Here is a 70863-nt window from a genome sequence, read left to right on the forward strand (position 1 = left end):
GCTAGCCCTACTGATTGCCAAATACCTTTTTTATAAAAAGAAATCGACCTCAAAAGTTTGTGGGACTACATCTATTAACCAAGTTTTGAAATTGTTTAACGGCAAGAGGGTAAAATCCAATAAACCGGATTGATAGCCCAGTTTGCCACCCTCAGAGATAGAACATTTTCTTCAATCTAAATGGGACCACTACTGAGTACCCCCTCTCCAACAAAAAAAAATCGTAATCGGTTTACAAATGTCGGTGTAATTGCATAACATGTACATACACAAAAATACAGTCGAATTGAGAACCTCCTTTTTTAAGTCGGTTATAAATAACAATATTACTTACACGCAAATGCAGTATTTCAAAACTCAGTTAATAATTTTATGAAAATGTACAGTGTACCTGGTGCGGTTCGTAACATATTACAATAAATGACATATCGCACGTGACAACTAACATAGTATTAGGGGTTAAAGTATGAAATTGCCGTTTTATTGCAATAGGTGCTTTGAATTTTCATAGAATCTTCATGGTTTGAGGTTTTCGAATGAAACTTTTTTTCAAATGGTTTCTGTGATTTTTTTTTTTTTAATTTGAAACATTTGAATATCGACTTTCAATTGTTTTTGTTATTCAATTTAGACAAGAAAGATGGATACTGCGAAAATTCGAGTGATTTTTGAATACGAGTTCCGACGCGGAACTAACGCGGCAGAAACAGCCCGCAATATCAATGCTGCGTTTGGAGAGGGGTCTACTAATGTATGTGTGGTGATGGAAATTTCGACTTAAAGAACGAGTCACGAGGAAGACCGCCCACACAGGTGAATAACGATGAATTAAGAGAGATAGTGGAAGCCGATCCTAGTCAAACTACCCAGGAATTAGCGGCATGGTTTAACGTTACCTTACCCACAATATTGACTCACTTGCGTCAAATCAATAAAATAAAAAAATACGAAAAATGGGTGCCTCATGATTTGACTGATCTGCAGAAAGAAACGCGTGTTGAAACTTGTGTTGCCTTGTTGAACCGGTACAGAAATGAAGGAATATTGGATCGAATTGTAACATGTGATGAAAAGTGGATTCTTTATGATAACCGGAAAAGAAAAATGCAATGGCTGACCCCAGGTCAAATGCCACAACAGTGTCCTAAAGCAAAACTTACCAATAAAAACCCGACTCATGAATCGATCTTCACCATTATTGCTCCACGACAACGCGAGACCTCACACAGCACGAGAAACCATTTTGACCCTTCAGGAACTGCAGTTTGCAGAACCATTCGTCATCCTCCGTATTCACCAGACCTTGCTCCAACGGACTACCATTTTTTTCGTGATTTGGACAATTATCTACGTGACAAGAAGTTTTCTTCCCAGGAGGCAGTACAAAATGCTTTCACACAGTTTGTGCAGTCTAGATCGTCGGAGTTCTATCGCAAAGGCATTAATAACCTTCCCATTAGATGGCAGCAATGTATAGATAATAATGGCAACTATTTTGATTAAATAAATTTGTTAAAAATTTAAAAAATAAACAATTTAGATTTTCAGTACAAATCGGCAATTTCATACTTTAACCCCTATTATTATCTAAAAAATGGCATCATGTTATATTTTATCTCAAAATTGCGTTATATTAATAATTTTTCTCCAAAATTTCGTTATATTGATGTGTCATTCATATACGATTTAATTTCAAAGTGACAGGACAATACGGTCGCTTTGAAACTAAATAGGTAATATTAATATAAATTAAAGCCATTTTGAGATAATACTATGTCAGTTGTCATGTGCGATATATTTTTGGTCGATATTACGCTCAACGGATATAATTAATTTACGGTATACAGACATTTCGTCGGAGATAGTGCAATTACGCGTAAGTAGCATTTGATTATGAGTTTCCATTTCGGTAATTTAGTGTCCAAATCAAATTCGCGTATATGTCGTGGCAACCAAATTAGATTCCCATCTATTGTTATCAGTGTGTAGACAACATAATGCTTACTGTGCAAAAATGAAAGTAGTAGCCATTGCAATAATAAAGTAATAACGTTAAATCCCTAAAACATTTGGTTTGCGCAAATACGCGCCTTTTACCAGTGTTACATACGCGGATTTGCACTATCCCCGACGGTTTGACATATTCTTGCATGATCTCATGGTCATTGGGTATAATAAACAATTGATATAACAACTTTTAATCTAATATACCGATGGCATAATGTACATTTTATATAAACATTTCAGATTTAACATTCACAGAGTATAATGTATTATAAATATTATCCAGGTGTTTTTAGATGCATTGACGAGCGCAGCGCATTAGAGTATTAGGCTCTAATCATAAAAATAATTTATAGAACTGATACTTCCCCTTGGTTAGGTTATAACTGCGAGCATAACGGTGCGCGAAGCGAGCGTGCCGCTGCAGCGGCCGGCGAGTCGCCAATCCTAAATTTCGATGCGAAATCAGTAGGTATTTCAACGAGAAATCATATTTTTGGTATGAAAACGTAATTTATGATGGACATGAGTTGATGTGTATTGTTTTTGATATACAATTAAACAATCTTCACTCTTTCATGTGCTAATTTATTCACTTAGGCGCTTCAACTATTTCTAAAACGAAATAATGTGTTATATTATTTAATACATAATACTGGTAATACTTATACCATTGGTTCATTATGTTACCTAACCAATATGTCTAACGTTTGTTATACTGAAGGTTTATTTATACACATTGAAATTATGCCTTTTGTTGTTATACCTCTTATTGATTATATTCAATGAGTGATCTTATAAATTATAACAAATGTTATTTGTCGTTATATTTCATTATCATTACACATCCGTACCTGGTCTGTAATCAAACAAGACAAGAGATCACCAAAAATTGGTAGGTCAATGCCGAAAAGGAAACAAATTACGAATACTATTTTAAATAAACCATCGAAATAGTATTTGAAGATAAACTGATTTATGTACAAGCTCACTTTGTAGCAATAGCAACACACAGTTAAAAAATTTAAGAACATCCACTGTATCAAACCAGCAGTCGATGAGCTCACTATTAACAAGTTTATATATTTTCAAGAAAAGGACTAGTTATGATTAAGCCCGCACACCACAATATTTATATTTCTGTAAAATAAATGCTATAACAATCCCTTAAACGTCAAAGTCAAATACTCTTATACAAACAGCACTATAATCTCACTTCAGTCTACAAAAACAGTTGGTCATATACATTGTTCAGTAAATCGACAAGTTGAAATGACGACGATGGGCATGGGAATTGAATTCGTTATTTTGTTTGGAATTCTTAATGCGGGTCTCACAAAATATTTAAGAAAAAATGTTTATACTAGGTGCAAAATTACGAATCGGAGTAGTGAAACTGAAAAATATTTTTCATCACACTTGCACGTAAATAGTATGATTGCATACAGGCAGGCTAACTTGACTATAATGCCCCAAATAAAACCCTCTGGCCTTTTGCTTCTCAATACACAACCATGGCTGCAATAAGAAGAAAAGGGTCCGAGTGTTTTATTTGGTGCATAGGCTTAATTTATATTGCGGCGGAACGGAATGGAAGCGAATTTTTGTAACGATATTGTGCTTAGAATAATGAACTTTATGGTCAATTGTAACGTACAAACTGGATATGAGCCAAAATCTTCTGCGAAATTCTCGCACAAAATTCATTATACTATGCACAATATCGTTACAAAAATTCGCTTCCATTCCGTTCCGGCGCAATATAAATTGAGCCTTATAGTCAAGATGCATGCAATCATACTTTTTACTCGCAAATGTGATGAAAAACATTTTATGTTTCACGGGCGATACGGGGATTCAGTACGAACCTCGACTCCGAAAGCACTGTCTTCGACTTCGAGCTTCCAATAGTCTTGTTCGTAATTCCTTATATACCGCCCTTAATATACAATGTAATATTTTTACTATTAGTAAAGCCGGCCCACGAATAATTATTTACTTAAATATAAATACCTGACATCTTTAATTACTTAAGAATATTCTGCTTAAAGACGGAGAGTAAGGCTCAACTCACACTGGCGCAGAGCCAAAGCGTCATCGTCGCGTCGCGTCCTGTTTTTCAACTACACCACATGGCGATGTGTTAGCGCGCCCGGATCACTTTGTGGTCGGCGTCTGACGCCTCACTGCGCGCAAGGAACGCGCGAAACCGCTATCTTTAACTGCCACCGAAACAATTAATTTATTGCAAACCAAATTTCCCAATCGCATAATTTCACGAAATTTAGCCGTTAAGTGGCCAGCTCGATCATGTGATTTAACTCCGCTGGATTGTTTTTTATGGGGTTATGTTAAAGACAGAGTCAGCCGAAGAGAGGAGGCAATCGAATCGATTGTGCAGCCTTAAAACTCAAAATTCATGAAGTGATTAACGAAATAGACCCACCATTTTGTCAAAAAGTAATTAAAAACTTTGATGAAAGAATAGACATCTGCAACTGTGGTCGTGGTGGACATTTATCATATCATTTTTCATTCATAACCGCCAAACCTTACTTTTTTTAATACAATAAAAATTTTAATCATTGTCATCTAAATTTATTGTTTTATTTTGATTTACAAAACAAAGTTCTTGTTCAAAAACCCTGAACAACTCCATTTTACATATACAAGCCTCGACACTTTAAACTGCACGACTATGTCTTCACGACATAGGAACGCGCCCTTACCTACGTGTACAGTCAAGACCACATCAAACTTAACAATTTGGACCGTTCTTATCACGAGCGAGCGGCATATGATTGAATTTAAATCTTAAGAAACTAAAATCCATTTTATTCAATAAAAACAGATGTCAGCGCTAGGCTTCGTCAATAGGTACTAAAATACAAAAATTGGAATTTACAACAGATTTCGTCAAAAATATCTAACCTAAAAACCTTACCTGTATCGTGCTTGGCTCAAAAGTTCCCATTATACAGGCAGCATTGTCTCGCTGGATGACAATGGACACCTGTAGAACCAAACAGGACACAGAACGGTGATCGCAATCTTAAATGTCTGGCTTGGTGTTGTACAAATATTTAATTAAATTTTCCTTGGAATAATCAACTTGTCGATTTCGTTTTTAACATGCATCAATAACCCATAAGGACTGCTAATCGCGATACAAGACAGCGTAGTCGGGTATTTAGTATCTATTGGTATACCAGATGTCGCGAGCGAGTGGCTGAACGGTTACCATACCGGACTGCCACGCAGTGGTCCCAGACTCGATTCCCGGGCCGGGAGAAATATTTGTATGGCCTACACTTATTTCTCTCGTGAGTTTGGGTGTAATTTGTGGTTGTCTATGTGTACGGCACCTACGACACAGATGTGCGGGGCTATGTTGAGTGGGTGCGTTTACAAAAAAAACAAGATGGCGGTTATTTCACAGATTTTTAACGACACTTTTATTTTGTTTAGTATTAGTACCATCTGCCCATATTAGCAAGCGGTAACTTATAAATTAGCTTGCAACACACAATGCCGTCTATTGATACGCAATTTGTCAAAGTTCAGAAAACAATTCTAGCTCTTGGTCAATATTTGAATATTGAAGAGGGATTAATAGATATCCAAGGTCATTTACATATTACACTTCCGGACACATAATTCGAGCCATCACGCATTTTTCAGTATTCAGTGCCCAAAGCTTAAACAATGTTTGATTGATCAAAAACCTTTATGCAATTTTGAAACTAGTATTACTAGTAACTAACTAACTAGTAAACGTCTTTTCCATACGTCCTTGTTGGGAATTTGGATTTGCAAAACAGGGGAAAACTTTTTCTTCGATGATAACACTATTTTTGTATACTAGCCCTTTACGACAAAAATGCGAGGTGGGTCGAATTATGTGTCCGGGAGTATATAAACTATTTGCAGGCTATTGATCAGCGCCATTTAGATAATAGGACGGGAACTTGACCTTTTTCAGACTTACGATCTATATTATGAAAATTAGCAGTCCTCTCGAGTTATTAGTCCATGGTCCTTAAGTATACAATCTTGTTGTAGTCTTTTAACACGGCAGAGCTAAGTTCGAATTCCAATGTTACTAAATTAAAACACGCATACGTACACTTAAATCTTATAATAGTTTTAAATATAATACCTTTGATCTTTAATACGATACTGCCGTTCAAACTTAGCTCGATCATGTTTACAACAATGTAGTAAATCTAAAAGAAATTCTAGAGTACAGGTTTACAACCTTAAATAAAATTTGAGTAACTGGGACGCGTCTTTAACGAGAGCGAAGTAATATTTTCGCGTTTTCGGTTTTATATAGAAAGGCAGTGGATATTTGTTTGCGTTATTTTTCAAGGCGCAATCATCACTGAGCATTCGTTCTTGAAGCATATGCCTCACTTGTTAGTGTCGTGAATATTAACGAAAAACACTATCAAAATGGTATGCGACAGCCCAGTTTTCATACAAATATTACATGAATGTGTCCAAATGAGTTTTTCTACATCAGTACTCATGTCGTGTGATGAAAAATTTCAAAACCAAAAATAAGTAATGTAGCAGTAGAGCTCCTTAATAAAGAGTTCGTCAGGGGAAGTACTGCCACCTTACCTATTTCTGCCGCCAAGTACTGTGAGCATTACTGCGTTCTGATTTTGAAGGTGCTAGTGAAATTACAAGCACATGGGACTTGTCAACTTGTTTCAGGGTGAGGGCAGTAGGCAACGCTCTTCAGATCTTTGCTTTAAAGCTCAAAGTGCCACTGCAAGTGTTATGGACAAGCGTGTCGCTTACCACCAGGCGCACGACTTGTTCGTCCCGTTACTTGTATCATTAACAAAAGGTCTTAAACTTATTAGCTTATTACGTACCGGTTGGACAAATTCATGCACAACCTTTTGTATGAAAACAATTGCTACATTACATACCTCATAAGAAACTTCAACGATTTTAATACCTTTTCGATTTGCCTAAAGAGTTTATACTAGGTGGACCTCTTACGTCAACTAGTTCTCTGCGGTGTCGGTAGATGGCGCACGGTCAACGTAGCGCCAATGAGCGTGCCTAGAAGGGCGGCTGCGCAGGCGCCGCTTTCAAATAAAAGCTTTGGAGTGAATACACCCCAGATCATCAGATGTCTGCAGTGAACTGTCGCTGATATAGCTATAGCGAATACCTATGGAAAGTTAAAAATAAACAGTGGTTAAAAAACTGTTCTTATCGCTTAAATGACAGAAGACATACATAACCAGTAGTTTAAGCTGTTTGTTAGGTATACAACTAGTAGATATAGGTCACCACTGCACCACACCACCTTTATTTAATGGTCCCCTGATGGACAGCGACCTGGAGAGGTTAGACTGGTTCTAAAGAAAAATTCCGAACAGCAGTGTAAGCTGGGTTTAGATTACAGTCTAAATGCTATCACATACCTAATGCTAAGCAAACTAATTATGACAAAATTTATTTGTTTTTAGGAAATGAAACTATTTTTCAGGATTTTTTCGCGTATATTTGTTTTTTCAAACAAACCAACGTTTCGTGCCCTTTGCAGATCATGGTTGACTGACGATTGACAGTCAATTTAAAAAAAAGCGATTTAAATCCGGAAAAATAGTTTCATTTCCTATGTGTAACAATCGCGAAAATAGTAGGATGTGTACAATAAATAGATGCTTACCCTGATAGCGAAACAGAGCACAAATTTAAGACAAAGACTGAACACAGCAGCCAGTTGCGTGCGCGGACCGGCTGCCGCCGCGCCATTACGGCCCCACAGCGCTAAAAGAGGCACTGCCGCACCGAACATTAGCTGCATGCCTGCGAAAAAAGACTAGTTAATACAGACGCTTCATTCGTACGATATAGTCATACATACATATCGTTTTAGAGTCGTAATAAGAAAAACAGTTAATAGGTAAACTAAGCGAATCAAATTGTTATATTTAATTCGCTTTATTTATTTAATATCTTGTATATATTATAATATAAAGTCAGTTATCATTCTCTCATACATTTCAAATTATTTTACTCACCAAACAGATCAATAAAGACCAAACTTCCAATAACAATATGCCCAATCGCCACTGGGTACTCCGGGAGATAGTTAGGGTCCCCCGCGTGGAAGGCTGGACCCCAACGCACATGGCCCAATGTAGCATGGTGCCCCATTCCATAGAACTGGTACGATGCTAGTAGAGCCCACATGCATGCTACGCTTGAACTGCAACGGGTTGTAATTGCTGTAAACGGTTTTCAATTTCATGATTTTGTAACACAATTTTTATTCATTAATAGGTTTATCAAATTAAGAATGAGGTGAATAATTGTCAATGTCAATATACGCCCATATTTAATACCAGTTGCTTTTTATTAAATCATTTTGTTTTATAAAGAAATAAAAATCACTTATTAGTAAATTATTTATGATTACTCTAAACCCTGAGATGGAATCCTAATACAAAAATGTAAACAAGGTTAATGCCATTACGAAAAAATAATTTAAGAATAGTGGAAACGTAAAAAGGGCTAAAACTTAATGCCAGATGTTTTATATTGTTCTTAAATTGTGTGAATGACAAAATATTGTTTTTTTTTACTCAATGCACTATATTTAATAAGATAAGCTCAAAAAACTGTGGAAAGATTTTTTATCCTATTGGTAATGTTTCGGGGATACACAACCTTTGATAAAGATCCTAAATAACACAAGATGTCCCCACTGCACTGAAGACGAAGCAGATTTACAGCATATTATTTACAACTAACTTCAACAGCCAACGGTCTCTTCTTTTGAAAGACATAAGTGACAGCGATAGTTGTGTGCGTTCAGGACTTACTATCCAATAATGAGTTCTTTATCCCACTCTATAAGATTATTATAAGTACGGTAGAAAAAAAATTAAATCTTATCATCCAATTTATGTAAATAATTATTTAATTTGAATTTGTTCTAAGTTCTAAGCCTTTGTTTTGTTTTTGTTAGTGTTAAAACATTTGTCGACTGAAGGACTTTGTATCCATGTCATGCAATAAATTTATAAAAAAACACAACCTTTGGGCCCTTTGGCTATTCTTTTCGTTTATTCGATTTTTCATTTTAATTAGTTATTTAAACGTAAAGACTTTTAAGTAGAAGAGTTATTATTAAAAATATTGTAATTATTAATATATAATTAAAAATAATGTAATTGCTATAACACTACACAACACAATTTAAATTATTAATTATTTTTTAGTAAGAAAAAAAAATATTCATCATTAAATAGTGTAATCACACAGACATCTATCTAGATAGACGCCACAAGTGTACGTACTTCGCGTACCCAAAGTAAGTGAAATTCACTTAGTTGCCGCTGCTACACTTCAGAACGCACTCGACCGTTATCGTAGAGAAACACTAGTCGAAAACGCGAAAAATTCGTAATTGTACCCTTAGAATAATAACGCATAGAAACCTAACCCGCACACGCGAGGCAAATTGAAGCGCTCCCAAAGGGCCTACACGAGCGGGCGGGCCTTCAGTGCTCAAGGTCAACATGCACCGCGAACAGCTCTAGAATTTTAGCTAAAAATGACGAAATGTGCGGTAAATGAGTGTAAAAATACGTCAGACAAACATAAAATAGATACTAACATCACATTCCACAAGGAAGTAACGCGTTTCAACTTGTATTTTTATATAAATATTCATTAAAACCGAAAATTAACCTACTACTAAAACTGCCCTACATGAATTTGATTTTTGTCTCACTTGTGACAGTCCGTTTGACACGAAACTATCATTCTATGCGTTATTATTCTAAGATTGTACCATTATAAACCTCAAAAGTACCAAACTGTGGGCAACCAAGAGTATGCCTCATGATTTGTAATACATTGCGGCTTTTACTTGGTGCGATATATTTGTGATCTTTTGTTAATACGCCATGAGTATCGAACGAATGCTCTTTTGTATAATGCATTCAGTTCCGTGGTACGGCCGTTTGTACATTACTTTGGCCAAATTTAACATTTATTGATGTATACGATAGGCAACACTTTTCTTGATTCTGATCGATTTTGAAAACAAAGGGACGAAAAATTATGACCTTAGCAATATTATAAAAATATTCTATAAGTGTTTTGTTATAACGTTTCGTTTTTTTTTTGTTTGGTAGTATCTATTATCAGTAGTATCTGTAATTTCGATAATTTTTGCAGCACGTTGCCTCGAATGTCCGAATATAGTGAGAAAATAATTACATACATCGCCGGATATGTAGGTAGTACGAGTAATACAAAAAAATATATAATGCAAAGAAAACAGTGCGCTGTCTTTACAAAAACCTGGAGTAGGTTATACGTATGAGTTCGTTGCTTTCGAGGACGAAGGTGGTCTAGTTTATCCCACCCACAGATATATATCTAGATAGAAAATTATTGTCCTTCCAATAACATGAGCTTATTATATAACATCTTTTTGTAACAGAAGATCTTGAAGATCGATTAACTTAAATAAAGAAAACGCACGTCAGTATATGAACTTGCTTCTGCCTTAATTAATTTTACTAGATGGTTTTCTGTTGGTAATTGATCAAATTGATGAATGGCAAGACAAATGAAAATGTTACTGCTAATAAAATATAGTAAAATCTTATTAATCAGAACCTCTTCTGATTACTTAATGACGGCCTCGTGTGAAATTTTTGTGATTTGTTCATTATTTATCGAATTTCTATTCTGCTATTCTGTATATTTGGATAGCATCTTAGGTGGGATAGACTAGACCACCTTCGTCCTCGAAGTCCGTATACAGGATGATTTTTTAATCATCGTCCAAATTTTTTCCAGCCGCTAGGTATCATTCAAAGACTCCATTTTCGAAAAAAAATTGATATGTCTATTTTCAAAATGAAAATATTTATTCCGAAGTAATACTCGACAAAAATTGGTTACCAATTTACGCTATTATTATTTACTACGACGCCCGTAGTTCAATGAACGAATGCCATACGCTAACCGTGCGGATTCTCCAATCATACGCCGCCAAAGCAAAATGCCGCCACCGCCGCCGCCCGCGCCGAACGCTATTGGTGGCTGTCACTTCAGTCGCCACATGTCCGTGTAGCGCTTCGTACGTGTGTGCAACGCTATCTCGCTATTGAAAACGCATTCACGTGTCACTATGTATACACTATGTACTTTGAAATGGTGAAGTGCTATTTTATAAGTGATGAAAGCCTAAACGGAGCCCAGAGACTATACGAGTCAGAGAGCATTCCTCGCCTTCGCAATTATGAAATAGCAGTCCTACAGTCCCCAACCGCCAAACGTTTCTGCATATCATACAGAGGTTTTTAGACCATGGCCAGTTTACGACGCCTTCACACGCCCAAGGACGTGGTAGGCCGCGACTGTCCGTGGAAATCGAAGACGAAATCTTCGATTTTTTCGAGAGAGATCCAAGACGAAGTACACGTGATGCAGCTAGACGGTTCAACGTTAGCCAATACGCTGTGTGGAAGCTGCTCAACACCTCTGGATTGCACCCTTATCACTTTCAAAAAGTGCAAACGCTAAATGAAGCAGACGCGCTGCCTCGTCGTGTTTTCTGCGAGTGGCTGATCGCACACCCCGACGCGGTCATTTTATGGACTGATGAAGCCCTATTCACACGTGTGGAGCTGTACAACCAACATAATGAACATTGGTGGTCGTACGCGACAGTGCTGAACAAAATACAAGACAATATTCAAAAACGTGCAAGAATCTGCTTGGAGAGGAATGGTTTACATTTTGAATAATTATTAAAATACTGTTAAAGTTGTTACGCTCAGGTAATTTTTATTTGATTTTAATTAAATGAACATAAGTTGATTCAAATTTTTTAAATACGCCTTATTGCAAAAGGCATGGCCTGCTTTTATTTTTATACTTCTGTGTACGATACGAGTGCGGACTACATTTGTCGTAAATCGATGTTTTGTTTAAATTTATTGATATTATTATAAAATGTTTCTAGTTCACTAATAAAAAAACACCACGTGCGTAGATAGCAAAAGGGCGATGGGAAGATTCTTTTTTTCATTACTTGCTAAGTACTAATTCGTTACAATTCATCGTAGGAAGCGAACCTTTTATTTGTTTGTCTCACAAACAAAAGTAAAGATTATTTTCTTTTGTTCTCTACACAGGGTAAAATTTTCAGTGACTTTGAAATTCAATAAGTAAATTCTTCGATGGCCTTCGGTAACACAACGCTTTAAATGCGTAAAAGTTAAGTTCGGGAAACGATCTTTCCTAATTAGGTGTGTTTATCTGGTGCATTATTTTTATCATTATTTTGTAATAATATCATTAAATTTGGTCAAACCTCTAAAACAATTTACTTATAATTAACTTCCGCTCTCGTTTTCGTGCGTTAATGTAACAAAATCTTGACTTGAATTCGAATTAATTGTCTACATTCTAAAATAACATCACAAAAGCCTTTTGTAACTTGACGGTCATAAGCCCATGAAAGTATGAAGGGAAAATTTGCAACTTAAATTTGCAACTTATGTTTTTTATCAATGACGCTTAGGGTGGCGCCTAGCGCGCATATCGAGTAGGCTGTCCACACGCGCGCAATTTTTTAAAACAATTTTGCGATGGCATATCTTAATTTTAGTATTGATTTACACTAAAAGGAAAATTTGCGCATGTTATATTTTCACTAAAGATCATAATATGAAAGTTTGGACGATGACTAAAAATTCACCTGTATAAGAAGATCCGTATTCCCAACTCCAGTATTTTGTAAAACACAGTGCGCACTGTAAATTCTTTGCATTATATATTTTTTGTATTACTCGTACTACATATCCGGCGATGTATGTAATTATTTGCTCACTATATTCGGACATTCGAAGCTACGTGCTGCTATATATACTACCGATAATAGATACTACAATACCGAAAAAAAACGTTACAACAAAAGAGTTATAGAATATTTCTATAATATTGGTAAGGTCATAATAATTTTCGTCCCTTTGTTTTCAAAATCAATCAGAATCGAGAACAGTGTAGCCTAACGTATACATCACTAAATATTAAATTTGGCCAAAGAAATGTACAAGCGGCCGTACCACGAAACTGAATAATGCATTCACAAAAGTGCGTCCGTTCGATATTCGTGGCGTATTAAAAAAGGATTACAAATATATCGCACCAAGTAAAAGCCGCAATGTATTACAAATCATGAGGCATACTCTCGGTTGCATATTTGTTTTCTCGAAATTCACACAAAACCTCTCATCTCACATCTTCTGATTACAAAATCACTTGCCCGTGGAAGGATACATCCATGTTTCCCGGTTATCCACAGCTATATTGTGTTTGCAGTTTATAATGGCACAATGACGAATTTTTCGTGTTTTTCCTCCTTGACGGGAGCTTATCTTCGATAACGGTCATGCGCGTTCTGAAGTATAGCAGCGGCAAGTAAGTGAATTTCACTTTGGGCACGCGAAGTACGTACACGTGAGGCGTCTATCTAGAAGCTGTTGTCCAATAATTTTAAATCTCGTTTTTTATCTCGTTAATTATTCTGTAGAAATAAACTAAACACTTACATAACTTAGTAGAACCTTCAGTCTTCAAAAGCGATACGATGTTCAACGCCAAGAATCCAGCTAACAAAGCAAGCGATGCGGAAGGGGCGTACGCAGCCCCCAGCACCAACGTATTCGCCACGTAGAGCAATAATGCGCACACGGTCAAGGGCAACGTTGCACCTTGCCCTTCCTTCTTCCATAACAAACCCAACATAGTCGCAATGACCAACCACGCGCCTCGAGCTAGAAGTCTCGATCGACTCGGAGATCCTAGAGATCCCCACCCTACAGCCCAATGAGCACACGCGAAACATCCAGCTACCACTACCCCATGTCCTCGCCACCCTGTATGCCTTCTTACTAACACTACTACACCCGCCATAGAACCTAACGCCATTACTAAGGCTATTCTAGACGCCTGTCCACTTGGTACCGCTCCCCCCGTTGTCCAACAATCCCCCTGTTCCTCCCTACAGCCTCTATAAATTCTAGACACAGTCATCACTACGCCACAGCACACCCATAACGCTAAAGCTTTTATCGTGCCTGTATTCCAGGCCATTAAAGCTAAAACAGAGAGTGTTAAGTATGACAAAGTAGCTCCTTCTTCGATAATGTAACTATTTGATACCAACACTGCAGCTGAACCTACTAAGGCAGATCTTGAAAATCGTTCGTAGAACTGTGACCTTCCTTCATACCATCTTTGGGTAATGCCATCCCAATGCATGATTATTAGAGCGCAAACAATGAAACCAGATACCATTCCTGTGCTCAAAATAATCGCATGTTCTAAATCCTCGAACATTTTGAAGTAATAACCAGTATAACATAGACCTATACATACAATCATAGATATAAACCCTGAAGGTACAAATGAACTGGCAAAGACTGCTGGAAGACGTTCCATTGGGAGACCTTCGGTGAGTAGCCAGTTAAAAAATATGGCCAGAAGCATTAACAAGAGAGCTCTAAGCATTGACAGTGAGTCAAACTCTACCCATACTTCCCGGAAAACGCCACGGACGTTATCCACCAACACCCTGAAACAAAAAACTATTAAGAGTAATAATACACAAACACACTTAAATGTCAAATTTAATGTACCTATACAAGTACTAGATGATGAGTGACAGTGAACAGTAAAACCAAAACTGATTTTTGTGTCTCTACAATTAGAACAGATGTAAACTTCAGTTATGTTTATAAACATAAATATTAACGTACATAATATATTACACATCGAACTTTCGATATCTTATTATAAGTGGCACATAGTTGAATTTAAATTAAAAAATATAGAGCTGAGTGTACTCTCGAGTAAACGATTATCGACTACGGCAAATATATGAGAAATAGTAACAATATATACCAAGATACTACTGGTAGCCACTTAGATATAGTAGAAAACTGTTAAATAGAAGTTTGTGATTGGATTTAACGAAGTCTTATTTCATGTTAAAACCTACAGTTATTTCTTAATCTCTGTAAAGTATAATGCATTTTCATGCACTGATAACCTTCTACTTACTAGGGAAACATTTTCATTTCAATCGTAATTTTCAAAAAGTATAATTATAATATAATAGATAAATAGTTATTCTTGCACTAAAATACAACAAAACCAGCTAATATAATAATAATAATAACGCACACACTCAGCATAGCCCCGCACTAGGGAAGTCCTGTGTCACGGGTGCCATGGACACACGCATAGACAACCACAAATTACACCCAAACTCACGAGAGAAGTAAATGTAGGTCATACAAATATTTCTCCCGGCCCGGGAATCGAACCTGGGACCTCTACGTGGCAATCCGGCATGGTGACCGTTCGACCATGGAGGCAGTTAAATAATATAACTCACATACTATTAAAAGCTCGTACCTAACATCAATAATATAATTATTAAGCTCGTCATTGGTGCTAATGCTAGCCGCTCTCTCCACATGGTCTCTAGTGATATTAATTAAATTAGCCAGCTTGTCGAGGGAAATCTGTTGAGATTCCTCGCCGTATCTTATTAAATAATGTGTTATCTGAAAGAAAAATGCGCAACATTATACTAATTTAAACCTAAGAACAATTTTATTTATAATAGAATATTGTTATACAAGCATACCTGTTTCATATTATTGCTGAAATGTAACAAAGTCTCTGTCATAGTCATCTCAGGGAGAACTGCCAATAATATACTGCCTAGTGACGGCGAAGGTGGTGGACGACCCAATGCGGCGCTTAATGTGGGAGCTAAATCAGTTTGTTGCACTTCCCTGCCCGTCTCAATTTCGGACTTTTCTCCACCAAGGCCTGAACTTCGGTACGCGAAAAATGCAGCTGTACGTTCCGCCTTACTTTCACCACCATGGTCTCCTATTAATAGAGAAGGAATATTAAAGCATTATGATCAAAAGCTCAGCTCTCTTAAATGCTGCGAGGCAAGAAAGGGGAATGTGGACAAATCAGACGTACATACACCTTTCGAGTCCTGCAGGAAAAGCTGCGCTAACGCCGTTCAAGCTGTTATGAAAAGAGATTTTTCAAGTTTGAAATTATATGAAAAACTATATTTACATTTAAATTTAACTTAGCCACACAGCTTTAGTCTTATGGGTGTGGCTCTACCGCAAGCATTAGTTAAACTTTCACTGCTCCAGAATCCTAGTTTCAATGTCAATGTGCAAATGCTCGCGATGGAGCTCACTGTATTTACACCATGCAAAAAAAATATGCAACAAAAACCATACAATAAATTATTACAGAATTCCGGTTAGGTGCCAGAGAAAACACTACTCTCAAATTTTGTTAAAAATGTTATTTTTACAAAACACATATATTCTTTTAACACCATGTTAGTTAACATTAACATATATGAACACAGATAGCAATAATCTAGCAAGAAAAGACACGAAAATATAAAATAAAACTCTACACTGTATACCTACCACCTGATTCAGTCCACTCTTGTGGGTCTAAAACAATATGAAAATTTACTTTTACAAAAAAAAATATATATAGCCTTTTAAATTCACACAATTTATTAGAATGCACACATAAAATTAAATATTAGTTTTATGGATTAAAAAAATATAACAGACCATCAAAATATTACAGAGCATCTACTCTTTTTGTCATTCTATATTTTTTTAAATATGGTTCAAATAAGTTTTAGTGAAACATAACAGATTAAGCACCATAAAAGGATGCAATATATATTTTATGTTTTTTCGTAAGTATAAAGAATTAACTTACCAGACTCAGTCATTCCATGATCCCCAACAACATACAACAGGACATCAGGTGGAAGGAATTCAATGATTTTTCTCAGTCTACTATTAGTCTCATTGAGTTTTCGAGCCATTTCAGGATGATTCGGGCCATATCTGTGGCCTGCATGATCTACTCCCAAGTAGTGAGCCACTAGAAGGTCCCAATCATGACTTTTTAGCTCATTGTAGATTTTTGAGTCCACTTCTATGAATGAAAATAAATGAGATCATAAATTAGATTTTGGTATAAATTACATTTTGACTGTTGCAGATTCATGATAATAGTTCCTTCCATAAACGACACAAACATTGGTGCAAAAAGACACTGCTACTGCGATTTTAGAGTATAATATATGCCTTACATAATTTTTGCGCAGTCAAAAACTATCACAGAATTGAAGACAAATGTGCAATTTCGTATATAAGTAAGTTTTAATTTTATATTCCTCAAGATATTAGTCATTGCCATAGGAGGCTGCTGAGATTCCTGGAGGAGCTTGGGTGGCATGAGTAGGACCCTGCACCCACCACACGCAAAATAGGCGCATTGTCGTCGAGTTGCGGAAACCAGCCCGTTGCACCAAGTACCAAGTACCAAGTAGTCATTGCCATTATGTAGGTGTAATTATTCAATTAGTTACTTTAAAATTTGTAATCTAACTATGTCAAGAAATAAGTAAATCAGTAGGTAACATCTAACACTTAAATCTAACAGCAAACATTTTTATATATCACATCTTATCAATGTACATAATGATAGTATTATTCAAACAATTAAAGGTCTAGCATTAAAGATACAGCAGTTTTATTACAAGGTAAAAAACTGTAAAGGCATACTCAATAACGAAAGAAAGAATTGGGAAAAAGTGAATATATCATCTTCTTTAATAAAATGATGAAATTGAAATAGTAACATTTTAGAAACAATGATTTTTTTTTAATAACTCTCATGATAGTTGGATACACCAATAAAATTAATTATTTATATATCAAATGACTCATTTGCTATAACTTACTACAGCAATTTCTAAATTGCAAATGAGGATTGACAGAAAACACAAAAGATTTTAAATGTTTAGATATCTTCAACATATTAAAATATTGTTTAATAAATTACAAACCAGTATCAACAGTATCCAAGTCCCAGGTGTGGAAAGAGTACTGAGCATGAGATCGTAGCCATTTGCCTGGTATCAGTCTTGACCAAGTATCATCTCCCAGAAGTACTGCCTTGCCTCCTCCTTTTGCTACCTTTTTAAAGAAACAAAAACAGTACTTTATAAGTTAAGAAAAGAATAATTATTTTATTTTACTTGCTCACAACTTAGTCTCACGTTTCAGCTTAGTAAATATTTTGATTAGGTAGCACTTCCTAAGGCTCAGCAGTCATGTTTTAATGTATTTTATATATATATATATATATATATATATATATATATATATATATATGTATTAATTTCTACATAGAATATAAGTTTTGTGTTCATGAAAAATCATATTTAGTTTTTTTCTTCAGTGTATTCAATTACATCAGATATTGTAATTTAAAAAATTGACAAATGAACTAGAGTACATATACCTGATCAATAATATTATCTTCCTGTAATTCCATAGCAGCAAAATTAGAGCTAGCATCAATGAATGTAGGCAAAGAGCCGGTTACCAACGCTTTGACGCGTTGTAGGGTGGTCGTGGGCGGGTCTGCCATGAATCGGAATAAACGGGTGCGTTCCGGCCATTTTTCCAACGTTTCCCGCAATACTGGCAGCTTGTTCTGATAGTGCAGCGGCTTGACCAGACTATCATCGTATTCCGTAAAGTCATAACGCAGCGCATCCACTAATATAAACACCACACGGTGCCTCGTGGTTGCGCATGTAACCGGAGCACCACGGTTAGCCAAAATACGAAGAATTTTTTCCTCGTCCTTACACGATCCTTTAGCTGTCGATGTAGCCAACTCCCGTCCATCACACCCGAACTCCTTTAGCGGCAAACATTCCGAAATATCACTCAACGCCTTCCTAGATAACAGGAATCCATGACCGAACATAATAATGGCAGACAAAATTAAATATGAGAACCATACGAGGTACAGTATGAAATTCCATTTTTCTTTCATGATCGGTACCCTTCCTTCACTTTTTCATTAAGTAACCATTGATCTATCTGCTTATCTAAAAGAATGAAAATCTAAAAAATAGTAACCGACAAGAACCACACGAATCCATTTCCAGCTGTCATACCCAATACCCAAATGTCAAACTGACAGATTTTTTTTTTTCATATGGCAAGTTTAACTACCCAGTTGGGGGGGGCATTTTTCCAGTATTTAGTTTAATGCAATGGAACAAAGCCAGTGAAATATATGTACAGGGTCAAGAGCACGTCCAGCTTGACAATTAAGATTTAAATCCAACTCTATGCCGCTTGCGGTAAGAACGGTCCAAAGTACAAAGTGTCAAGCTTGACGTGCTCTTGACTGTACAAATATCAAATAATTTAATCCTCTTGCCAAATAACGTAACGTCTCTAAAATCGGACAAAAAAACCGAAATTTTTTGATAAAATATTTTGCTAATCTCTAAAATACCACTGCCACAATAACCTTTAGGATATTTCAATAAAACATTTTGAAAAACACGTAGAAAACTTTTATCTACAAGAATGATTTATCTTGTTGGGCACAAGAAATGAAGAAAAAATTTAAAAATTTGGTGTTCATATATTTGAAAAATCAGGAACTTCGAATGAACGAAAAATTTTTTCGTGTGTGTTTGTGAATAATTAGTAAATGTATCCAAATTTAAATCGAATTAAGTTTTGATTTAGGTGTGTCCACTTAGAAAATACATCGATGTCTTCATTCGATATAAGGAATCGATGTTTTTTGATGCATAGCTTAAAAGCATCGACGTTTTTGTCAACATCGAATACTTTTTTGTTTTTCTTAGCTTAACAGTGAATGCAGAGTAACATTATACTAATAGAGTGGTGCTGCCGCTGTAGTGACGTTTAATTTTGTGATACAGTGTGTTAGTTCAGTAGTACTGGTCAAGAGAAGCAAGGAAATTAAAAAAAAATAGTATTGCATCGGTAAGACATACATTTATAGGTAAAAAAAACTGCAAATTAATAGAAATGTTTTTAAGTTAGAATAATTCCTTGTAGGAATGTTTTTTGCGATTATGTAAACTGCCTAAAATAGACAAATAAGTTCGAAACATATTCAATTACTCTTAAACAGAAAAATGAAATAAAGGATTGTAAATACAAATAAAACAAATACTAAATAACTTACAATATCAAATTTAAACACAAAGGCACGGCCTGAGTTAGTGTTTTCTGTGATTCGATATTTTTATTCAAAAATATCGATGCGATGTATCGTACAATGAAAATCGAATGGATTCGATACATCGATGTTCAACAAATATCCCTATTTTGATTTGATAGATAACAATGTCAACTTTCGACTCGTGATATTTTTCTATTTATCAAAAACCATTGTTTTTGTGTGTTTGTTATTAGTTTTTTTTGTCTTCATGAGCATGCGTTACTAGAGTGCCTTTAGGTGTAGAATTTTTTGAAATTTATAAATGTCGTAACATAACCCTACCGCTTCAGATTTAGTTGGGATTCTTCCTCTACATCTGAAAGGACGTTATACGAAGTGTTAATAACATGTGTATGAATAGAGAACGAAAATGTCTTTACCATCAAAGGTTAACAAAGAAAACTTTCGCCTCCTCGACTTATCTAGCGACGAAGAGTCAGAAGACTTGCAGTTAGAAATAATTCCAAGTAGAAAAAAGAAAGTAACTAGGTAAGAAATAATTTATACATCAGCATAGGTATTAGACATATGGACAGTGTCCAAAATTCAATAAGGTACGAATAGTGGCCATATGGCATTCTCTGGAAAAAAAAACAAGACAGTGCTATGCTCAAATAAAAATAAAAAATTTTGAGGAAAAAATGTATGGTTAATTTATACAGTGTAAAATATAAGTAATACATGAAATATGTATATAATATAGTGTAATAAACATATGTTTGTTGTTATAACAATGTATGGCCACTAAATTGATAAAGTGTTAGGCATATGTTGTTTGAAGTTAAATGATTGTTTAAGTTTATTAAAAAAAATATTTAATTGGTTTTGTATAAGAGTACTCTACACTACTCAGTTTCTGATATTAATATATTTGTTCATATATTTTTGAAGGAGAGACCGCTCACGTGGTATTTCACCTAAAACTCAAGAGGTGAACATCGGCGCCGAGGTACAATGTGCCGTTCGCTGGGCCCTGCGGGGCACGTTGCTCCTGTGGCTGCTAATGCTCACATGGATCTGTGCTACTCTCTACGACCAGGTCTCCAGCATGAAGATGCAAATGGACTCTGGTGAGCACATACAATTTATTGTTTTCTACATAAGTACATAATCTTTTTCATTGTTTAGATATTCTATGATGTTTACCATGTCATCGAAATTAGCTTGGCTGAATTTTATTTGGTTTATTTATTTGGTTGCTAATAGTTATGTATAGACAACTGGGTACACACCAGGGCTCCTCTGCTGAAAATGTGAATATGATATTGTTTTATACTTTCATATATCTCTGCTGCTAACTCATTATACCAGTAGCGATAATGGAATACAGCATACCAGATTATACAGTGTAATGTACTTTACACAACAAGTTATTAAGCAGTATTCAGTGTCACAATGCTTTAGAATTCATTCAGAGTGCAGGTGCAGGAGTGGTGGCGGGTGCGTGCGCGCGGGTCTTGGCTTTCACAGTGCCGAAGCTACTAAAACCGTTAGATCCACATGTCGAACTTGCAAACGGACTCTAGACCAAGCACTATGTACGTACATTAGATTTACACGCACCCGCCGCCACTCTGAATAAGGCCTTACTACCATGATACTCAATTATTTTTGTAAAATTACTCCACTAGCTTGTTATAATCATTAATACAAAGATCAAACACAAAGAAAAATTCCTTCGATCCGGCTGGACTCTAACCAGCATTCTCGCTATGCCGTGGCTGAAGTTATAAAGCTTTCTTTTGGTCAGGTGTCATCCTACTTATGGATGATTTTGAAATATAGTATCTACCTATTTTCACATTTTAAAATTATGTACTGGACTAGAAAGGCAGAAACTCGTTCATAGAAGAGATCCGTGCTTAGCAGTGGGAGTATACATTTGTTTAATTGTACTTAACATTTTGTTTACATCGGCGTTACGCTCATTACGTTTAGCAATTTTATTGTCATGGCTGACAGTAAATAGCTATCTACCTAAGTAAAATATTTCAACAAACACTTTACAGCGAAATTATAAAAAATAAGGACGTCGCAATTTCGTTTTTTCTAATTATACGTTGTAATCAGAAAGTCACTTATCAAAAAATATGCTAGGCAGTATGTGCTATACATCTCATCAGCAGCAGGTGCGTAATAAGATGTAACACTTTTGTAACAATTTAGTGCACAAAATTTGGCTTCGTCCCCACTACTGGTACTTGAAGCGTAGGACGGTAGGACGTCAATGATATCGCGCGTAGTAACCAGGAAGTTAAATTACTAGAAATGTGAGTGATAAAAGATATTCCACAAATTTAACATTTTAATTGATTACATAAAGATTTAGGGTCGTATTCCAGAACTCTACTCAATGCTCAAGTCAGGATTTGAGCAGACTTGAGTATGATTTCAAGCACTGAAAATATGACCCTAATGGCAAGGACTTGAGTATGATTTTCAGTGCTCACTGCAATACTCAAGTCCTGACTTGAGTATTGAGTAGAGTTCAGGAATACGACCTTTAGGTTTGTTTAAGGCAATGCTTGATTAAAAGTGTAAAATCGATTATGACACAAAAAATATTTGATAAATAAGACTCGAATACATATGTACTATATGTACATTATGGATGAAATACGCAGTAATATTAATCATTAATTGGGTTGCACGTAGGATTATTAAAATTAACGATAACATAAATTTTGATAATAGCCACATGTTTCATCATAATATAATACCTGTTATAGTTTAACGATACAAGTTGAGGTTCGCTATATTTCCATAAAGACTGTCATTTCACATTGTGACGAAGAATGCATGCGGTTAGTTTATATTATCTTTTGTTTTTTGCACAAAGTTCGTGTCGGTGCCATATCTAGTTTCTATATGCCCGAAGAGGCGGTAGGACGCATGCTCAATATAAATACGTGACGTCACTAGCCAGTTTGCACCCTGCCGTCCTCGCTAACTATTCTAATCATAAACATTATATTTTCCCCTTCAAAAAGTGTGCATTCCACATTCGAAATAATTCGAATAATTTGTCCAAAGGGATTGTATTGCGTTTCTTAATCGGTAGTCTGTTTTTCTATGCGTGTTGTTCGGTGGTCGTAGTGTTTTAAGTCTTTTAATGTGTTATCCAAAGTGTTTCTAAAGTCCTTCATTTACCGTTTTAAAAAATGCAGTAGTGTTATTGTACGTGTATCCATGACTGATCAAAGCGAATTGATTTTCGCGATATGTCGCAGTATAAGAGCGCGCTTTTCAAACTCGCATAACAAAGATAAGCTACTCTTTTACATTTCATTATCAAATGTATTTGTATGCACCAAAAGGGCATGCAAGTGATGAAGACTATACAGAAATGTCTTTAATTTATTATTATCACAAAAGCTGTGTAAGTGGTGATTGGTTGCCGCATAACAGCGCATGCGCCTTGTTCATTCACCGCTTATAGGTCGATAATGGTCACGTATCTCTTGGCCTATCAAATACACGATGTTTATCTTTAAGTTATCTTTTTATTCAAATGCATTGTGGAGGTCGACCCGTTCGATTTCTTTTTTAAAAAGCATATTGTGTTACGTTTAAAGCTGATGAAGATATGGAGCTCAACCACATAACCCTGAAATCGATTTAGAGCGATAATTCCTAAGACGATCGCCATAGAATAATTATAGTACAGTCGAAGCCCTAAGGTACCAGACCCCTTAACCTTCTATTTGGTTCTGAGTAGACCAGTGAGATTATAAATGATATTAAACCAACTTAATCTTGAATCTGAGAGACGTAAAATGCAGTTTGGTATGACTTCCTTGGAATAACGTTTTAAGTAACTTTTTAAGCCAATTTGATCTTTAATTACATTGTATAAATTCAAATTTCAACCAAAAGACTGGAATTTCTTTACACTTTTCTGGTAAAGACGAAGGTTTTCAGAACCAAAACGTCGGCTAGAGGGTCAGGTATCTGCGTAGGGCATCGGCTGTACATATCCGAACGCGGTTAAATCTGATTATCGATAATGATTCGAAAATACAACGATGTATATCATATTTTGACTTTAAATTTAAGACTAACAGTGAAGTAACTAACCTACATTTGTAGAGACACGTGCAGGAAACGAGGGAATAAAGGTAACGCATAAACAACTGTGATGCCTCCCGGTCAATTAGCAATTTAAACCGAGTCAACGTATAAATTAATAACTACGTAAACCGTTTTTGACTGATGTCTTTATTAGACATAGTTTGTACATTCTAATTTAGTACTTACCTTATAAACTCGTTTGCAAAAAAACGGACACATTGTTTTTTTCTCTCTGAAATAATTGCAATACGAAAAAGGTTTTATTCATTTAAATATGCTACTGGCTTGATAGTTAAGTATCTACATTTGTAACAACATTTGTTCCATTTCAAATTTATACAATTTATTTTTTTCATAAAACCCCTCTACAAGAAATTTACTCTTCACTGCATAAAACGGCGGAAATTGTTGAAAATTGTAATTTATAGAAAAAAAATGCTGAAACCACTTTTCGTATTCATAACATTCTGAGGATACTTATACTTATACTTACTTAAATTATCAAATTAACGGCAGATGACGGTAAATAGCTTTTCTTAGGTGCCCGTTTTTTTGCAAAAGAGTGTAGAATAATAAAATTTTATCAAATGTCGATGGAATAAATAAGCAAATGTTTTAAATTTTTGATATAAAAAAATAAGTTAAGAATAATAATAATAACGCACACACTCAACATAGCCCCGCACTAGGGATGCCCTGTGTCGCGGATGCCATGGACACACACATAGACAACTACAAATTACATCCAAACTCACGAGAAAAATAAATGTAGGCCATACAAATACTTCTCCCAGCCCGGGAATCGAACCTGGGACCTCTGCGTGGTAGTCTCAGTCCGGCATGGTAACCGTTCGGCCACGGAGGCAGTTTAGAATAGAATTTGTTTAAAAATGCAACATAGTATGCAACATTTTAGGTGATTATCGTATTGTAGATCTTATTATCAACCCATAAGCGTCTCGCTGCTGGGCATGCGTCTCATCAAAGGAGATATTTACTATATAAAATGGATTAAATAAGGTTCATTAACACCTCAAGACTAATATCTTACAGAAGCTTATTCAATGCATGTAAAGCAAAAGCTTTGTAAAACAACAATTTTTAAAATGCTGAAAACATGCCTCTACATTACACGGTCTTTCTTCAAACCTATCTTAATAAGTTATTGTAATATATGTAATATATTTTTCAATTTAACTGAGGTCGTAAACCATTTAGCTAGTTAACACTATCCGTAAGTTTAAAAACAACTAACTCTAAAACTCAAGATCAAGGTTCAGAGTCTAGTTTTCAACGTCAACATGTAGACGACCTTTTTTTCATTTGTGTATTCACTATATTATTATGCATATTATTTATATATATATTAAATGTATTACAAGTTAATATATGATGAATATTAAGCATTGGTTTCGTCACGTAGACATGTACAGCACATCTAGGTTATATATACGCTTTTGTTCGAATGTCGCCTCCAGGACAACGGAACAAGATCCCTCAATGTTTAGCTTGATATGCTGCCGTCCTTACATTCCGGTTCACATTAATGACTTCAATAAGTCTAATCGTTCCTACGTAGGTATTAGTTTAATGGCATCAACTAGATTCATCGGATACATTAATAATTCAATGGCTCTATTTGTTATTAGTAGTTTTTCGACTTTGGCTGAAGGGAATGCTCAGTTCCTTGTCAAAAAGTTTATCAGTCTACATTTCCTGTATTGAGTCGATTGTATCTGTTTATTTACTTCCGTAGATCAAACTAAGCAGTTCCTTTTTGATACTTGCTATCAGTACCTATAGTGTGTTTAAATTTGCGATTTTATTTATCCAGGACAATGTACGGTTACAAAACAACCATATATCGCCCTTAATACTACCATATATCGCTCTTCAGTGATATATTTATAATATACATAATATTAAACGCAAACCCCAATAAATAAAATGTCGCATTACATCATTGATAGCGCGGACATAGCGTTTATGTTGTTATTAAACAATACACCTATATAGACGCATAGAAAACAGACTACACACGTGACCTTCCTGATCGTAAAGTATTAACAGGTAGCTCCACAGGACCGGTTAACCTGCAAGTTTGTACTGTGTTTAGTATTTACATTATAACACGTTCACTCGCTTATCTAACGTTGTGAGAAACACACGTGTGAGACCGGACAGTGATAGTGTGACAAGTGCTGCGAAGTGTGATGCGGTAGCGATTCTCTCGACATGGAAAGCGCGGTGCATGCGGCAGTGCCGCTGCGGGTTGGGAAAAAAATGCGTAAGCGACGGGAGTTGGACGCTTTAGTGGGAGGTGGTGGTGCGCGAGGGGGAAGACTTCTCTCAGCGTCTAGTGACGAAGGAGAACCATGGGCAAGGCGTGCTACCCGACGCCGTCGTTCTCGCCCTTTCGTTCGCCTGGCAGCTGCATTGGCGCTGTGCGTATGCGTCGTGTCAGCTGCGACCGTATTATGGCTCTTCGTGGATGTGCGGAGACAGATCGTTTCGCTCAGGATTGAAATGGACAGAGGTTTGTGTAATACATTGCACATTTTTTACCAGTTACCAAAAGACTATTTTGGAACCGGCCTCGAATAAGCACAATCACAATAATAAATAGAAAGTTTATTGTCATTAACGTTTTTATTTTCCTTTTTGGAAGTAGAAACACTTATAGTTCGTTATGTCTCTATACACACGTCACAGCATTTTTACATTTCCTTAACATTAGAGCAATAGATGCAAAAACATTAAGTATGGATCTCAAATTGCGTTTTTATTCATGTCATAATATTTTGATTACTTAAATTAGCTGTTATAAAAGAAAGTTCAAAGAGAATGTTAACAAGCTGAATTGCGTAACGGCTACGGAAGCCTACCTTGGGCATATGCGACATGCTTTTGACATGTTTTTGACCTGTTTTTAATTATTATTGTTGAGAAAAAATATTAAGGTCTAATTTACATGGCCACAGAACAGCTTGGAAGCGAATTTTTTTCGGGGATCCTCGCGCATTCGCAAATTCTCACAGCTGCCCCCGGTGACGCCTGGCGAATACACGGGAAGTGGCGCGAAGGCAAGCGCAGTGCGTCGTCGACCGTTTACGAAAAATGTTATAGCATAATAGTCATAAAAAATAGGTGGAAGGTATATAAATCTTTGCAAAATGTTTCATATTGCCGAAAAAGTTTTCGTTTCTTCCATAAATCATGTACCCAATTTTTTTCACTTTTTCTGTTCTTTTTTTTTCTCACACACAAGCGAAATAACACACAAATAAGCGAAATGAAAACAATATCCAAGTCCACAATCCTTTTGGTCTAGACTAAACAATCCTTAACCATAACTAACGTAATCGACATTTTTAGCTAAATTGAGTTAGTAACATGTCTGGAATCAGCGAAACGAGATCTACAAGCGGGTTTTTTTATATCTTACTTAGTGACGGTTTTATTAACAATTTTTTTTCAAAGAAAAAAGTATAAGTGCCAAAATATAAATGCGTTAGTTATAACAAGGAGGGCAGAATAGAACACCTACTATAGTCTGAAGATGCAGTCGCGAACATTCCTGCGACTGCGCGTATCTTCTCACGCAACGAAGCGAAATACGCTTTCGTTCCATTCCGTAAATCTCAAAAGTAGTTATACCCTAATAAATATATACTTCTTTAGCTTACACAGGGCAGTATCGTATTGCAAAGGTAAACAGCTTAATTGAAGAATTTCCCTATATACTTTTTACAATTTTTGTACTCGACACTCGTTAACAAAGGGTCCATAAGACAATTAAACCAGGAGCAAACAATCTCGACCTAAATACGAACAATATCAGCGTGGGTCTCAACGGCATCTTATCAGCTATGAGTTGCGACACTCTATTGTAGTCTGGGGTGTGACAAGTGATTTCTATTACCCACGTACTGCATGTGATTCATCGTGACTGGCCCGATCATACCTTATAATCTTATATGGCTTGAATAACCAATTACAACGTTGCATTGTCTTCAGACGTTAAACAAGTGAATTGTACAAAACACTTCGTATTGTATAAAGTCATTTCACAAAAAATGTAACCATACAGCGCAGCGCCAGAGAGCAATAAGCCTAATAATACACTTCCAGTTATATTATTCGAGCCACCACGCAATGGAAATACTTTCCTCGGTTTTACAAATTCAAATTTCCTTCAAGGATTTAGCAAAACTAAGCTTTTTTTTTAAATCCTATACTGTCCCACTGCAGGCCAAAGGCGTCCCCTCTCTTCACACCTCTCTGTTTTGCCCCACTGAGGTCCAATCTTTTAGGTGCGCGTCTAGCTCGTCTCTCCATCGACGCTTTGGCCTGCTGCATTGTCGTTTTCTGTCTTTAGAGATCCATTCTGTGGTGACCTTCGCCCACGACTCGTCTGACATGCGGCAGACATGATCTCGCCCTGAGTGGGACTGAACTTAGGGCATTTAATAGTAAAAATGCAAGGTGGCCCGGAATGATGTGTCCATGAGTGTAAGATTTGTAACAAAATTTAATGTACTCATATACTAGTAGGTGCTCATGTTTATAGAAAGTCAGTTACTATAGAAAGTCATAATAAGCTTAATTGACGATTTCAATGGAGTGGTGGGTAGCGTACTCATAGTACAGGGATTTCCCGACCTTGAGGCCGGGTAATTAGTGTGATTGCTTGCATTATTATGCCTATATAGATATGATCGTTGTACACAAGATTACGCCACAAAACATATTATGTACAGAATGAATTTTAACCGATAGTATTACTACCGTCATTATCATAAATAACGTAATCGACTTTATTAGCGAAATTGAGTATTAATAAATCTGGAATCAGCGGAACTAGATAGAGAACTAGAACTAGATAGATAGAGAACTTATTTAGTTTCAGTTTTATTGTTAATAGAAATCAGTGTTGTGGACGTCGGCGCCTAGACGTCGACTTGCGGACCCCCGTTACCCCATACCATACCACATCGTGGGTGTGTTGTAGAAAGGGCGAAAACGCCAAAAGTTTCAGAGGAGCATGTTTTAGTTTTTTACTGTTTTAATATATTTACGTTCTGTTTTAAATTCAATTTTAAAACTCAAACTTAATTAAAACCAAATTTGAATTTTAAAATGGGACTATAAAGGGGAATATAATAATATACAATAATAAAACAGTCGTTAAAACCTAAAACATTGCTCCCTTGATTCGAAATCGCTGTTTCTCCCTTTCTACAAAACACCGACGATATAGTCGAAAGTTACCAAAACGCAAATACGTTGTTTATGACAAGGAGGGCCAGATGAGCTGTCAGAGCATTTCCTATAATAACCGAAGTTAATATTCCCCTCATACACGCAACAATAGATCAACCTCCGCTTTTTTTACGTTACGTAATGCAGAATTTTCAACAAATAATTTTGACACGCATAAATGTTCGAGATGTGTATATACGGATTATCTTTATGCCTTACCGTCTAGGTATTAATAGAATACATAGTAGCCATGAGAAGTTAAAAATAATGTTTCCGAAAAGGATGTATAGATAACGTCGATGAATAACTATAGATGTACCTAATAATCACTTATAAAAGCTATATTAATATGATTGCACTTTACTATGATGGAAAAATACCAAGACATGAAACTTTTTTAAAACGTTTTGACTGATTGTTATGTATGTGGTTTGCGTCAACGATTTGTTGACGTCTTCCATTGCGTAGCTCGGTACCATATATGCATAGGTATGTTGGAAAATATGGATTTTTTTCATTTACTCGCTCTTGGAAGTTACTACGTAGTTTCAGTATATAATAGGGAATGGAAATATTTCAGTTCTCCTTTGTTAGTAAACTAACGGTCTATGCATGACAATTCAGCGCGGATGATTTGATGATTTCTTTTTGTTTAGCGTCCAGCATATTTGTAAATTTATTGTATGTATTCATAGTAATGAAGTGCATGTATACAATCTCGTTTGTACCTCACTGGGAATAGCAGAGGTTATAAACCTTTGCTTGCTACTAATGGATGCACATAATACATACCCATGTACCTACTACTTATAGTAAGTAGTCAAAATTATTATGTATTTCCATGAAACGTTGCGACTATAACTTGAACGTCTTATATTGTGGTTAGCAAGTCTTATAAAAACCTTAATTTGTATTTAAAAAAGTTCCAGTGAGTTTTTTCTTTTTTTTACAAGCAAAAACTTTGACATTTCCTTATTCTGCCATGTGGAATATCTGAACAAAAAAAGCTATTAAAATAAATTCTGTATTTTAAAATGCGTCAGCAGCTAGAACAGGTACCCAATATCAGTTGTGTGTTGGTATACGAAGGTATTATGCGTCTAGTCTTCATAAGAATGCGTAAAATTTCTTGAACTCTTTACCTGTCTGACCAATATTTCAATATTCATTTACCACGTCATCCGATAGAGTTCAAAATTGTTCTAATATTGACTTCGAAGAGTGGATAGGGTTCTGTATAAAATCATTTTATTGAGCTATAGTTTGTTATTAAAAAAATCATTAGTAAGTAAACCATTACAAATCTGATGGTAAAAACTAGGTTGCTGCTTAATTACGAGCAAACGAGCTTCCTGTTTTATTTGGTTCGAATAACTCGATGTTATTGACCTAAATATGTATGTAGCGAGTGACCTACATCGTGGTTCGTGCTGAACCTTCTATATTACCTTACCTACATAAAAATATTACTACATTCTTGTAGGAAAAACGGGAGTCTCAGAAGAAATTTATCGTCACTGGTTATAGCAAGAATTTAGTTTTACATATTTTTTTTATTTTATATTTGGAACCACATATATACACACATCAAAAAAAGTTTGCGATCAATAGCATAAGCTCCTATAATTCTTTAAATTTAACTTTATCAAGAAAAAATCTATGTTGTATGCTTTCTTTAAATAGGAATACCCTGTTTGAAATTAAAATATAAAACTATTTTTTATTATTTATTTTAAAAAATTGAGCCATTAATCATAATGTAATAGTGATAGAAATTTCATAGAAAGAAAAAGACCGTTTAATTAAACTTAAACAACAATTTATTATTAAAAGGTGTGAATTCAATATAAAATAACTCCTCCCCTGGCTCGAATACATGCGAAGATCCTCCTGGGCATGCTGAGGATCAAGTTATCCAGCATTTCCTGGGGTAACCTATCCCATTCTTCAATAGCGGCTTCCCTGAGCTCTGGAACTGTCTGGGGACGTGGCTCACGATTCCATACTGCTCGTTTAAGAGCATCCCACGCGTGCTCTATTGGGTTTAAGTCGGGCGAGCCGGCAGGCCAGTCTAATCGTGTGATATCGTATTCTTGAAGAGCAGCATTGACTCGTTGAGCTCGATGTGCGGGCGCATTATCATCGACCAGTACAAATTGGTGCCCATGGTTTACTCGGAATTTTCTGACGATATCATCAATAGCAACTGCTTTGTACATGTCTGCTGTCATGAAGCCCCGATACGGGATCAAAGGCGTTCTAGCTCCAATCATAATGCCACCCCAAAAGGACACCGATTTTCCGCCTTGCTGAACTGTTCCAGTGGCAGTTCTTTGTCTTTCACGGGTGCCTGGTCTTCTCCAGACACGGACACGTCGGTTATCTGGATGAGTGCTGATTCGGGATTCGTCAACGAAGAGACAGTTTTGCCAAATGTTTTCGTCCTCACCTTCTTCATTTTGCCGAAGTCTAGCCCACTGCAATCTTCGTTGTTGACGTTGCCGGGAATTGAGCGGAGCTCGCCAAGACCTCCGTGCTCGTAATCCAGCCTGGTGCAAGCAATTGCGAACGGTCTGCGTGCTAACTTCAAGCCCAGAGGCGGCCCTGACTTCTGCTTTTATTTTAGTGGCGTTGATTGTTGGATCACGGGCTGCCAGCAATCTAATATAGCGCTTTTAGGCAGCTGTCAAAACAGTTGGGCGACCGCTGCGAGGTCGGTCAGCTAAATTCCCCATTCCGTGATACCTCTGCAACGTAGCCACGACACAGGATTGGGATATAGCAAGTCTGCGTGCTATTACTCTCGTGGTGTATCCTTCTTCCCTCAAAGTTACTATTCTAGCTCGTAAAACCTCTGATAATCCTCTTGGCATTTTTTCAATCACAACTTTCCGCGAAAAATATCTTGAATCGCTTATAATTGACTAAATCAGATTTCTGAATGAGCGTAAGCTAGGACTGAAAGCCTTTTTATATGAAAAAACAATTGAACGGGGTCATTGTTTTATGTTCTAATTTATTTTTAAATAAAGAATCTAAAAAGAAGAAAAAATCATAATATAATCTACAGTAACAAAAAAGATTTCAGTTTTTCGAAGTGATCGCAAACTTTTTTTGATGTGTGTACAGTGGTACATGCTATAAGGAAAAATTGCTTAGCAAACTGTTCACGATTCTGATTTATAAAAGCTGTGTAATAATTATTTTTAATTGGAAGCTTATGGATAGTGATGATAGTGACTGACTGACGCAGATAAATTTATTAAAATACTGACATTTCTTAAGAATGGAGTCAGGAATTGACACTTACCAATCCACCACCAACCAGCTCTGAATTTAGGTGTGCATGCTACATCATCGACCCCATTATCACTTTCCATCAGGTGAGATTGAGGTCAATTGCGTACTTAAATAAAACGAATTATCATCACTAGGTCTTTACTATTTTGCAACAATTTCGTTAGTAACCATGTTGGCAATGTTGGTCAACTAATATAATAAAACATCAGTTATAATAATTGTTAATACAAAGATCGAACACTCAGAAAAAATTCCGTCGATCGGTCCGGATTCGAACCGACGACGTCTTCTAGCATACCGTGTCAGACGCTATACCAACTGAGCCACGGAACGAACCAGCGGACCTCACGAATTTTTCTATGTGCTTGTTGTCGTGTCTTTGTATTTGGTTTTTCAATGACTTTTTAGTCGTAGCACCATCTATAAGAAATCTATGAAAGTTTTAGTTAGTTGTTATAGCGTCTGACACGGTATGCTAGAAGACGTCGTCGTTCGAATCCGGACAGATCGAAGGAATTTTTTCTGAGTGTTCGATCTTTGTATTAACAATTATAACAAACTAGTGGAGTAATTTCACAAAAAATAATTGAATATCAATTAATAAAAATTTAAAATCAGTAATAATATTATCAATAATAATATTTCTTTGCCAACAGTGACAACAACAAACCAAGGTGTAGGTGACGCTCTACAAATATACCACACCGCAGCCAAAGAGCTACGCGCAAACGCCACAGAACTGAACGAGCGTTTGTCAAAATTGGAACATGAACATCAGGAACTAGCGAAGAAAGTAGAACAAGCAATAAAGAAACTAATGTCTGTGTCCGATCAACTTGACGCAGCGCCTGAAATCAGTAAGACGCCGAAACTTGTCGGCGAATTGCAGATAACTATCGCTGATCTGGGATCGCAAGTAAGTATGAGATACCTTTATTACAACCTTATTATCAGCTAACACGATTTAGCGAGACTACAAAATTAAGCAGCGTTGAATTGTCAAAATAACGCAATACATTTGGTGAAATAAATACAGCCCTTCTGCACTCTACTTTCATAGCGAACGAAAGTTATTTTCGATGTAGATCGATTTTAGTCTAATTCAAAATCGGGACTTAATCATCATCATTCATTCATTCATCTATCAAAAACATTATTTCATTTACCTCGATGTTTCGGATGAGATGTAACGTTTATACACGATTAAGTCTCGATTTTATAACCAAATAACGTGTGAAATTTGTGAACGTTTAAATCAATAAAAATGGAAGTAAATTAATTTGCTACTGTGCGATCCTAGTGAAGGTTAAATCGTGCAAAATAGCTGCGCTTGTGTTGACTATTTTTTCATGTAGCTAATTTTCCCACACTCCCCATAAAATTAATAGAATAAATAACACAAGCACAACTATAGTCACAAATACCACCTCCAAAATATACCCGTCATGTGTTTCGCCTCTCCACGAGGCATCCTCAGGGGATGTTGATTGCTCGACGCTCGGCCGAAGAACTGGGTTCGCGGAGTAACAAATTAATTTACTTCCATTTTTAATAACTTGAACTTCCACATAGTAACGCCTGAATCTATTAATTAGTTGAAATCATTGTAGGCTTTATTTTTTACGACACTATGAAACTTTTCGTTGACAAGAATAATCGAATCATCAAAAACGTTTAATAAAATTGCATTAGAGCTGTGCCCTGTTCAGTTATAACGCGTACATACATTCAATGGCGTTCTTTTATAAATGACACATAAATAATTTAAAAAAATCGGATTATCTTTATTACATAGGTAAACAAAGTATACTTGAAATCGTAAAATTTATTGAATACTATAACTTATTCGTGAGAGAGATCCCTGAAAAAAACTGATAAGAAAGTTTAATGTTTGCATTTTGTAAATAGGTAATTCGTTCACATTAACCATAATTATTTTAAAATATATACATAGTTATCTATAAATATATACTATCAGTATAAGAATGCAATATTTTATGTTTATCTCTCAGGGTCGTATTCCAGAACTGTACTCAATGTTCAAGTCGGGATTTGAGCAGATTTGAGTATGATTTCAAGCACTGGAAATACGACCCTAATGGCAAGGACTTGAGTATGATTTTCAGTGCTCACTGCAATACTCAAGTCCTGACTTGAGCATTGAGTACAGTTGTGGAACACGACCCTCAGACCCTCTTAGGGCCCAATTTGTAAAGCGTGCATGTGTAAAACAAAATTTTCTATTGATGCTCGCGGTATCTGCCAAAATCAAATTGCATATCATGAAACTGAGGAAATAGCTAAAATATACAGAGGTTTCGCTGTCTCCATGTTTTCGTAAAATGCAGACAAAGCTGAGTCGTTTCGGCAACTGAGTTATTTGTGGACCCCAATGCGATTTGGCATCTAGAGTTGTATCCAAAAAAACACAATAAACTGTATATATGGGGTACAATTGTTAATTTCTGGCTATATGTTTGTGGGCGTTTGTCTATTGTTTGGTAATGGTAATTTTACAAGTTTTTTTATCGTGGAAAACAGGTTATTTTGGCATAGTACACGTCATCATACACGTTGCTGCTTTGGCCATCATTAATATATGGAAGTATCATTACCAAATTATAGTATATCGTATTGTACACCTTCCATGGGGTTCAAACTAACAAAAATGAAACTTTTCGGATCTAATTTTTTTTTCAAACAAACCATCGTTTCGGACCCATTACAGAATTGACTGAGACAACCGGTACCAAAAAACAAACATACGCGGCTTAGATCCGAAAAAAATAGTTTAATTTCCTATGAAATATATTAATACTATAAATAACCTAAAAATTGCCACACTAAACTACGACAATTTTATTGATTCAGAATGTGAATTTCGTTGTTGTATTCATTTGTAATTACTTGCTTCCTCGTTAACTATTAATTAAGTTTCTTTAGTTAATTTCACTAGGATCTATTACGAAGTAGGGCAACTTGGCTGACAGGTTAAAATTCAAGAAATTGGCTTAACTTAACTATTCAATTTATTATTAATAACATCCCTAGTATTCAAAATAGTTGCTTCTCCAGCTTTCAGTATTTGTGTACTACACACTCCGTAACATAAACAACTGCGAATAAATAAATAAATAATAATTAGATCGGTTACCATGCCGGACTACCACGCAAAGGTCCCAGGTTCGGTTCCCGAGCCGGGAGAAATATTTGTATGGCCTACATTTGTTACTCTTGTGAGTTTGAGTGTGATTTGTGCGGTTGAGTTGTGAATACATGTTTTTTTTTAGATTTTATTACTATCAAAAACGGCAGAAAATTTAAAAATTATAACAATGTAGCGTAGATTAAATCAAAGTTAATAATAAATAAAAACACTTTCAACTAAAATTATATTATAATTACGAAATTTGCGAGAATACAAAAGTAAGGAAGTAGTAGTATTTCTGTTTTTTTTATATATATTTTTTTACTTTTTGTCTGGTTGTTAATTTATTTGTAAACGTGCAGCTAAGAGCGTCACCTCCCGATACAGACTATTCTTAAAAGGAGGCGCCAACCACTATAGTTTAAGAAACCATGTTTGAAGATAAATAAAGATTATTGAAGATTATTATCAAAAGTAACTTCGAACCACTTGACAAACCTATATTTGTAGGAAATTAAAACAAACGAATGAAAAAGGTACAATCGTCTAATTTTTTATTTTCATATTAGACCTAAAATAAAAAAGTAAAACAAACGGCATTTTAAATAACACTCCATTATTTTGGAAAGTTTTACTAGCGTTCCGCAAAATTTTCCAGTGTGTGTATTTTAAACCCTTATCTATATTATAATTATTCTTTGCAGATGAGAGGTTTCGACAGTGCAATAGCGACAGCTCGAAAACAAGCAGCAACAGCCACATCCGGCTTAGAAGAAGTAAAGACTTTACTTCAACAACTAGAGGCTCGTACCAACGAGACTATTGCCAGTGTATTAGCTAATACGAAGAGAGAGAACGAGATCGAACTGCAAGTTCAAGCTGTGAATAACACTCTCGATACTAAGCTAGAAACGTTGAGGACCAGAGTTGAAGTAATGGTAAGTGATTGTAATACAATAACTAAATAAGTACTAAGTGTAATATCAAACACGTATGATACATAATGTATTTGTTACATGATATATGATATCCTTAAATTAGTTCCTACATTAGTAAGTAACAAAAGTATATATCAACAAATTAAATTATATTGGTCGTACGGATAACTATATATAAAAGAATTTGGCTAATTTTAAATCCCTTTTTTTTATCTGCTATATGCATTTAATGTGGTTGTCCACTTTTGCGCTAATAGCCTCAGTTACTATTTAAGTTCATTATATTTTATCAACACTTATTTATTTTATTAAGGTAGTTTGTTATTTATAACAATTTAATGTTTATGTTGTGTAATTTCTAATACACTTTGAAAAAAGGAGGAGCTCAATTCGATTGTAGTCTTTTTGTATGTATGTTACGCGATAGTTTATTTGTTTTTGTTTTGTTAACTATTTTTAAGTTTTTAGCTACCACTAACACTTCTCATTTTAAACGCTAGTAAAATCGCAGGTTATTATTTAATGCTGGAGATATTATGTGACATAATATTGTGTATTATTACAGAAGCCGGAAACCACACCGGCCCCATCTACCACGACGGTCACCACTCCCAGTAACACCTCGTCGTCAACCACGTCATCGACCACCACCACTCCTCCCCCACCTCCTCCGGGTAAGTATTATTACATCGTAAGATGCAATCTACTGCGGGGCTTTATTTTCCTAGCTAGTTCAATACAAGAAGACTTCACATTATTTCATAGTATTCTCATTTTTTTCGTCGTACGGGTTCTCTCACGATTTTTACCTTTATCGTTAAAGTAAATGAAGTGGAAACTGTACATATAAATTAAATATACTCAATGGCGTTGGCTCGTGCGGCAATTCGATATTAGTCCTCCTACAGGGCAAGGACGCTTGCCGCGTTCTCTTAACCAAGCCATTACTGCTTATGTAATATAACACACGTGTTCTGCTGTAATGTGCCTGGCTATTAGAACAGTTCTAAGTAGCAGGAGAGCTCTCTGTGAAAAAATTCGTCCAGGGAAGTACTGCCGCCGGTATATTTGATTGAAAGTTGTTATATCAATCGTCCATTATACCCAATGACCTTTATTTCATGCAAGAGTCTGTCAAATGTCTGTGTATCATAAATTAATTATATCCGTTGAGCGTTATATCGGCCAAAAATATGTCATATACTGTTATATCTCACGAACCGCACCCACAAGGTACACTGTAGATTTAGCAGCAGTAGCTCCTTGTGTAAGAGTTTGTCCAGGGAAGTACTGCCACCTTACCTATTTCTACCGCTAAGCAGTAATGTGACCATTACTGTGTTCCGATTTTTAATAAGGGTCCTGGTGAAATTACAGGCACAAGGGACTTGTCACCTTACGTTTAAGGGGACGGGCGCAGTGGCAGTGTCCCTTAAACCTTTGCGATTTAAGGCTCAGAGTAGCATTGCAATTATTATGGACAGGCGTGTCGCTTGCAACCAGACAACGACTATAATAGTTCATCCCGTCATTTAGTATCAACAAAAAAAAAATTGTTGCTTAGTCTCACTCAGTGGTAGTACGGTAATGTTTTTTGCAGAACTACTTTTGTAGTACCCCTCTTGTCTTTGAATATGACCTATTTATATAGCGTTCGTGCTGTGTTGCGGATTAAAAGATAGGACGAGACAGCGCAATCACAATCGATTAAAAATGTTATGTCTCACTGCCACGAACGCATTTGCTATTTTAAGATAATGTTCTTCCTTATATCGCAAACGCTAGATAGGCGGAAATAACCAGTTTCAATCAGGCCTGAGTCTGACTGTTTGTCGTTTGAATATCATAAAAGACGTTTATAATGAGGGAATTGGGTGTACTATACCAGGGCTCCGTCACTCGCTCAAGGTTATGCGATAAGTGCGTCGACGTCGGCGCAAGCTCTGGTACAAATCTTTCATTTATGAGCATTCGGCTTCGCACGACTGCACACGGCGGGCAACGTTATTTTCACCTATGTGAGCGCGTGCTTAAGGTTCCTTTTTCCTCGTAGTGAGGCGCCTGATGTCATTGCTCAGATTTAGTAGGCTGCTATAGCGTAGGTAATTTTCGACTTTGTATGAGAGTGATGTATTTGTTACTTAGTAACTATTAACTAACTTGTGACTATACGAGTAAAGAAGTTAACTCATTACACCCGCTGATACTAGGCTTGTTGTTGAATTGGGATGTTTTATTAACAATGAATTTTTGTTAAGAATGCTGTAGGAAATTGAAACTTAATCCTATAGCTTTAAATTATAAACTTAAATTTATTTTTAAGCACCAACAATTATTATTATCAAACGTGATGGCCGTATTAAAGTGGCACTTAACATGGCTGTTTGATTTCGCTATTAGGTATTTATAGTACTTGAAACAACATTTGACGTACAGGTAAACGTGCAGATACTGGCATATATGATCGTCTACACATGTAGCCAAATAACTAACACTAATACTTTGCGTTAAGGTCCACAGCGCGCGCACGTTTGAAATAATGAATATGGTCGTTGGGTGGACTGTTTATTTACGTATTTGCCTGTTTGACCTTTTTCTGACCCCTTTGGTGTCCGTTGGAAAACCGACAAGCGCGCGCTAATGCGTGCTGGTTTTTGCTAATTACTGAAAACTGAATTATTTAATGAATTCGTGTTCAAAATTCAGATGTGGAAAGGTAATATAAATACAAAATCGGAAAATCCTTGTTAGAGCGAATCGCCGCAGACGAATAAACCCTCAGTGGTTGTTAATCTACAGCTGCATGTATTTAACCTTTGTCAAATGTATTAAATAAAAATAAAGAAGTAGCCATTTTCCAAAGAGTTTCCCTAGTGCGGGGCTATGTGTGTGTCCGTTATTAATGTGAAAAATACGCCCGTAACATTGAAATTAGTGACCGTGTGTCCAACTAATACATTAATATGAGCTACGCCTTTTTCCACGGTACTAATAGTGGTTATACTTTAATAACACAGCAATTAATAACGATGTCGAACGTTCAAGGTTCCGGAAGTATAGAGGTAGTAATGTTTATAAGCGTTTGTTACGAGAATTACAAAGTATCGTTTGTAAAGTTATACAATTATTTATGATTAGTGATGTTTGTTCGCAATGCAATCTATACCTTGCGACCATGTCCGACCCGATATAATCGTAACTAAACCATAGCGTTGTTGTCACTTTCCGATGATTATTACGATTTACTCAATTGGAACATTTGCACAATTTTACTAAGTGCACTAACATTTGCACTTGTATATAACCTCAAATGGCTTTGGTTGGTTCCGCATACCAGTGCAAGTGTTGAACCAATCACTTTGGAAAAAATATATGTTAAATTTAAGGATAATATACCCTCATTACTATGCGGTGTGAAAACACGATTCCAAAAAATTTTCACGAAAGGAAAATAACACAAACTTAACTCGAAATTTTACAAGAAAACCGCTGTATTCAATAGGTACTTTACATTATACCAATTTTTTTTTATATCAACTGAACTAAATAGAATACGTACAGTATACGATATAATTTTTTTTAAATGTCTGTAATTCCGTTTGTAAAATATTAATTATGGAATAAAGCCTGTGTCCCTGCCACTCGACATAAGCAAAATGAACCGCATTAGTACGGGAAAATTTTTAATTCGAGGTGAGCTAGTATCGACTCTTAACAAAAGCAAATTATTTGGGTTTTAAGTATAGGATGAAGTTTAAATATTTCTATATACTATACGATTTAAGTTGTCGTAAAGTCGGATTTTTGCACCAGAGTATAAAAAGCCAAGTATTGTAATAGTATTATAGGAATTCGGCAAGTCTATGCCTACACGTCGCGTCTCTCGAAAATTTGGGTGTTATTTGAAAAAAAATTAAGGTATTCATCACAGTACTCTCATGCTACGTTTTAACTTTATTAAATGCAGTAGGTACTTATTGATATTTTCATACCAGGATCGCGGATTAATATCTCGGTTATGGGAGTTTCATCAAATAGAAATGAAATCTTTTACGAAGAAAATAATAATGTAATCGTGACATTGTATGCGTTATTTATTAACTGCATACATATAGGAATAGTACGCTCTGTGCTACGTTTGTATGGAGTTACACTACTTGTCTTATTATACTGTGTTAGAATGGTCCGATTTTGCAATAATAAATTATAATTGCCGATGATTGCTCTATACATTGTACAATGTCAATCTTTGAATACGGAAGGTGTAAATCGTAATTTATTGGAGACGGAAGGTATAAACCGTGATTAAATATTAAACTTTAATGGCGCAGGTTCATGGTCACAATCTACGTCTACGCCGCGTGTCAGCGTTGACAGCTTGCGTGTGGCATTGTGGGTGATCCTCTGTATATTTTAACTGCCTCTGTGGCCGAACGCTTGCTATGCTGGTCTACCACGCGAGGTCTCGGATTCGATTCCCGGACCGGGAGAAATATTTGTATGGCTTACATTTATTTCTCTCGTGAGTGTGGGTGTAATTTGTGATTGTCTATATGTGTGTGTCAATGGCACTCGCGACACAGGGTTTTCTCTAGTTTTTTTTATAATACCAGGTGACGGAACGAACAAGTCGTACATCTGGTGATAAACGACACGCCAGTCCATAAAACAGTTGCAGTGCCACTAAGAGCTTTAAATCGCAAAGATCTTAAGGGCACTGTCACCTTGAGACATAAGTTGACAAGTCCCATGTAATTTCACCAGGAGCCTTCTTACCCTTCAAACCGGCACACAGTAATCAATAGAATAGAATAGACATTTATTGCTACGCCACAACACAGGTACAAAAAAAATGATAACACAAACAAGGAAAACAAAATTAAAGAAATAATAATTAATTAATAAACTAAATAAAAAAAAATACAATAAAAAAAACAACATTAAATAAGGCAAATCTGACAAAAAACAAAAAAAATTGTACTGTCATTTGTGTGGTTGTGACGTACGCAAAAGGACTTCATTGAGCATAAGCCACAGCCATAATCAATTATAGCTGTGGCTTATGCTGAATGACCAGTGCTGCAGTCAACTGCAGCGCTGGTTTTCAATGAGCCCTGAGCCGAGATGAGTGACGGACGTGTGTGTCGCGAAAGGACGTAAAATAAACTACTTAAATATTTGTGTATGTGTTCTTTGTATATTGTGTTACTGCTGTATGTTATATTAAAGATAGTAAAAGTACATAAATACGGTACAAAAAATTTAAATATACCTAGTGTTTGCGTTTATAGTGTTTACGTAACAAATAAAATTATGCAATACACAACTCGATCGCGCCCAGTCAAGTTGCGACGAAAGATGCGCGGACAGACGCACGGGAGGAGAGGGGACGCTATTCGACAGCCGGTACATCGCTGCCCGCTGGGCTATTTGTTTACGTTTAAAATACTAATGCTCACTCAGAACGGCAGAAATAGGTAAGGTGGCAGTACTTCTCTGGACAAATCTTTCACAAGGAGCCTCAGGAAACTCAGCCGTATTACAGAAATAAAACATTAAAAAACGCTTAATAAAATTCAAATAGATAAATGAAAACACTGCCTAACCAAACATGTATAAAATAATCTTCGCGGCACTACTTGTTGGCGATGCTAAAAACTTGAAATAAATAATTAAATGGAAAGAAATAAAGAGATAGAAAGATTTAGTAAAACTTGTTGTCAAACCCAACCGTCCTAAGTCCACATTGCAAACTTCATTACTCCTCCGCTCATACTAAAAACGTGTTTATATGAGGATACGTAACCGGTGCAGCTATAAGACCACAACGAAACGCAATAGCTATCTCATTTAAACATACTGTTGACAGCTACATTACACACAACATTTATCATACTCACAAAATAGCAGCAAGTTATTTCAAAAGAATGTTAAAAAGTTTTTGTCTTATTCCAGGACCGCCCGCAAAGCCGAACGTACTGCAATGAGGGAACAAATCATTCTTGCGCTCGCGAGGTTGACTGGATTGCTCACATGATCTCACGACACGTCCACAAGACAAATATACGGTCCAGTTTTGATTAGTCAGCGATATTTTACTGGTGACGGAGCTCGTGGTGCAAAAATAGTCTGTTTATTAGGCTAATTATTAGTCCATTACAAATACTCCATGGTAACGAGACTTAGTTCCGTAAATACGGTAAGTTTGTAGTTCACCTGAGCTATATTGGTCCTGTGCGCAAAACTAACGCAGTTACATTGTAGTTTCTGTTATTTCTGTAAATTAGTAACTTGCAATTTGTTAGTTTTGTAACAAGATAGAACAAACAACGAAGCATAGCCTCTTTTGGTTTTAAATTTTAATTCGCTGTGTGTTTTTTCCCCTACTGGAATAGACGAGTACCTCTATAGATCTCCTTACAGTCTTGTCACTTTCGCTCTCCCGATTGTTCCAGACAAAGTTTAAAACTGCCACCAGTAAAATTTATCGTACTACTAACAAACAAGGACCTCTTATACAAACGCGTTTTTTTGTAACTAGCAGACGGAGCCCTCCAACTTATTTAAGGGTAGTGCGATGTATTTGTACGTAATGTTGTTCAGTGAAAAAGCGATCTTTGAGATCGTCATGCCATATTTGGAAGAGAGTTCATGCCGTATTCGTTTTCGCATTGGCAAATGCACATCGATCATAAGTTCTGCCGCCCTTTCACGGCGGTGATAAAAACTTAAAACCGATAAAATAATGTTGAAATGAAATGTAAAAAGCCGACGTTTCTCTTGCGATAACTTTATACCTTATCCACCTAGGAAAAAATAAAAATAGTGACAGATCAGCCTTTTTTTTACTGATTACGGCAGTATACATGGATTTTTTTTTAAATGTCACATGCGCACTTTCAACTAACGGCAGCAGAGATAATGACCTTAAAAATTAAAAAAGTCGACCGAAATCTCATTGAAAATTCTTAAGTACCTAAATACAAGATAAATGCTTAATGTTATTTTTTGTGTGAGATTCTGGTCGATGCATTGGTATGTTTTTATATGTCTTACACCATATTGATGTGTATATTTCAGGTATATTTATTTCGCTTTAAGATTATACAGAGATTATTAGAAAATACTAAACTGCTCAATTTTCTTTATCATATTATAAATAATAACAACTGAACATCTGCAGGTTCGGCAAATAAGCAGAAATAAAACTCTTAACAGAGGACAAACTTTTGTCCGACTATCACTGAATTTCACAAACATCCATTAAATTAATGACTCACTAAGTAACACATTGTCTCAACCTTTGCTTTGATAATGACACTATTATTTTGAAAGATTATAACTTATAACTCAAAAACAAAGATGACTGATGTCTGGCACGGTTTGCTTGAAGAAGGATTTTTTTCTAAGTGTTCGGTCTTTGTATTAATCCAATAATACATCGAGTATATAACCAGAAATAGACACGAAATGTCATTTAAATTGTTTGAAAACTATTTTGCCAAATTATTACGGTGACAACTGCGCTCCGTTTGGCCAGCCCAAATTCGAAACAATTGACGGATGTCGTCAATTGTTTCACTTCAAATTGACCAGTTTAACTTGAGCTTTGTTATAATGGACAAAAATTGAAAAGGTTACATATTTAATATTTAATTACCGATGAAATGTCGACTCATTCGTAGAACAAAGATCTACGTGTAATACTACTTGTTCTTAGGACATTGTACATTTCGTTCGTTCTTCGTCGCTATGGATGTCAGACCGACCATTGTTCGATTTTATATTTCCGAAACGAAATTAGATATATACATTCCCAAAACACCGTTACATAGGCCTTAGTTTGAATAACGAAATTATATATTTATTCTTTTTTCGCCATGTAATCACATCGGACTCTGTTCTTCGGATGAGTTCATGTGATTCCGTTTGTTTTGTAATTGATGTTTTGCTGTTTTTCTCACGCCACCTAATGAAACAGCCCCCAATTGTTAGAGATATTATCTTTATTACAATAAATACAGAATATTTTTGGAATATACGGAGACATACACCTATGTCAGTTGTTGGCGCTTTACTATTTCAGCTTTTAAGTTGTGATTTCAGCAGATATTTAAAAGTGATATAAGCCCATTTGCCTGATGAGTTGCTAGGGATGAATGGCCTTTATTTCGCTCTATTTCTGGTTAACAACACATAAACTAGTGGAGAAATTTCACAAAAATAATTGAATATTATTGGACACAATTTAATACCCTTTCAAAATTCCACTAAGTGTTCCACTTTTCAAATTTAAATTTGGAACATTAAATTTGGACTGGTACTTTTTAAATTTTAACACGTCCTAGTCTGGCATTAGATTTCTCTATGCGAGTTCGTTTAAAATACTGAACTTTTTCAGATTTCATTTGTGGAACAGACTCCCTTCCCATATCCAGTCTAGCCCGTTCCGTAACCGATCGATCGCTTCTTTCAAGAAAAGGTTGACAGCGCGCTTTCTTGCTGAACTTTCTTCGTAATCATCTTATTGTTTTTTTTACATATAGATATTGTATGCTATTTATTACGGTTAATTGTAATACTTATGTAACGGCATTTTATTTTCATTTATGTAGTTTATTGTATTCTCTTTCATTCTCTCTTGCACGTTGTTGCCCGCTTATAATCTTAGCTTTCACTGCCCTGCGATGTGTGGAAGAGATTTATTTTAGAGATAAGTCCACCTTTGCTCACCGTCTGTTAAATTAAAGTTTCTGTTGTATTTATTTGGTGCAATAAAAAATATTAATAAGATGCAATCGAGCAATCGACAAGTCTGCATTTATTTTTTCGTCACAACTTTAAAGAAATCTTCGATATTCATTTTGTGAATCATGATATTATATTTATGTTTACTATCTATTTCATTCATTAGGCACAAATATGTCTTGGACATTATGTTAGAAAGATTTATATCTACGTCCAAAGTGACGGCATAGACAATATAAAAACCGGCGTCATGAAGTTTTACTAATTGACCAATATCAAACGTGAAAGGATCACTTATTTAGCAGCATTGTTCAACGGCGTGTCATACGAATGGCATGTTCTAATATGGAATGACATTCTGATAACACCACCCGACGATGTAAATGTCTTCTAATACAAAAATTTTGTCATTAGGGCGCCTTCATCATCTATGTTGTAAGAGTGCTGCAGTAGCGCCATTTTTGCAGACTAGATATTGCATGAAAATTAGTAATGGCGCGGTTGCCGCACTATAGACGTCTAATTTGAAGGCGCCGTTAGTATGAACGCGGCATAATCGTACTGACATATGTGGCGTAACCCTAAGGTTGCAATAAAAAATGCCGAGTGAGAACTCGATACCAATGTAAATATTTAATTATAGATTAATTATAACTTTTTAATGATATATAATGAGGGAGGAATAATTAATGTATGTCACAATTACTGGCTGTAGTAAGTTCTTGAAGCTTTTTATGTTTTCGTTTTGCAGAGATCTGTCAACTTTTACACATTTATAAAACCTTGTACAATTAACCACATATTGAAGCACATTATAGAAATCGCATAATTTGTATGTTGAACAAAGTCCTGCCAACTTTCTAACGGGGTGCATTAACAAAGTGCTCATGTAGGGTTACACTCCACCAAATAGCACGCATCAACACCGTCCATACTAAATATGTATTTTATTTGGAACATTTGTGCGATTGATTATACAATTTTGATTGATTACTGACACACTTATCGTGTGGCCCAATGTACTTGAATCTATTTTTTCTGCTATTCTTCTGTCCTATATTTTTTATGATTGAATTATGCATTTTTATTTGTTTATATTTTCTACGGTCAGTAATTTTGGTACACTACAACGTGGTCGCACCGAGTGTTACAATATTGTATGGAGAGTGTGTTTTATTACTGTAATAAATTATTGTTAATAGATCAATTATTACACTATGTCTTGTTTCATTTTAAACTAACTGTATAAGAAGAACAAAAAATTATTTTATTGATTATTTACGTCATCAACAGACACAAAATGTTACTCAATTACATACATTCAAAAAATAAAGGTGCTTTTCCACCGGCGGTGCAAGACGAGGATTGAAATTTGTATGGCAATCAATTCTGTCCTAACGCATCTTCGCTAAAAATTATCTGGATGGGCGAGACGAGAATCATAATATTTATTGGTGTAATATTGAACAGTATTGCTGCCTACGAATAGTTAATTGAACTCTGCCTCGCACTGGCCCGAGTGATCAATCGTAAGATTGTGAGGTACGTACGATTTAAGATATAAAAAATGTGGCTTTTCTGTAAATAATTGTAGAGTTCCCTGTAGTCGAATTTTTAAATTTATCAACCAAGTGCTTTATAGGTATTTTTTAATATTTTTATTTACTATCGACAACCCCACCTCTCAATGGCTGTTAATGTCAACTCGCGATGGTTATTAATGGCATTTCTCATCTCGTCGGTGGAAAAGCAATTTAATGGTGACAAATGAAAGTATAACTCTTACTACATAGAACAAAATTTAAAAGAACTTATTTCTTGTATAGACAGACACGAACATTGTTGTCTATAAACGATACTAGCGCTGCCATTTGAGGCCTTTAATTACAGTCATTGACTTACACAATATTACAGTGATTTTTATAAAGTGGTGTGGAATTGATAGTGGTAGGGTACTGTAATTGCTATTGGTAAATGCTAGTAGTAGTAGATTATCGGAGCTGTGCATTAATATGAGTATGACAGCGTTCTAGTTTTGAGAGGTAAATATACTGTGTAAAACTACATGCACATGGAACTTGTCAACTTGCACACAACAAACGGGTGCAACAGCAGTGCCCCTCAGATTATTTTTATTTTAAAGCTCTGAATAGCACTGCAACTTTTAAGAGCGTGTCACCATTAGGCACAGGACTTGTTCCCGTCACTTACTATAGTAAAAAATAATGAAGCCCTACGATCAAATTTCATTAAATAACCCAACCTAACCTCCGGTTAAACAAACCGGTCATCCCCTATTACCACACTTAGAGGTGGAATATTTTTTTTTGAAATTTAAATGGGACCACATTTGAGGTACCTTTGGAGGTACATTTGATCCAACAAAAAAGAATCATCAAAATTGCTTCACAAATGGCGGAGTTATCGTGTAACATACATACAAAAAAAGTAGACGAATTGAGAACGTCTTCCTTTTTTTGAAGTCGGTTAAAAAAAGAAATCAAAAGGTTTCAATCCAAATGTGCAAACTATTTTTATGAAAACATGGCAGTGACCTCCATTAAATTAATGAAACATCATTTTGTTATACATCAATTTTATTTCTTCAGTCATTTTGACCAGAATATATAGGTATTGGACATAAAAAATATAATAACGAAAAAATAATTAGAAGCAACAATCGTCATAACATTTCTGAGATATAGTTACCTAATGATAACGATACGGTCATATTTACATTTTTAATCTTCAGAACTTTTGACAAAACAATATGTAATTTTGCAATGCGTTAAACTTAAGTCTGTATAACTCTCTGTCTTAGCTGGATCAATTTTTAAGTAAGGAGACCTTTTACATTCCTATGTAAATTTACGAATTGTCTTTATTCATCAAGGAAGGAGATTAGCGAGTTAACAGTATAAATATCTCCATTTGTTTCACTGGTGCAGAAATTTATTTTTAGAACTACCAAATTACATTAAAGCTCACGTTATATTACGGCGGACCAGAATGGAAGCGAATTTTTGTAACGACATGGGTACGTCCGTAGTGGTCCCATATAATTTCGAAGAAAATATTCCACCTAGGTTCGATTCCCGGGCCGGGAGAAATATTTGTATGGCCTACATTTATTTCTCTCGTGAGTTTGGGTGTAATTTGTGTTTGTCTATGTATGTGTCCATGGCACCCGCGACACAGGGTTTCCCTAGTGCGGGGCTATGATGAGTGTGTGCGTTATTATTATTATTACCTTTAAGAGTGGCTGTTCACGCATGAACACTCATTTTTACAAATAGCGCCTTGTATATATAGCATTTAAAAAAAAATATTTTATTATAAGGAGCAATTATTATAATGGTTGATTTTGCTATGCTCCAATTTAAGTTTTTCTTGAAATTTACTTTAAGCACTGAGCACCCATATTTATTACCTCATATGTTAAATCCCGTATAGCGGCGGACTAGGGGATGAACCCGGTTTGCAAACTTTCCGGTAACCGATTTCAATAAAACTTTGCAAATAGATGTAATTCCACGAACTTTTGAGGTCGGTTTTTTTAATACTCCTTACTGATTTATGTACATTACATAATTGACTATAAAGTTTATTATGCTATGGACAATATATATAATATCCTTACAAAAATTCGCTTCCATTCCGTTCCGCCGCGATATAAATTGAACCTAAGAGTGAGCGCACTATATTCACGCTACGGCGTATTTTTGGGTAACGATATTATACGTACCTAGATGACAGTTTGTATAGGTACGTACCTTAGTATGTGGCAATATGCACGTAAAACATGTGCTTATAAACAAAACCTATGCTTTTACAAGGCCAATTTTCTTGCCGACTTGAGTAAAGGCTTCCACGGCCGTTTTGATATCTTCCGGCGTGTGCGCCGCACTCAGCTGAACGCGAACCCTCGCTGCTCCTTTAGGCACCACCGGGTAACTGAATGCTACCACGTAAATTCCGTGTGCTGGAACAAGTAAATTTCTATTACTCTAACTCTCAATTTAAGTACAGCCTTTCAGGCAACAACTAGGGAATTCAGTTTAATTTTAGTTTAGGTACTTTTCAGTGAAACGCTGATGTTGAAAGTTGGAACTAGAATGAATTTATTGGCAAATGTCGCTATATTTATCTTAATCGCTGAATGGTATACCAAAAGTGTTGAATATACAGTCAACCAATCAGAGGGCCTCCATTGCTGCAAGAGCGAGACAGATGTCTTGCTATCTCGCTAATATAAAGACACGCGGCCCATGGACAAAACGACTGTCGCGGCGAGCACAACGTGAATGTAACGTTAGCTACATATGTACAGCTTGGACTGTGGTAGCTACAGAGATGTCTTGCTACAACGTCAGTTTATTAACAATTCTTGACTCATATGACGTTTCTCTGATAAAAAGTAATTTACAATATATTCCTTTTACAGGTGAGTTGGTGATCGCTGTAAACGCTACTGCATTTTCAGATTGCGGTAAGGTTTCGAAAGAGGTATTCATAAATCCGGGAGATGTGTAGTCAGCAGTTAGAAACTAATCAAAAACTGGGTGCAGTTGTCTCACCTAGCATGCCAGTTGCAAGTTCCACTGCAAGAGAAGCCTCACCAACCATGACTGGGCAAATGGGGTGGTCATCGCCGGCGACTGTCAGCCCTACTGCCTTCAATCCCTCTCGGAACTGTCTTGTGTTATCTCTGAGCCGTTGACGAAGTTCACCACTTCGTTCTACTAGCTCCAGTGCCTGAAGAAAGAGTTTGAGTTTTCATATTCATATTACCTCTTTTTGTTTGTTTTACCTTTAACTGTTTTAACAAGCTAGTTTGAAATTGGTTTGTTGTATTTGTCTACCCCGATGGGAAAAGGGCGTAAAATATGTGAAGAATGGAAGCACATAGCAAAACAAAAGTTAACGTTAATTTATGTAATTGTATCAATAGTGGAGACGATTGTAAATTGGTAAGGAATACTGCGTAGTTTGCTTAATCCAAGCCTAGTGTACCCTAAAAGTTAAGCCAAGTAATCTTTGCGATTTCGCATGAAAATCCGTAGTTATTAAATTACCTTCGAAGCGGCTCCAACTACAGGTGGTGGCGGTGCGTTTGAAAACAAATAAGGCCGGGATACATTTCTAAGTAAAGTAATAAGCTCCTTAGGCCCTGTAGTGTAGCCGCCTGAGGAGCCGCTTACAGCTTTGCCCAAAGTCGAACAGATGATGTCAGCTGCATCTGGTAAACCGCAGTATTCTTCTGTACCTCTGAAGACAATATTAATTGGCTATTGACAGAATTTTGCGCAGAGCTAAGAAGTGAGGTCTATTATGTTTTATGTTTTTTTTTATAATCAAGTGACGGAGCGAACAAGTCGTGCGCCTGTGATGGTAAGCTACACGCCTGTCCATAACAGTTGCAGTGCCACTCACAGCTTTAAATCGCCAAGATCTGAAGGGCACTGCCGCTGCGTTTGTCACCCTGAGACATAAATTGACAAGTCCCATGTGTCTGTAATTTCACCAGCATTTCGTTTGTAATTTCATCATGTTCATTATGAAATCTTATCCCAATTTGCTAAGGTATTTCTGTACGGTAGGCACCTGAACCCACTCGTAGAATATTTCATTCAAATTAGGTTCAGTGAAAGTGGTAGACATACCTACCTTTAACATATCCACACGACATCATAAAAAAATATGTGTAATATTGTATCGTTAATCCAGAATTCGACATAAATTAAGATTTTTCTAATAAATTGTCGTGAAATCTATAAAATAGGTTATAAGTTTAAAAAATACTTTCGTTAAATTAAAAATTATACTTATTATGTAATTCATAATTATTTTAACCTTTCTCAATTTTCTTAAACTATTAACATAAATATCTTTTAAGGTTAAAAGATCTTTGATTAAGTCTCAAGGAAGGTATGCCGTTGAACGAGGAAAATAACCTTTAGTACACCTTGACCAGAATACATAGAAATAGCTAATTGCGGTATTTCTATATATATATGCAACGTAATATAAGATAGAGCAAATTATCGTTTTACTTCAATAAGTAGTTAGAAGGATGCAAAAATAACTGTTGTTGGATTGTCTAACTTTCTATAACAGAAATCCTAACTCGTATCACGGTGCCTTTGTTCATATTATGCAGTCCGAAGAAGGGCCCTGCATTAATTATAATAAGATTCAGTTTCATTTTATTATATATATACATAATAAGCATCGAGAGGTGATCACAAGTTTTTGAGCTGATAATATATCTACCGCTTTTATTATTTACCTAATTATGCAGAAAAGAAAAATTGTAAACAGAAATATCGGTTATAGTTGCTCAAAAATAATTTTAATGTAAAGATACAGGTAATAGCAATCATAATATTTTGAATTAATTGCTTTGATAGACCTTTTCATTATAAATATGGGATACTAGGCGTCCATAACATATATGAAATAAAAACAACCTACCTGCCAGTTTCTCCAAAGAATCCAGTAGCATGACTATCATCCACACACAGTAACGCTCTATACTTGTCAGCTAAATCTCTCAATCCTTTGATAGGCGCGACGTTACCGTCCATAGAGAATACTCCATCGGTCACTATCAATTTGATTCGTGTTTGACTGTGAGCCAAGAGATGCTCTAATTCTGGTGATTAAAAAAATTTTGCAAGTTATTTTTCAACCAGGCTTTTATTACTATTACTATTATTATTTTCCAAATAAACTATAATAAAATAAACAGACAAATGCTTGGTAACAATTTCACCTGATATTAAACAAGGATATGGTCGACATTATTACGCGTTTGTCTGGTTCTAATAAAGGACTATTCACTCTAGCCTTGATTAACTCAAATTCAAGCCTTCGGAAAACACAGATGCGGCAGTGATTTACACTTCTTTGCCGTACGTATTATGGCATGTTTACACCAGGTCGACTACCGCCTTCGGTAGACGACTTCGCTTGTCCGAAGGAAACGCAGTCGACTCACTATTTACACCGAGTCGACTGCCACCCCTTCGGCAAGCGAATTCGGCTAACGAAGGCAGCGCAGGCGATTCGCTGTTTACATCGAGTCAATTGCCGCCTATTCGACGAAATCACCAAGTCGCAATCGCATTATTATAAATATAAGTTTACGTGCAGAGACACAATAAATTATATAAACCAAGTAAATAAACCAATTACATTTTTTTTCCCTCATCTAAACGCTGCAACTTATTGATCGAAATGGGCTATTTATTTATTTTATTTAGCCCAGTACCTGAACACAATTATTATGACATTCAAAAAGAAGAAATAGTGATGACCTCAATTTTGAATGCTGCGTACAAAAACAGTAAGAGAAATGAGAATGAGAGAAGTTTACAAATGCGCACGAAATTTATTTTGGAACTACATTTTTTAATATCTATGACCTCGTGACCGCTTTTTTCCGTACGTCCCTGAGAAGGAACGAAACAAATATTGTATATTGTCATGATCATCACTATGATAATTTCAAGCGACAGACGTACACTACTAGACATAGGCCTCTTAAAGATCAGCACAGATGATATAGTTATACATATAACGATACAGAGCACAGATTGTTACGATCTTAGATATATATAATACTAAATCTATGGTTACGATAGACCAACCGAAATAAACATTTCAGAAAATTATGAATATGTAGCGAATACTATTTGCACACAATATTGAAAAAATACATAAATTTCAAAAACACGCTATTTCTATGATAGTTGCCACGTTATTAATGGTTTGGTATTTAGTTTAAGTTATTTGATGTAATGTAAGTAGTTAAATGAAACTTACCATTTAAATCTCGATGTGGGTATCGGAATTTTTGTGCTTTGCACAATCGAATTCCATCAATGATGGAAGCGTGATTTAAGGCATCAGAGAACACACCGTCTTGCGGTGTTAAAAATGCTTCGAAAAGACCAGCATTGGCATCAAAACACGAGCCGTAAAGGATCGCATCTTCGCGTGCGTGAAATTGAGCTATGCTCTTTTCCAAGTCCTGAAAAAGGAGGAGAAATTATTAGAAAAAAATTTTATAAATTTATTTCTTTTTATTTTTAAATATTGCCAATAGTGTAATTATTTTTATTTATACATTATCCATTTATAAACGAGTGTACTATATATTAATTAAGTATTTTTTGAACGTTCAAATAGTGTTTTCTTAATTCCACAATTTTGAGTTACGACAGTATTCGATTTTATGTGCTATAGGTATTTCGCCTGGTAATTTTAATGGAGGGGCGATCATAAACGATTATTTAAACTTCATTTGTTCCGTATTCATGATTATGATTATAATTATGATATTTAAAATAAGATACGAAATATTTTCAAATAAATGCAACAAGAAATACAACAAAGAAATCAAAGTAACTCCGTGCTTGCAAATGAATATAACAAGAAACAACATAGATACAAAACGCTCAATAAAAATGTTAAATTTTCTCTACATACAAGACTGCACAATAATTTGTCCTGATATATCCTTTCTTTATCATAACGTACTCGGATTCTAAATAGTATTTAAGTAGGTACGTGTATACGGGCGGGTAAGACGTGATCTACATACATAATAATAATAACAGAACGTTAAAAATAAAATGATAAAGCCGTCAGATGGTTTCTTGCAAATTCGCAAACTGCACTCGCTATTGTTTACTACAAAATAAAGCAAATGACAGCAAAATACTTGAGTCTTTTTTATACCAAGTGACGGAATCAACAAATCATACGCCTGGTGGTACGCCTATTCATAAAAGTTGCAGCGTCACTCAGAGCTTTAAATCGCAAAGATCTGAGGGGCACTGCCACTGCTGCCGTCACCCAGAGACATTAGGTATGTTGACGATACTTGTAAAAAACCGGAACGAAGTAATGCTCACATTACTGCTTGGCGACAGAAATAGGTAAGGTGGTAGTACGTAGTTAGGTAGTTCTTTAGACGAACTCTTTCACAAAGACTTTCTACTGCTAGTAAAAAAAATGTATGGGAACAATATATTATTGTTCTACGTTATGGGAGGGGTTTAGTAAGAAAAATTGTTTAAATTATTATCAGTTCTCATAATTTTTTTTTACAGTTCTTATGGTTAATAAAAAAAATTAACTATAATATCAAATTATTTCAAAATAATTACCTTATGCAGGGATTGTGTGCCACAAATAAATCGTACGGAACTCAATCCGGCTCCAAACTTGGTTAAAGTTTCCCTTGCCGCCTCTACCACTTCGGGATGATTCTGACAAAATATAAACGGGACTGTTTTATATCGGCATTAATGTAGATAATACAGTATAAAACGACTTTGCATGTAAAATATGCCAAACTATTCATAATATTAAATTGAGATGAGAAAATCAAGTGAGCATAATAAATACTAGCCGAATATGAACTCTGCACCTGCCTGTACTTACAGATAGTCCTAAATAGTTATTGGCACAGAAATTTAGGAAGGTTCCTTTAGCGCCCTGTACGATAACCTGGAAAGAATAATTTTAGTGTCTATATATGACAGGAAGTAAACACTATTAGCTCTATTATGTATTTTTCATATTTCCTCTTTTACTTTGTTCAAAAACGTATTAATACACTCCTAGCTAATTTCTTTCTTAAAATATGTAGTAACAAAATGTACAACATACTCATATATGCCATAATAACGTTATCCTTCATAAGAATATACCTTTCTGTCCTGCGGAGAAGTGATGACTCTCTCGTGTTTCCAAGTCTTTGCTTTCTTGATCTCAGTCAATCTATCTTCTAGAACCTCTCTGAGCTGTGCTATCCCAGCTCGTTCTTTGGGCTTCAACTCGCTGAATTGACGGATTTGAGTTCCATTGTACACTGTAAATTCATAATTTTTCACAACACAAACCTTATCAGTCACCTGTCTATTAACCATAACCAGGTACGGTAACATACATTTTAGAACCCTTATAACATACATATAGGCCTGGGTATGTTTACACAAGGGTATGTCTTCAGTGGCAGAAACTAACACTCAAAAGTCAGAAAGATAGAGTTAGCAAATTTGTCAAATATTCGGGGTTATATATCAGGTATTATATTGTCGCCCGTTAGCTAAATTGAGATATAACAATAACGAACGCGGTATATTCAACTTCCTCGTATATTATGTACCTACTTACAATCAAGGTACCGGTTAATCGAAAAAATAATCGAATAATAAGGCGATACGTTTATTATAATAATGATGACTGTAGGTATAGACTAAATAAAGGACATAAGTGAAATTCATTTGTTGCAACTTAAATTGTAGGGGAATCTTTTTCCAATTTTTGTTCACATCTTCCGGCATAATAAACAACAACCACAATGAATATATAATAAAAAATGAAGCGTTCTTGATTCATGTGCTTTTAAGTCTGCCAGTCCTAGATTTAACAAAACAGGAAGCACATGTAATCGGCTGCATGCGACCCGACTGTATTAAAACTGTATATATTGTCTTTAGTTGATGCAGCTAGTTAGTGTAATTTATTTTTGTTTTATTTCTTTGTGCGTACAAATTCTGCGTTATTATAAAACTAATTACAACATATTATCAAGTAAATGTCCGTAGTTTACTGAAAATAACACAAATAGCACAAGTTGTCGCAATCTATAATAATAATAATAACGCACACACACAATATAGCCTCGCACTAGGGAAGCCCTGCGTCACGGGTGCCATGGACACACGCATAGACAACCACAAATTACACCCAAACACACGAGAGAAATAAATGTAGGCCATACAAATATTTCTCCCGGCCCGGGAATCGAACCTGAGACCTCTACGTGGCAGTCCGGCATGGTAACCGTTCGGCCATGGAGGCAGTTAAAGTTATCTATCTTCACATAATGTAAATAACAATTATATAGCCAAGCTGTTTCATTCAAGGTCGGTTTCAGTAAAGAACTAAACTGTTTTGGCTTAACAATGAGAATCAATAACAACTCCTGTTGATAGTCAAAAGGAAAGTAACTGAAATATTTTATTTTGAAATATAATGATTGGACGGTTAACATCATTTAGTAAATTTGGAAAACATTAACGAATTCAATTAGTCATAGTACACGCTCACAATGTGGTATTTCTCGAATATAATATATTTCCATTTATATATCCCGAGTACTGAGGCAACAAAAATAGGAGCACATCGTGTTAACTCGTTCATATTACAGGTAAATATAGAACTAAAATAAACTCTACGTGCTCTTATTGGTCACTTTATGCCTTATTTAATAAGTAAGAAGGTCATGCGAGACCGGCACACAACAAAACTCATTATTTAAAAATCATCAAGGTACAATACCCTTTCTTAAAAATTCAATGCAAGCTATTTTGACAGTTGAATAGTAACCTCTACTATTACTGAATTTTTAACCAAAATTGTAGGTCAGAAAATACAAAGGAAAATGTAAGTTAAAGTGACGTACCTGTGCGCAGGAGTTGTGAGCGCAACGCCATCGCGTCGAATGGGGGCGCGGCCGGCGGGGGCGCCGCTGCCAACTGTTTAACAGACCAGTCACGCAGGTTTGTGTTTGTGAACAGTTTTTGTTTTCATTCGACTGCCGCCGGCCACGATTGTATTATAGACGAGCTACTAAAATCTATTGGTGCATGCCTTCTACTTATTTAGCGGTAATGCATCGGTATAGTATCTTACTTATGTAGGACACATATTGCGAATTAAGTAATGAAAGAGGCAACAGTACAGCACCTTCTTTAAATGCCTAATTTTGGCTACAGCAATGAATTTACACAATATTGTATAAGGGTAAATGATTATTTACACAAGACGTAATTAAGGTCCTTTATTTTTTTTCCGTCCTCTAAAAATTAAGGCAACGAATTATAGACTGATACATAATAACTTTTTTATAAAAAAATTGACTTCAAAACTTTGCTGTCCGCTTTCACAGTGTTCGTTGCCACATTCTCTTCAACGACAGTTAAAACGGATATGGAAGTCCTCGTCAAAACTAATCATATGAGCCCAAACACAAGATAGGTGCTGTACACTGTTGAGGGTTCCTCTCATCTATCTGCATTTTCCATCATCAGGTCAGCTGTTGGTCACCATAACATATTATTTTCATTGTATATTACATCTATGTGCCAAGTTTTATTAAAATCTGTAACGGAAAGAGGGTGAAATTCAATAAATCGAATTTTCCACGAGCATCAAAAATATTTTCTTAAAATGTAAATAGGTCCCTGACATACAGCTTTCCAACAAACAAAGAATCATCGAAATCAGTTCACAAATGTCGGAATAATCGTGTAAACAGACAATAAATACGTCGAATTGAGAACCTCCTCCTCTTTTGAAGACGGTTAAAAGGTATACATCCGTAGAGACGTGGCTAGCTCCCTGGAACGCTTAAAAAAGGAGACTGACTCGCGGCACCCATTACACCATCACGTGCCGGTAATGCAGAGGCTAAAGAGTCGCCACAGCTTCATTAAAGAAGTATACCCTCTGGACGGGGAAACAAAACAGGCCCGAATAAGTCTCTGCAAGGCGAGATGCCCCACGGCTTCGCTCATCCCGCTGTCGGAACACCTTCCTCCTGGGCATGATCTACCTTGGCAAACTTGGAAGTCCCTAAATAAGCTGCGGACCCAAGTCCCCCGAAGCAAGGAGTGCATGCACGGGTGGGGTTACAGCACGAAGTGCGCATGTCCGTGTGGTGTCTCTCCCCGGACAATGGCACATCTTTTGTCCTGCCCTGCGTGTCCCTCCACCTGCACACGCGAGGACCTGTACAACGCTACTGATAATGCTATCTTAGTCGCTAAGTACTGGTCCTCACAAATATAAACGTCAGAGTCGACACGCCAAGAAGAAGAAGATGTATATATCAAGTATTTTTCTTTCCTTTTTTTTAAGAAATTGCAATTATACTTTTCACCCACATTGATACGACGAAGTCGTGAGTTCTAATAGAGTTCCTCCAACTCTATCAGTAAAAGAGAAAACTGATTTAATATATTAACACAGATTTTATTAAAATATATATAACGTAAAAGTCACACCTTGATATGAGTGATAATTCTATGAGGCGACAAAAATTATACAACCAGCAACAGCAGTATCATACCCGTTATTTCATACTAGGGCAACACATCACAGTGTTGAAAAGTTAAAAACATTCGCTGACCTTCACATGTTTCGTATTCGTACGAGTATAGAAATGATGTAATCTAAATAAAGCCGGTTCTTAGCACAGAATACATAAACGTATGAAACTTAAAATTTTACAGTCCATCAACGTAGCCAAAATTGGATACTATGTTTACTCTACAAAAACTTTCACCGACAGAAAATAGAAAAGAATAGAATAGAAAGCATTTGATACACCTAAGCCGCAAAATAGAAAGAATAAACAAAAAAGAAAAGTAGAACAGATAAAAAAGTGACAAACATTTTAGTGAAATTACAGGCTCATGGGACTTATTAACTTATCTCTCAGGTTAAAGGACGCAGTGGCAGTGTCGCTCAGATCTTTGCGAATTAAAGCTATGAGAGGCATAATTAGTAACGAACAGTTTTTGTTTTTGTTTGTAGGCCGAATTAGTAAAAATCGATACTTCTTTGGTCACGTAGCAAGTGTTATTTTGTCTATTGAGAAAGTCTGCATAAAATTTTTTTGAGTTTATATAAAAAAAATGGTTAGAAATCACATTTGATAGTGTTTCGAGCGTTTCGTATGAATAAAATACTTGAAATACTTTTGGTATGCTTAATAAATGGAAAAAAAATACACATTAACATTTCATTTTAAAACAATTCACTTTAATAAAAAGATCAATACTACCTTCCATCGTAATAATGTCATATTCGTTGACTTACAATCGGTATCACAATTTCATATTAATTTGCATTAAGAGTATTTAATTCTAACAAAGAATTTATGCAACCAAGATAGAATAGAATAGAATATGTTAATTTGGCATCACAAACACAAAGAAAAACAAAATACTTAACATATTTACATTTTTAAGAAAAGAACAAGAGACTTATGCAAAATTTACATTAAGGGTGTGTTAAACATTAACAAAAACATGCGTTGATAACGTGATGCCATGCCTGAAAACATTGTGAGTCATTACAGGTGGTCCCACACCAGGCTAAGCCTGTCCTGTGACGACCCTTTTACGGTTTCAATTTCTTAACCCCGGCATTGCATAGCGTTATACGTTGCGTTACTAGTTACTAGATAGAGTTATTATTTGTTTCACAATCTCTGTGATCCAAATGACCAGTTCCCAGGTTCGATTCCCGGTAGGATTAATTTAGGAAATGAACTATTCAAATTGGTTCTTGGTCCGGGTGTTCCGGGTAGTGCTTTGAAGGAAATTGTATTACTCTCCTTTCTAGCTTTATACTAGAGTTTCTTGCTCGTTCTTCTCGAGTAAGTCAGCGCAGTGAATGAGCAGTAGCTTAAAAAATGACATTTTTAAGTGTAAATTTATTTTACCTATGGAATAAATTATTTTTTTACTTTGAATTTTACCTCATACCCCTGAATTTTGTTGTGATTTTTTGAACCTGATAGTTTGGGTGTGATTGTCTGTCTCATTATTACATTATTATGTCACGATATATCTCAGTTACCCTGTATGCAGTTCTGTTACTACAGCAGTTGACCTCCAACTCAATTTGAAATATAAAAAATGTATCATCTTAGTGACTAACAATGTAGAGTCTCATGTAAAGACATAAATACTTTAGATTTTTTCTTTTTTTGATTCTAAGCAATTATTAGTCCAATACCATCTTTTTGATCCAACAATCAAAATTTGATATAGAAAATGCATAGTAGGTGATTACTATAATACGATGGATAAAACTGAATGTCATAAGGATGTGAGCAATTCTACACTGAAGTACACTTTAAGCCGGAAGATCTAAGCCTGTAGAAACCAAAATCTAAATTTAACTACTATACATATAGAAAATAAATGGTATTGTTTGACCTTGACGTTACCTATTAGCTTTAGTAAAACCGCTCAAACTAATTTAGGTATAGACGTGATTACTACTGACGAGACTACTACGCTTTTTTGTGAACCTACTATCTTTATTGCCTTATTATTTTAACTTACTTCCGTAACATAAAATACACCCTAGTGCACCCTAGTGCACTATAAATTTCCGGAACTGGCCACTTACATAAACAATATTTAAAAAGTAATTATAATATTTGAAAATGGAACTCTTTGTCTGTAGAATACAGTTTGTTTCATCTGACTGTCACTTGTTTTTACATTGTGGCGTCATTTTAGAAATTGGTTGTCTACATCACCATGGATTTAACTCGTGAAAATTTTCGTAATATGATTTTCTACGACTTTAAGTGTAATTTAACAGCTCAGCGGAACTTCGCTCGGCTTCAAACTGTTTTTGGCGATGAAGCACCATGCAAGACGATTATTTATTGCTGGTTTGCAGAATTCAACCGCGGTCTTGTGAATCTCAGTGACGGTCGCCCGCCCACTGCTGTAAACAACAAAAACATGATGATGATGCGGATGCTGTGCGCCGCATGATCAAAACAGACAGGAATGTGACATACCATGATATTCGGGCATCTTTAGGCGTTGGCATGAGTCAAATATAATCAATATTACACAAACATTTCGGTGTGAAAAAGCTGTGCTCTCGGTGGATCTCACACAATTTGACTGAGGCTCAAAAAACGGATCGCATTACTTGGTGCAATGCCATTCTTATCAGACTTTGAATTGGAGAATTGGAACACGACCATTTGTTTGCCGGAAGTTATTGACAAACTCCGTAAACGCCGTATTATCTTGCACCATGATAACGCCAGTTCTTACACGGCCAGACAGACAAATGAATTTTTGAAGGTGAACAACGTTGACCTTATGAGACATCCTATGTACAGTCTCTACCTGGCACCTTGTGACTTTTATTTATTTCCAAAAATTAAGAACCAGTTACGCGGTCAACGATTTTCATCACCTGAAGAGACTGTGGAAGAGTATGAAAAATATGTTTCAGAGATTGTCACGGAGGAGTGGCATAAATGTTTTCAAAATTGGCTATTTCGTATGAAAAAGTGAGGAGAATATTTTGAGAAACAATAAATTTATTTCTGACCATTTATAATATTTTTTTCTTATTCATTCCTGAAACTTATAGTGCGCCTCACGTACGAACAACGTAAGTAACTAGTGCGTTCATTCAATTTGCGTAAATATTGTATATATGTATGTATATGTAGCGTAATTGTAATGGTTGACGATAATATTTATCCCCTTAAATGCTTGCCAAGAAGGACCTCTATTTTTTATATTAACACTTCGCTACACATACTACTATTTACATTATATTATTTACACGTAACTGAATTTGAGCAAATTACACTATAAACTACCTATTAAAATTTTGTAGGTTGTAACCGGTGACTAAACGGGAACACAGGTTCGTAAATGGACCTACAAGAGCATTTTATACTATTCCGTATTTTTTTATTTCAATCCCTAGAGTTTCTTATTCATTATTCCCAGGGAAGTCTGCCTTACGATTGAGTAGTAGGGTATAACCAATATGTCATGATTTAACGTAATAATAACACACACAAAAACAGCCTCGCGTTAGGGAAACCCTGTGTCTCGGGTGTCATGGACACACACATAGACAACTACAAATTACACTTAAACTCACGAGAGAAATAAATGTGGGCCATAATAAATATTTCTCCCGGCCCGGGAATCGAAGCCTGAGTCGCAGACCGACATGATAACCGTTCGGCCACAGAGGCAGTTAAAATTACTATATTTTACTTTCAGTATATAGTCTTTTGCTCTATCAATTGATGAGTTTTATGAACTGATTGTGAACGAACACGCAACTATACTCATTCACGTAATTAAAATGTTAATGCTAATTTTCAGAGCTATTTTTAAATTAAAATTGTTGTGTCTATATACTAATATAGATATTTACGAACAGGATTTATTTTTACTTCGTATTTTAACACGGGGTATACTCGCGTATACGAGGTGTGTACATATATATATATATATATATATGTGTATATATATATATACACATGTCGTAAGATCAGTACCATTGTGATTGGAAATAAATTATGATTATTATTATAATTTTGTTAAGTTTCTGTGGAACTAATGTAGCAATTTCTGGTCCATCATGAATTCAGATTGAAAACAGAAAAACAAAAGAACTTAACTTAAATATTGTTTGCGTGGCCCTAAGTGGATAATAGTAGGGTAGACATTTGTGATACCATTACACTGCATTTTGTTCATTGTGTAGCGCGTGCGTATCACGCAAACTGCACATAATTTTTAACTTTTTTAAATTTATTAAGAATAAAAAGTAATAAGTACTAAAGCCTCGGCTCCGACTTTTTTACAGCCTTTGGAGTCGAAACCCTCATAAATCTGTACAGAATTTTATACAAAAAATTAACAGGCTGTCTAGGAAACCCAAGGACCGGTAGCTACCTTGCTCAACGTATTAACATAGTTATACAAAGGGGGAACGCTGCCAGCACATTGGACACATTGCCGCGCGAACCACATTTTATTCATATAATTTAATCCTAGTGTTACTTTCTAGTATTTAAGCTTTTATTGTACCTGTATATTTCAACTTATTGTCTAATAAAAGCGAAGTAACAAATATAAATCGAAGTATGTAAGATGACATGCAAAACATGTATTCATGTTTTCGTATATTTTTTTATTTTTATTTTATCTTATTATACCTATCTCATTGTAAAAGTGCAAGGTAATATATTTGTACATATCAGATTTAAATAAAAGGTAGTCATTTCTTTAGTTCCTACAAACTAAACGACTATGGTTTTTATAATTTTTGATAATAATGATAGTCAGGCAGAATATTAAGCGTATTTACATTGAAATCTTTTACAGGACGACTTGTATTGGAAGGCAGTTTAGATACAAAGGCTTGAAACTTGTGCAAGTAAGAGTAGTGGTTCAAAAACAGAATCCTGTGTATAGAGAGGGTTTCAAGACACGAGACGCAAAACAACTTTGCTACCGAGCGAAACACACAACTTTTCACTTCACTATAGCGAGGAAAATGGTAGAATTATTTGTAAGTCAATGGGTAGAAAGAAAGAAAAACATTTGAACTGTAACAAATCAGTTTTAATAAACAAAATTAGTTATCGTTGTCAATTTAATGTCAACAATAATAAGAATAAAATATACCAACGGATTTAAATTACATAAATAATGTATGACAAATCGCGTACCGTGTCATTATCTTTTTTTTCATCGAAAGGAAAAGTTAGGTGCACCGTAGTCTATTGTGAAGTTCGAATTCCAAAAACCTTTCGCAAGCTAGCGTGGAAAAAACGCTTTTGCACGCAGATTTCTAATGAGAAAGAAAGCCTTTCCGAGCTAGTGAGGTGAAAAATTGATTGATATATATGTATACCTATACACAAATCAGACTTTCATTTTATAGCATTAGATGTTATTTATTCTTCAGGACTCATTGTAGCTCAGTTACTCATCTCTCCATCCATGATATATAAATCTAGCTTTTCTGCGATCAACAAAATGCCTGTCAAGCGAAATATTCAGGCCAATCTTTTGGAATTATGTACAGTCAACAGAATATCAAGACGTATCTTGTTCCATTGCACTGGAGGCGATTTTCGAACAAAAATGTGTAGTCTGATGTGCTGTTGTCCGTACATGCAATACGTATTATGCAATTTCGCAACAGCTTACAAAGGTCCAAACTTTTATATGGTTCTATTTAATGAAATATGTAAACTGTGATTTTCAGAACATTATGTATTTAATATTCGTATTAGTGTTTACAACATATTTCTAAAAGGTTTGTCGACACAAACCTTCTACACCAAGACCAAATTCCACAACATTTCGTTCATTTATACGTTGAATTTTTGAACTATGTATATAAATATTGGACAAGATCACATACGTTGCTCTGCCCCCAAAGTAAGTAACTAAAGCACTTGTGTTGTGGGAATCGGAAACAACGACGGTACATACCACAGACACCCAGACCCGAGACAATATAGAAAATGTATTTTTTTTTCTACGCCGTCTCGGCCAGGGATGAAAACTGATGTGCCAACCACTCGACCACCGTACATTTTTAGTAATAAAATGATATTAATGCTAAACCTCATTATAGCAGTACTGCCTGTTTCCGCTGCCAAGCAGTAATATAACCATTATTGCGTACCGGTTTTGAGGGGTAAGGGTACTGGTGAAATTACAGACACATGGGATTGCTCGTCTTATGTCTCAGAGTGACGGGCGCAGTGGTAGTGCCCCTCAGATTTTTGCGATTTACAGCTCTGAATGTCACTGAAACTGTTATGGACAGACATGTCGCATAACACCAGACGCACGACTTGTTCGTCCCGTTATTTGGTATCAATTTATATATCATATACATATGTATATATTATCATAAAAAAACCTCCGTTTCCTGCATCACCTCACTTTGTCCTACATGATCAATTAAGTTCTTAAAAAATTGCCTAGTCTGGTGTATGTGTCGGTACAATCGTATAGCAATGTCAATCACTAACAGTAGAGATGGGAAAAACTACTTATTTTTTTAAGCGTTTAAACGTTGTGCTTTTTTAAACGCTTTTCACTTAAATGCTTGTTAGTTTGAAGCTTACTAAATCGATTAGAAAAACGTTTAAACGCATAGACTTTTATGTTAAATGTATGATTATGCAACGTTGTGTTGGTAGCGAAAAGCAAGAGTAGACCACTAAAGGTTTTAAGATAAGTAAGTTGACACGTTGACGAATTAATTTGTTTACGAAATATAGATGGCGGAACGTGTTTATGTGCTTATTTTAAAAAGCAAACTTTTTTAAGTGTGTTTCGTTGCAAGTTAAATTTCTTTGTCGGTAGATAAAACATGTGATAGGAAATACAAATAAACGGTGAATTTTTTTATTGGAAGAAAGCGTTTTATTTTATTTTTATAAAACATATTGTTGTTCATGTTTTCCGGTTTCGTCTTGCTTGTCTTCAATAAGATTACAGGCGACTCTGAAACACAGACACGTATGAATTAAAGTTCAGTGTATTAGTGATCTTCAATAATTAGAATTTTATAAGAAACATACTAGATAAAGTTTCATATAATTTTTTCTCGTAATTAAGCATAATTAAGTCTACGTATTAAAATCAATTATAATATTATGTTATGTAGCGTACCTCTGATCCAACATGTATGGCCAGAATTATATCGTGCTCTTGCGGGCCGATGGTGATCTGTGCTCGGCCATCGTTGCCCACTGTGATGGTTTTGCCCTCACACGAATTGCCTACTTTGTTGCCCGATATCACGTCGCAGTAGCGACCCGCTGGGAGACACGTCTACAATGTATTCCATTTTCAAGATCACGAAGATAACTTAAATTCAATTTGTGTAGAGCCTATACTAAGAAAAAGTAAGGAAATTATTTTACGAGGTTTGAGAATCACCTGCGTTGGTTCCCTGTTGAATCGCCACGTTAAGGTAGCAAGTGCACGGTACGGTAAAGCTGTAATTTATTGGTAGTTGACCTAACTAGATAATACACATTTAACACATTCGCGCGTGTTACGTTCGATGCCGCTCTAAGCATTTGTAAGTGATGTAGAACAACGTACTATTACGTCGTTTAATTTGTTTTATTTCATCGAGTTACGTAAGAGAACGTTATCAGGCTATACAAAATCTTAATATTGACGTCATTGCTCTACAATATATGAAAACATTGAATCTCTAGCGACACGCAGTATCGAAATTTCACACAGGGTAAGTAAGCACTACTCACACATGGCAATCATCGCTGGCATATAGGCATAGCGTCGGCGGGCGCTATAGAGGCCAATGTTTATTGACGTCATTATCATTATTTCTTAGTAGAAGAAACGTTTATATATATATATAAACGTAAACTATCTGCCACAGCGGATTAGGCGGTAAAAGCACGATCCTCGCGCGAATGTGTTAATAAATAATCCTTCTAAAAATTACAAACCTGCAAGTTCTCATTTAGGTTCCAACTGTCATTGTTAATAGCGATGAAGGCGCGGTTGCCTCGGCAAAAAGCGATCTGACTATTCCCATTGTCCCACCAGTCGTTCAAACCTGCATCTCCTGCTACGTTCCTGAAGCCTACCATGTTGTAGATCTGACGCCAACGGTGCTGGCACACCCAGCCGTTACCACACGTACCATCCTAAAATTTACAATAAAGCACCTAGGAATATTCGCTCATTATCAAAATGGAAATTAATAAGAAAAGATATACCTATATACCATACTTACCTGCAACAAATATATTACGTTATCATTAGATAATGTAGTGTCAAAAGATAACATACATAATTTAAAAATTACATTCGCACATTATTATTTTAAGTAGCCATGTATTTTAAACTCACCGAATTGATAGCGGGGGATATGATATTACCATTGCTGTCCATTGGGGGTCCAACTTCACTGTCCCAGAAGTCGAAACTGCTCATAATCTGGGGTTCTCCGTACGGATGTGCGAGTAGGAATGCTATTGCACCTTTATATGCCTTGGGTTCTTTATAGGTCAGGATACCACCTCCGCCACCGTGACCTCTTTCATTGTCGTGATTGTCAATGAAGGTAAAAGAGTCTTGGTGAGCCAAAAGACCCCATTGCGGCCCCCAATTATTTAGCCATCTGAGCTGATTTTGTCCCCTAAAGCACCTACTTAACTCCCTTCCAACTATAAACTCTGTAACTACTCCTATAGGCGTATACTCGTTTCTACTAATGGCTTCACCGCCGTAGTCAATAACTTCTTGATAGATGTAAGGTCGAGCGTTCGCGGGGAACCCGTGGTTTGTATTCAAGTTGTGAAGACGATCGTAAATTATACGAAGATCTCCTGGCCACATGTGTTTTGCTGCGTCAATCCTATCAATTGCAAATAATTCAGCGCCGGTTTCTTTAGATATTAATATGATATGATTCATTTTGTAACTAAGTTACTCACCTGAAACCAGCAACTCCCATGTCGATGAGTGTATTCATATAATTGACAATCATTTGTCTTACGTGTTCATTACCTTGGTTCAAATCTTTTAACCCCGAAAGTTCACAATTACGTACCTAAAACAACACAATAAACAAAGTTTGGATTACATTTTTTTACACTCAGGATTGAACATTAAAGAAACTCATAAAGTTTCTCATAAATTGAAGTGAAGAATGATTAACCGTTAACACACATTTTTCGTTTAACTTAATCATCATTAGTAATATGTATTAAGCATAACTACTGTAAATAAATGAAAAAAATAATTTTATATCTTTGAATGAAATGCGTTTTGAAATTTCCTTACGTTGACAGCATTCTGAGTCCAGTCACTGTCGGAAATGCCGCATACTGGATAGTTGAAGTGCTCCCTCCTGTAAGGCACAGCGGGGTAATACCACTGATTAAATATCGCAGTACTACCCGCAGTACCTACGTTCGTTGGAGGCTCACCCGTCATATGGTTTATCACGGCATCTACGTATATTCTGAAAGAAAATACTTGTTACTAAAATGAACTGCATGTCTGGTCGTTCGTGTTAACAAGAACTATGAACTCCAAAGTACTTAAAAGATGCGCCAATTTTAAGTTGAATTTAGACATATTGTATCCTTCTAAGACTTCGGAAACTACAATGGGAAAAACGCTAAGCTACCAAAGTATTTTCTATTAAATACAAATTATACGCTTTAGGCCTAAACAAATAATAATAATAATAACAATAACGCTCACACTCTATATAGCCGCCGCTCTACGGAAACCATGTTTCGCGGGTGCCGTGAACACATACATAGACAACCACAAATTACACCCAAACTCACGAGAGAAATAAATGTAGGCCATACAAATATTTCTCCCGACCCGGGCGTAGAACCTAGGACCTCTGCGTGGCAGTTCGGCATGGTAACCGTTCAGCCTCGGAGGTAGTTATATAAGCATGCCCCCAATTTTATATAAAAAACGCTTTTTCTAGATATCTCATAGTCGCATTGGTCGTATAATATGTAGCGCTAAATTGGAATGCGATATTTTCATTAAAATGTATACAGCGTTGTGTACACGAATCTGAATAATATTATAATGTACATATTGATATACACGGGGCCTTAGGAAGATAAACGTGCGTATATTCATGAGTGAGTAGCCCTCCAAACCTATAATAATATACCCATACAGTAAGTTACATAATTTTTATTGAAACATTTTTTTTTGTAACCGTCACAATGCCCGATCTGTTGCCGAGCCGGGTGAAAGACATGTACGGCCTGCATTTATTTCTCTCGTGAGTTTGGATGTAATTTGTGGTTGTCTCTTTGTGTATCCCTGTCTTTAGCCCCTATAGCCCATAACCCCGCACTAGGAAAACCCTAGGGGGGTTAACCTAGTGCGGGGATAGTCCCGCACTAGGGAGTATAGGGATACTCATGGGAGTATGTGCGTTATTATACGTATATAAGAAAATCTCGCATTGGAATAAATTTTATGTAATATCATTCTTATGACTGGATTACCTGACTCCTGCGTTATTGCAACGTCGAATCATGCTAGCTAATTGTTGCTCGTTTCCTGACCGGGTATGCAATATGTATGACATCGACTGGTAGCGTTCCCACCAAGGACGGTTGTAGCCCCATAATACTACATTTTCATTTGGAGGGGAAATCTGTAATTATAATGAAGGTACAGTACGTTATATATTATATCTACACACTTATAAACATTGATATTCATTGCATTTAGGTAATTATTTGCTTTTAAGGATACAATTTTTTTATGATATCAAATGGAACGAACAAGTCATACGACGGGAGTAGTGATACGCCTGCCTACAACAGTTGCAGTGACACTCAGAGTTTTAAATCGCAAAGATCTAAGGGGCACTGCCACAGTGTCCTTCCCCTTTGGACATAAGTTGAAAATTTGTAACCTTTAAAGCCGGAACGCAATAATGCTCACAATACTACTTGGCGGGAGAAATAGGCAAGGTGGTAGTACTTCCAAGACCGAACCTTTCTCAGGGCGCTCTACTATTACTTAAAAGGAAGTATTTAATCCATTTATGATTCTGTTTAGGTAAATTGTCGTTTAATTTCCAGTCACCTGTATCCCTCCAAAGCCTCTAGGTCCCAGGAATATTTCACATTCGGCAGCAATATCATCCCACTTCCATTCAAAAAGATGCACGTTTACCGACCGGCCAGCAACATAGTATGGATTCTTGTACGCTTTAGCTAACGTCAAAAGTGCTAAGCCCAATAGTATTAAGCTTAGTTTCTTCTGAAAAAGTCGTAGAGGGACAAATTAAATTTGGAACGTGTATTATATATACATTACAGGCTGGCCCATTTATATTGGTAAAAGTTTTTTTTAGGTAGAAGACATTGTAATGGCCCATTTAAATAAAACGTATTTCCAGGAAAATTAATAGTCTAGAATTTTTTATATGTACTTTTTCGATAATTAGAAAATTATCTAAAATATTTTAAATTTTTATTGAATTGATATTCAATTATTTTTTGTGAAATTACTCCACTAGTTTGTTATAATTATTAATACAAAGATCGAACACTCAGAAAAATTCCTTCGATCCGGCCGGATTGGAACCGACGTCTTCTAGCTTACCGTGGCAGACGCTATACCAACCAAGCTTATCTAACATAACTGCGCAATCTAAGAACAAACACAAAAATTGCTCACCAACTTCACTTGATTTAGTGGAATAGTTTTCAATGATGACAAGACAAGAGATGAAGTAGACAATTGTCAAAAAAATACGTTTATGTTCGCCACGCTGCCCCAATGCGGGTTGGGGAAATCACATGTATTTCGAGGGTTGTGAACTTTATTCAACGCGCAGGTTTCCTCACTATGTTGTACTTCACCGAAAAGCTCATGATAAATATATATATAATATTCCACACAAAAAAATATTGTAACTTGTAAACTACTGATTTTCTCAGAACTAATATTTATTTTAAATGGATCATTACGATGTCCTATACCTTAAAAAAATGTGCCACTGTAAATGGACCATTTAAAGAATAATTAGATA

The 70863-nt window shown here is 35.8% G+C and overlaps 4 protein-coding genes across 9 annotated transcripts in view; 1 reads left to right on the plus strand and 3 right to left on the minus strand.

Annotated features, from left to right (window-relative positions):
- Positions 1–1794: 1794 nt before the first annotated feature.
- On the minus strand, positions 1795–19122 carry LOC113230991 (GPI ethanolamine phosphate transferase 3). Of its 2 annotated transcripts, XM_026465116.1 has the most exons (11): positions 18445–19122; positions 17987–18116; positions 16849–17070; positions 16542–16568; positions 15719–15969; positions 15484–15635; positions 13614–14638; positions 8055–8261; positions 7700–7839; positions 7021–7195; positions 1795–2451 (listed from the first exon to the last, which is right to left on the minus strand). In XM_026465116.1, the coding sequence occupies exons 1-10, from the start codon at positions 18985–18987 to the stop codon at positions 7022–7024; spliced, it is 2871 nt and encodes a 956-aa protein (XP_026320901.1). In that variant the 5' UTR covers positions 18988–19122; the 3' UTR covers positions 1795–2451; position 7021. The 2 variants fall into 2 exon arrangements, with proteins under 2 accessions (XP_026320901.1, XP_026320902.1); XM_026465117.1 differs by lacking the exons at positions 1795–2451; positions 16542–16568 and having other exon boundaries at positions 5930–7195.
- Positions 19123–20464: 1342 nt separating this feature from the next.
- Positions 20465–47538, plus strand: LOC113231135 (nuclear distribution protein nudE homolog 1-like). 5 transcript variants are annotated; one of them, XR_003310533.1, is made up of 7 exons: positions 23135–23259; positions 26344–26809; positions 33492–33751; positions 36688–36921; positions 37487–37595; positions 42877–43120; positions 45323–47538. XR_003310533.1 is itself a non-coding variant. In XM_026465325.1 (6 exons), the coding sequence occupies exons 1-6, from the start codon at positions 20573–20575 to the stop codon at positions 42906–42908; spliced, it is 933 nt and encodes a 310-aa protein (XP_026321110.1). In that variant the 5' UTR covers positions 20465–20572; the 3' UTR covers positions 42909–44367. The 5 variants fall into 5 exon arrangements, 4 of the variants coding, with proteins under 4 accessions (XP_026321110.1, XP_026321107.1, XP_026321108.1 ...); XM_026465325.1 differs by lacking the exons at positions 23135–23259; positions 26344–26809; positions 45323–47538 and adding exons at positions 20465–20691; positions 21094–21272 and having other exon boundaries at positions 42877–44367; XM_026465322.1 differs by lacking the exon at positions 45323–47538 and having other exon boundaries at positions 42877–44369.
- A 1911-nt stretch (positions 47539–49449) lies between these two features.
- On the minus strand, positions 49450–57216 carry LOC113231134 (2-amino-3-ketobutyrate coenzyme A ligase, mitochondrial). The gene is made up of 9 exons (XM_026465321.1): positions 57152–57216; positions 55392–55552; positions 55123–55188; positions 54846–54947; positions 53497–53704; positions 52144–52324; positions 50745–50937; positions 50247–50424; positions 49450–49651 (listed from the first exon to the last, which is right to left on the minus strand). The coding sequence occupies exons 1-9, from the start codon at positions 57180–57182 to the stop codon at positions 49491–49493; spliced, it is 1281 nt and encodes a 426-aa protein (XP_026321106.1). The 5' UTR covers positions 57183–57216; the 3' UTR covers positions 49450–49490.
- An 8463-nt stretch (positions 57217–65679) lies between these two features.
- Positions 65680–70863, minus strand: part of LOC113230996 (alpha-amylase 2-like) — a 6765-nt gene continuing 1581 nt past the window's right edge. The window contains exons 4-9 of the mRNA XM_026465125.1: positions 68118–68298; positions 67769–67884; positions 67182–67689; positions 66776–66976; positions 65964–66125; positions 65680–65795 (exon numbers count right to left, since the gene is read on the minus strand). Of these exons, the coding sequence (XP_026320910.1) occupies positions 65784–65795; positions 65964–66125; positions 66776–66976; positions 67182–67689; positions 67769–67884; positions 68118–68298 (1180 nt within the window). The 3' untranslated portion in view covers positions 65680–65783. The remainder of the gene's footprint in view (positions 65796–65963; positions 66126–66775; positions 66977–67181; positions 67690–67768; positions 67885–68117; positions 68299–70863) is intronic.

Source organism: Hyposmocoma kahamanoa, unplaced genomic scaffold, assembly GCF_003589595.1.
Source record: "Hyposmocoma kahamanoa isolate Upper Pololo Valley unplaced genomic scaffold, ASM358959v1 64, whole genome shotgun sequence".
Classification (NCBI taxonomy): Eukaryota; Metazoa; Arthropoda; class Insecta; order Lepidoptera; family Cosmopterigidae; genus Hyposmocoma; species Hyposmocoma kahamanoa.

Bases quoted from the DNA above. Each gene is read 5' to 3' on its own strand.
- LOC113231135 (XM_026465322.1), top strand. From the start codon at position 26,509: ATGGAAAGCGCGGTGCATGCGGCAGTGCCGCTGCGGGTTGGGAAAAAA. The intron at 26,810-33,491 runs GTTTGTGTAATA...CTTTGCCAACAG, and splicing joins CAGGATTGAAATGGACAGAG to TGACAACAACAAACCAAGGT. The intron at 33,752-36,687 runs GTAAGTATGAGA...TATTCTTTGCAG, and splicing joins TCGCTGATCTGGGATCGCAA to ATGAGAGGTTTCGACAGTGC.
- LOC113230991 (XM_026465116.1), bottom strand. From the start codon at position 18,987: ATGAAAGAAAAATGGAATTTCATACTGTACCTCGTATGGTTCTCATAT. The intron at 17,071-17,986 runs GTTTGTAATTTA...TTTCATTCATAG, and splicing joins CTTGGATACTGTTGATACTG to AAGTGGACTCAAAAATCTAC. The intron at 15,636-15,718 runs GTATGCTTGTAT...TTTTTCTTTCAG, and splicing joins TCAGCAATAATATGAAACAG to ATAACACATTATTTAATAAG.
- LOC113231134 (XM_026465321.1), bottom strand. From the start codon at position 57,182: ATGGCGTTGCGCTCACAACTCCTGCGCACAG. The intron at 55,189-55,391 runs GTATATTCTTAT...TATTCTTTCCAG, and splicing joins CTTCTCCGCAGGACAGAAAG to GTTATCGTACAGGGCGCTAA. The intron at 50,938-52,143 runs GTAGGTTGTTTT...TATTGTCTTCAG, and splicing joins TTCTTTGGAGAAACTGGCAG to AGGTACAGAAGAATACTGCG.